Here is a 72,089-nt window from a genome sequence, read left to right as displayed (position 1 = left end):
AACTAGATGTATTCATTTACCGAGGACAATGTTTTCCAACATATTCATCCATTTTAAATGTTATATAATTACATTAGATGTATGTTTCATTATATTACGTAATTATGATTGGGTGACATCAGTGTCGAGTCATTCTGAAATTAACATTAATTTCGAAATAAATTGGAACATTCATGATTCATAATGACACACGTTTCCACAATAAAGTACACACAGGTAAATAAAAAACAAACTTTATTGTAATCGTGTTTTCATGATCATAGCGAAAAGTGTATTAGTATCAAATGCTTCTTTTAGTAATTTCATAGGGGTGTAAAAGTTGACTGTGTGTACATATTTAGAACGAAACACTTCCGCGCTTCATACAACATGTACTTCGGTAATATTAGTTATCTTGGTGTAATCAGGGGTGTACAGAATTTTACACCGTTGTTGAAAATTCATACACCCTGAGGCGCAGCCGAATGGGTGTATGAATTTTCAACAACGGTGTAAAATTCCGTACACCCCTGATTACACAAAGATAACGAATTTATTTCTTATGAACATTTCCTTAACTCATTTTGAAACCAGGATGTAAAATTGAAAAAATGGTAATGAAAAATTTACAGTGTAACGTTTTTTTCAATGTCTATGTTGCTGCCCATTGTAAAATACTTTTTACTTAATTTTTGGAAAAAATCAGAAAAATTTTGTGTTCTTTGAGTTTTCCGGAAAAAAAATTTTTTTAAATATTTTTTATTTAAAAATTTTTGAATTTTTTTTTTTTTTTTTTAAATTTTTTAAAACATTTTATTTTGATTATTTTTTTTTTTTTTTTTTTTTTTTTTTTCTTGGCAAAAAAAAAAAAAAAAAATTCTGAAATTTTTGGCAAAATTTTATTTATCCCGGGGTGAACCAGGGTGGGGTGTTATTTACACCGGGGTAATTAACCAATCAGATTGCAGTATTTTTGCTGCATAAGAAATAAACGCTTTTACACCCCAACGAAGTTACAAAAAGACGAATTCTTAGTTTCAGGCCAATCAATTGTTTTGCTTGGCGCGACAGAGGATCATTTAATGGTGTGTACGTAGAAATAAAAACTCCAAGTTGTTATTCTGTTCACTTTAATTCGCTGTAATTTGATACTGTAAAACAACATCAAAAGACTTTCCAAAAAAAATCTCCCGATGCGTGATGAAATATTTTGCAATGTTTTTTTCAGCTTCCTTTAACACAAAACCTATTTGCAAACAGATATTCCTAGTATGCTGCTAATCACAAAGTGTGCGTACTTTACATTAGCATCTATAATAAAACAAACATATGTCAATTAACAAAGGAATTGTCTTATTAATTAAAGTCACACAATTAATGGTAACAGAACAGGTGCTGATACTACCGTGATGACCGTAAATAATTATGACAGATTTGGTAAATAGTTTTGCTCTTTCGGTATATATATTATTAGAGTGATTTTCTAGACACCTCAAATATATTTTATTTTTCTAAATCTTGATTTGATACTGACGGAGGATATGCTGCACAAAGATGAGACTTTATATTAAATTATAGCAAGTTTTAAAGATACAGTTTTGAAGTGTTTACATGTTTAAAAACACCCATATAATGCTATGTATCTCATAAACCAAATTAAATGGCTTGGTATTCATTGTCTCATGTTTGCTATAAAGTTGCAAACGGGTTTCTTAATAACTATTTTTTTCTGGGTTATACACTATTTTTTTACGATGTTAGAGATGATACAAGATTAGAGACAAATCAAATTTGTAATTATTACAAAGGGGATTGGTTTAAAATAGATGTTGATGTGTCAATGAGACAGAAACAAAAGCACAAATACCAAATTATAGCACGAAGAAGTCATTATCAGTTTAAACGATAGAAATATAAGCCATTATTGACACGTTTAGAATTTCCTTATTATTTGACGTGATAGAAAATCCTAGTTTGTCATAATTTGAATTGTGTGGTTGTTTTGTTGGTGTGTTTCGTTTTTGTTAACTCTATAGTCCGTCGGAAATGAATAACAGTATTTTACAATCCAAACAATTTAGGCCCGGTTTTTGATGACAGAAGGTCCATACTGGAAAGTTGTTATAAATCAATACACGATACTGGATACATGAACGTTCACATACTTTATTTTTTCCATCCAACATATATACAGTCACAGTTCATAAACAATATTTACAAAACAGTAATCATGGCAAAATACATTTACCCGCCGCTGCTCGTAGATCGAGAGCGGGGCGAACCGGAGCGTCACATGGTTCTTTCTATTTTTCTCTATCCCTTCTCGTTCTCAACGTAACCTTTATAAAACATGATCATAGAAACGTTTTGACCAATGAAAATAGAAAAAGGTACTTATAAACAAATAGTTTCCAAACAATGAAACATTTTAAAAGCAGATTTAATTAAGACTTAGTGTTGATTGACATTATTCACTCTATATATATACAGTTTAGGTGTTGACAAATAAATTACATTGATGACCATTGTTGTCAAAAAGTATTCTCACGACATAGTCTTAATCTTAATCCATAAATATTTCCTAGTAACGCTAAAACGACTAATACATGTCTTTTATAAAATTATTTGAAAAATAGTTAAGAATCTTGTTTTCCGACTAAAATGCACTTCTGGCGTAATAAAAATATTGAAACTAAATTACTCATAAGAAATAATGACTTTTGATACCAAACATGACTCAAAAAGAATCAAATGCAAAATTTCACAATTTCATGCATTTTTACAACATGACATTATGACATTTATGCATTGCAATTTATAACAATTTTGAATAATGTTATTTTAATTTTTAATCTTTATTTGCAAAACAGATAAAAGCCAATTTTGGTCATGGCAAATACATAGAATGAAATTCAAAACAGTGTGGCTTTGGCCATTGATTGACACATTAAATTCATCCATTGACTGGGACAATTTAGGTGAACGTTTGTATGTAACGACCATTGCTCACTGTGTACTTTTTAAAGACACTTAAACTATGGGGTCACCAAAGGTTCTCAACACCTTAATAAAGAAATTCGAAAAAATTAATCAGAAATAACACGATGTTTTGATTTATATCAATTATATAAATCAAAACATAAAGGTTATTCCTGATTAATTTTTCGAATTATTTTATAATTAAAGGCGTTAAGAAACCTTTGGTGACCCCACAGTTTAAATGTCTATCGTAGGTACGTCGTGAACAATGGTCGTTACAGACAAACGTTCACGTAAATTGTCCCAGTCAATGGATGAATTTAATGTGTCAATCAATGGCCACAGCCACACTGTTTTGAATTTCATTCTATACAATTCAAACATAAGAGAAACTCGACAATACTAATGTACAGGTTAAAAACATTTATTTTATCTCCTTTCCTCAGTTCTAATGACTCTTTGATAAAAGAAACAACTGTTTGTATATCATTTGGTGTTGATGGATTTAGTATAAACACGAGTTTATTAGTTAAGGCGAAGTGTAGTAAAATTGACATATTTTTCTATGTAATATTCTAGAAAGATTTCTCTTTTATATTTTTATACCCCACGCAACGAAGTTGCGGAGGGTATAATGTTTTTGACCCGTCCGTCCGTCCGTCCGTCCGTCAGTCCGCCCGTCCGTCAGTCCGTCAGTCCTGTTTCTTGTCATCGCAACTACTCTCAAACCACACAACAGAATTTTACGAAACCTTTTCAGATAATAAGGACATACCATGTAGTTGTGCATATCGACGGGAAATTGCGATTCAATTTTTTTTCTAGGAGTTACGCCCCTTTGAACTTATTTACTTTAATGTATTACTGCAACAGTTTGTCATCGCAACTCCTCTCAAACCACACAACAGAATTTCACGAAACCTTTTCAGATAATAAGAACATACTATGTAGTTGTGCATATCGACGGGAAATTGCGATTCAATTTTTTTCTAAGAGTTACGCCCCTTTGAACTTATTTACTTTAATGTATTACTGCAACAGTTTGTCATCGCAACTCCTCTCAAACCACACAACAGAATTTCACGAAACCTTTTCAGATAATAAGGACATACTATGTAGTTGTGCATATCGACGGGAAATTGCGATTCAATTTTTTTTCTAGGAGTTATGCCCCTTTGAACTTATTTACTTTAATGTACTACTGCAACAGTTTGTCATCGCAACTCCTCTCAAACTACACAACAGAATTTCATGAAACTTTGTAGATAATAAGGACATACTATGTAGATGTGCATATCAACAGGAAATTACGGTTCAATTTTTTTCTAGGAGTTATGCCCCTTTGAACTTATTTGCTTCAATGTACTTCTGCAACAGTTTGTCATCTCAACTCCTCTGAAAACACACAACAGAATTTCATGAAATTTTGTAGATAATAAGGACATACTATGTATATTGACAGGAAATTATTATTCAATATTTTTTCTTATACTTATTTAATTTCTCCAATGACAATGTGGGGACGTGGGGTATGTGAGCGTGCTCACTAAGGTTCTTTAATTTTTTCAATTTTACAGTTAAAGAAAAAATGGAATTCATCGTCTAAGATATTAAATATTTTACACTTTCTTTCGTTCTTTGTTTTTTTTTGTCACGATATCGTCCAGTTTCTATTAATGAATTTGATATTGTTGATCGGGATTTACAATGTTGATTATATGCAGTGCATGTACATAGACATTTAGAAGACATTCAGGATAAACATTCTGCCAGGGATTTCTAAATACGTTTATAAAGTATTTCAGAATAGTGATCCCTTAAAAAATCTATTAAAAGTCAGCATCATTTTAAATATTTTTCAGTTAAATACTTCTTTTTTTTTACTTCCGTTCTATACACCTCATAAAGAAATCATCAATCCGTGTTCCTCCTGTTCGTCACTTCTTATATGTATTTCCTGTTATATATTCGAAGACTTGATTTAAAAAGCAGATGTATCAAACATTTTATTTTCCCGTTACAAAAATGGTGTTTGCTTTGATGTTTCTGGGTAACAGAAGTTAACAGAAAACTGATCCGCAATCAGCTGCAGACAACCATATAGCATAATACACTAAGGTTATGATGTTATCCTACTTCACAAAGAACATAAGTGTACAATGCAAATGTTGTCTTTTGATATTTGCTTTTTGATCCTTTTTTTACATTTCAATCAGAAATATAATTAGTGCATTTACTTTCTGACTTTTAATATCAGTATGACCATACTATTTGTATGGTACTAAGTAGACTAAGCTACAATTCACTTTTCTTTTATTTATTTCTAACTATTTATATGTTTACTAAAAACTGTCAGTATACTGATTGCCCCTGCAAATGTCAGTATAATGGTAATCTGTTAGTTATAGCAGTACAATTGTTAAAGGGGCAAACTTGAAAACAAGTTGCTTACTTTAAAAAAAGGAAAGCAATACGTGAACATACGACTGCTGACTACCGGGTTACCAAATGATTGTTGCTGAATTTTGTTTGCATTTAATTCGAAATAATTGACTGTGAATAGAAGTAGATAATGATGATCTTAAACACCTTTATGAAAAATATGTAATTGTGTGCGCACATTCACATGTCAGTTTAAAGTGTGTATATATACAGCTACTATTTGAATATACATTTTAAAGCTCGACTATTTTATTTATTTATTAATATGTAAATCATTTTTCCGATGATAATTCTTTTGCAAATTCCAATTTCTAAAAACCGGATGTATTATAGGAACATACTGTAGCCTTACCAAACAAAAAGGTGCATCACAATGCGGGACTGTCAACGGCAAGATATACAGTTTATTATATCAACACTGTCTTTAACAAAGCAGTTATCAAGGCAAAACGGGATTACGAGTATCTCTCAGTCGACATGCTTATGAATTCAACTTATAACACTCAATGAAATCTTCATTAACTTTGAGATCAACTGCATTTTAAAAGTAAAATTATTGTGACTTATTATTCACGTGAACAACCTTGTATTTTATTCCTCATCTATATGTACAGTATCTTGAGTTTATCAATATTAATATTTTCAATAGAGGTAGAAAAAGAGAGAAAAGCAATATTTCTCGGCAAAATTTATCTGATTTTTTCAAGGACTTAAACAAAAATAAGTACGAAAATGATTTTTTGATTTTTTGATACAGTAAATGAAAATTTGAATTGTCCAATAACCCGGGATGAAATTTTGAAAGCTGTGAAAAAGGCTTAAATAATAAATCACCGGGTGAAGACCAAGAGTGCATTTCTTTCTGACACAGACTATGCAAACGACTAAGCGCGCGCATGTTTTGATCATTTGTTTCTAACATACGTTTGCAAAGTTTACATAAACTTTGACAAACTATGCACTCGCTAGAAATGCGTCGTCAGTTTGTCGTTCGTCGTTTGTTAGTACAAACGCTACATTTGTTTCTAAATCCAACCTGATTAAACGATGTATTTGTTTCTACGTTTGTAAATTTTTTTTACCAACAACATGTGCATGCCTTATTGAAAGTCCAAACGGGGTCAGTAAACAAAGATTAAACGATGTATTTGTTTTTTACTTTTGTAGCGTTTAGAAAACAACACATCCAGGCACAACGTTTACAAAATTTTGGTTAGAAAGAAATGCTTTCTTAATAACTATCATAATGTCAACTATTTTATACTGTTTTAGTAAGGATTTATAATTTGTATAGCAATATATTCATATAGAAGAATGTGGGCTTTTAATACCCCAGTCACACTAGTCCACGACCGCACTACGATCTCTGGTAGGTCGTAGTGAGGTATTCATGATCGTGATGAGCGTGGCAAACTTTGAACATATTAAAAATAATCTTGGTGTGGTCGTGGCGAACTCGGGTCATAGTCGAAGCGCAGTGAAAGCACAGTAAAGCTAGGTTTACACTGCCGATCAGATCAACTCGATGATCCCGATTGTCCAAATTTCCACGACCAAGCGTGACTAAATTTTTGATTGGGTTATTTACGACTTCTACCCGACTACTATCCGACTGTACACGAGCTTAACTCGACCATTCACGACTCATTGAGGATTCAATCACGACTCCAACCCGACCACTAATTAAATACATATTCGGTAATTCCGACCAATTCACTTTACTCGACTAGCTAGACCAAATCAACTATACTCGATCTCAGTCTGATCTCTGCCAGACCAGATCGATTTGATCGTATAGGGGTCGTAGGGATAGTCGGGCATTGGTCGGGTATGTACGATCTCGGTATAAAAACATTGATTTTTTTTGTATATCACCCGCTGCAGCTGAGGAGGAATTAAGTGTTACCCTTGTCCGTCCGTAAGTACCTATACGTACATCCTAAAAAATAGTTTCCGTTCTCTAATTTTATTTTGTTTCAACCAAATTTTATGAAACGTAATACCATAAAACACAGATCAAGTGATCGAATTTGGGTGTCGTCATTCTCCTTTTATATTTAATGCGTTTCCCTCGGTTCTGGTTTGTGACCGGATTTGTTTTTTGTCTATCGATTTATGAGTTTTGAACATCGGTATACTACTGTGCCTTTATTTACCGTTCTTGGGTAATGACTCTCCATAACGTTATATGCAAGCTGGGGGATTATCTGTGTCCAATGGACACGTTCCCCGTTTATTTGGCTCGATTCAGTAGTTCACAGAAGGTCTGAGTAAAATTATACATTTAAAATATCTACGTGGAAATAAAGCAGTTGGATTGTTTTGCAAGGTGGTTAGAGCTCAGATAGACCGGTTAATAGCTGTGACGGAGCACGAAGAGAGCGTAGAAGACGAACAAAAAGGGGTAGACAGCAAAGGGTGCCAAGAAATATTGGTGATGACAAGGCGACCACTGTGTCTGCAGTATAAATTGTAATCACAAAAATACTGAACTCCGAGGAAACTTAAAAACGAAAAGTCCCTGTCAAATGGCAAAATCGATGTACTTAATGTAAAGTAGGACGCTGATTTGTTATGGGAGTTTTACTGTTCTTTTCTTCAAAATGAGATTTGTCACTGAATTAGTACTGATGTTAGATAGCAAAATACATAAATTTTACAAGCCCCTTTTCCTTGCTTTCTTACAAATTAAGCTTACTGTTTGTGTCATATATGTGCATATGTATGTAATCAGTATTTTTCCATAGATCTGATACCCAGTAGTTGAATGGTTCAAAATAATTATTTTTTTTGTATCCATGGCAACAAACTGGTTGTTTTTACTAATAATATTGCAAAATGGGGGTAAAGGTAGCACATATTTTCCAAAAATTTGGCCAAAAAATAGAATTTCAAATCTCCTGGAGGATACCTTTTCTGAAACTGTTTACATAGTCGATCACGAACTAAAAAAAAAAATAATTTGTCTTTCGTCTCTTTTTTTTTTTTATTATATTGTGTCAAAAAGCGTATAAAAAAGTGTTTATAAACATTCGACCGTACGGTGACATATAGTTGTTACTTTCTGAGTCATTTGGTGTCCTGTGGAGAGTTGTCTCATTGGCAATTATACCACATCTTCTTATTTTGATACTTCAAAAATATCTGGGCATACGAAAAATACGGATGGTCAAACAAAAATAGCCCATTAAACAGGTAAAATATAATATTGATATTCTTAAAACGGAGTGGCTATTTGTCCGGCTAGCCGGACGAATTAGTGCCAGGGCTATGTGTCCGGCCACTGCAATACACATGTCATATAATGTGTGTTCGGAAGTGCGTGTTATATTATCTTCAGTAGCACCAGGGGATCGTGTGTAATCCGATCACTGATTTCCAATGTTAAGATCATGGCTTGAAACGGCGATATCAATATTTGTGATAAATTTTGCAGTTTTCGGAATTTGACAATGGAACACGATAGTACAATGTATGAACTTCAAAGAATGATATAATCTTATAAAAGGCACTAAAAAAATTGAAATCACAAAGAAAATGGTAAATAAAGATCATTTATCGGAGAACTATAGAAAGGCTTTTACAATTACATGTCTTACTGAATAAAAATTAGCTTAGTTATATTCCGAAAATGAATCTTGCAAGTAGCCCTTGCAGTGGCATATAGGCGGGGATAGAGGTTCCAAACTTGAAGTGGGGATGTTTGATATAGGATTATGACGGAAAAGTGGGATAATATAATACACGGGACATCAAAGATGGGATCATGATCAGGAGAAAAAAAGTAAAGAGGAATTTGGGAAAAGGAGCACACCGTGTCACCCGACCCCCTCACGCAAATAAAATAAAATCCCCCCTAGAAGATTTTAACAGTCATGTTAACTTTATGGGGGGTGGGGTGGGGGACAAAAATCTTCCACCTCAGTCTCGCTCAAAATATGGATAACTTTAGGTCAAGGGGTCTATACTTCTCTTTGACAGCTACAGACATAATAATTTTCAGGTAGACAAAATCCTCTACGTTAACTTAAAATGCACGAGTCATACACTACCCAAGTTTGTTTTACAAATAATTTCTTCTCTCTTCTTATGTAAAAAAATATGGCCGGATATATATGATTGTTTTCTGATTATTAGATACTAGTATAAAAAAATTTCAATTACCAATAACAAGATTAGGCCCTTACAATAAAGATTACAAACATGTGCTACCCCCTGGTGCTGCTGAAGATGATATTACCTGATTACACGCACACACAAATAGTGACATGCGCATTGTATTGGACGGACAAATAGTCCTGGTACTATTCGTCCGGCTAGCCGGACAAATCGCAACTGCCTTCTTAAAAACTAGCTTTGAAGGCTAAATTAGTCATCAGCTGTCTAATAATGAATTTTAATGAACAATTACTTTCATATTTGAAAAATACTCTGGAGCCAAAATGCAGGATCTACTTCTCTGCAAAACACCTGAGATCATCCTAGGTTAAATTAGGTTTGTGTTGCTAAGTTTTTAATTTTCTATATATGTTGTGTTATGTAGACTTCTGTTTGTCTTCTCGTCGGCTTTCGTTTTTCGCTATGACTGTGTCGGTTTGTTTTCGACCTTTGAGTTTGATTGTTCCTTTTGTATCTTTGTTCTCTCTTTTAAAATTTAACACCACCTTGCAAAAGTATAGACGCGTACTGTACAGGGAGGAATTTGTGAACAGTTAAAAATGAATGGTGACAATATATTTTTGCAGAAGCTCAGTTATGAGAGTTAATCAGAGCTGCACACATTTTTAGAGAATCGTGTAGCAGTCGTCAGTTAACTGCTAGTAGTCTGTTGTTATTTATGTATTATTGTCATTTTGTTTATTTTCTTTGGTTACATCTTCTGACATCAGACTCGGACTTCTCTTGAACTGAATTTTAATGTGCGTATTGTTATGCGTTTACTTTTCTACATTGGCTAGAGGTATAGGGGGAGGGTTGAGATGTCACAAACATGTTTAACCCATCCGCATTTTTGCGCCTGTCCCAAGTCAGGAGCCTCTGGCCTTTGTTAGTCTTGTATTATTTTAATTTTAGTTTTTTGTGTACAATTTGGAAATTAGTATGGCGTTCATTATCACTGAACTAGTATATATTTGTTTAGGGGCCAGTTGAAGGACGCCTCCGGGTGCGGGAATTTATCGCTACATTGAAGACCTGTTGGAGACCTTCTGCTGTTGTTTTTTTCTATGGTCGGGTTGTTGTCTCTTTGGCACATTCCCCATTTCCATTCTCAATTTTATTGTATACTCGCGTATTGTCGGGTAGAGATCAAAGAGTGGTCTAATGTGGTTACGAAGAGATCGTATATTGGTCGAGTTGGTATGGGATGAAACAAATATAGAAGTTGCAGTGATCATGAAGCGATCGGGCATTGATTGAGTTAATTTGGACCACAAATCGTAGAGGTGGTCGTTGATCGGGAAATGATCGGATATTAATCGTGCAAAGATCGAAATAATCGATTACTGATCGGTAAACTATTTGTATTCCGACAAAACTCGATCTTTACATGATCCTTTCCCGATCAATTCGACCCCTTCTCGACGAATTCTCGATATTTTTTTCCAGTTATTGGCTTCTCGATCCTTACTCGAATGTTTTTGACAAATATGGTAGATTTTGGTTGAATGATTTGGAGAAACTCTACGTATCAATGAGAACTAGAAGGAATGATACAGTATTTATATGAAACACGATGTTGACAAAATATTGCTAGGAGCGTAGTAAGATCGCAGTATGAACGTTGTATGATCGCAGTATGGTAGTAGTAAGAGCGTGCTATAATCGCAGTAGGAGTGGTAAGATAGTGTTGCAATCGGATAAATCGAGGTAGGGTCGCAGTGAGGACGTCATGAGCGTAGAAAGATCGTGATAATCGGAGTGAGGTCGCAGAATAAGCGTGGTGAGAACGTTTTATAATCGTAGCGGGATCGTTATAGAAGCGTGGGGACGTAGAAGCAACGTGAAAGAAACGAAAAATTAAAATTTTCATGCCGCTCATAATGAGAGTTCACCACGATCTAAATTAATTTTAGATTGCGGTAATCGTGGTGCATTCGTGGTCTATGACTAGGGCTTCAATTTCAATTAATTTTTTTGTTTGTTTGTTTATAAATATTCTAAATATTTTTTCGGTTTTGAAAATTGTATTCATTGTGTTGATCTGTGTTGACCAGCTATCCTACACGTATTGGTTCATTAATGTTATACATCACCCTATTCACACCCACACTATCAGTTTGCGTTCACAAAACTTCTGGATTAAATGTTAAAGAAAATGTGTAGTCAAAGTCTTGAGGTAGATAGTTTAACATTCGAATCCAAATTTTAGAATAATGTGTGTGATGACGCCCATACGTATTTTTATCCAGAGTATAAATTAATGCATGTACTTTCTATTTATTAGTTCTTGCGCAAAAACACCACGTGCATGTATAAATATTGATTTCACTCGTGAATGCGATTTTTTGCTTTTTTTAATCTAAATTCAGGACACGACAGTAAGATCTTAATATTTGACTTTCATGCACGGTCATCATTGTTTACGGTATTCTGACCTCTATCTGTTTCTCTTTTGAGTCTTTGATGAGTTTATTTGCAACCACTGGGTCGATGCCACTGCTGGTGGAGTTTTAATTCCCTGAGGGTATCACCAGCCTAGTAGTCAGCACTTCTGTACCGACATGAATTATTATTGATATAGTCATATTTATAAATTAATTGTTTACAAAATTATGAATTTTTGACATACTAAGGTTTTTCTACCTCAGGAATAGATTACCTTAGCTGTATTTGGCAAAACTTTTAGGAATTCTTTGTTAGGCCTTTTTAACTTTTTTGTATTCGATCGTCACTGATGGTGGAGTTTTAATTCCCCGAGGATATCACCAGCCCAGTAGTCAGCACTGACATGAATTATCATTGATATGGTAATATTTATAAATTTGCTGTTTAAATTTTTTTTATTTTTTTAAAGTACTAAGGCTTTTCTACCTCAGGAACAGATTTCCTTAGCTGTATTTGGCAAATCTTTGTACTTTGTTTGGCCTTTTTTTTTAATTCTTTTTTTCTAAACCTTTTTGGATTCGAGCGTCACTGATGAGTCTTTTGCAGACGAAACGCGCGTCTGGCGTAAATAAAAAATTTTGTTAATAAACTTTGACATTTTCAAATGCTTAAAACTTTCTACCCAAGGAATAAATTACTCAACTGGTACTTTAGTTGGTCTTTTTAACTGTTTTTATTCGAGCGTTACTGATGATTTTTTTGTAGACTTTACTCGCGTCTTGCGTACAACATTTTAATCCTGGTATCTTTTTATATAAATTGGTTCTTTTAAGAGTATTTTCCAGGTATTCAATAAGCTTCTGAAAATAAGATATTTTTCAAAATCTAGTTTCCGTAGAACATTTGATTTAAGTGAAATTAGGAAATCCTTTAAATTTGAGATGTTTTATTTGACCAGAATAAGTTTCTATATAAGAAGTCGAAATGAAGCTGTTGTGTTATACGAACCTTCCAAAAAGTTGCATGCCACAGGGTTTCACTTAACATGGAAATTTGACTTTAAATTTGTCAATTTCACAGCATCTTCCATAAGTACAGACAGCTTTAATGACGAGTTGAATATTAAGATATGATATTAGACAAAATAGATGCATTCAGATTATAAATCAAACTAAGTGCTTTATATCTCAAATAAAGGAAAAAGGGGAGGAGGGTGGGTAATAGAAACATTAAACCTATTAATTGAGTGTTTAACATGCATTAGATATCTATCACTGGACGATAGAGGATGATCCCATTAGTTAAAACTAATCTTCCTAAGAGTCCTCAAAATAATAATAATATATTTATAAATGTATTTATTAAAGTTGAGCATACACGTGTTTTCTATTATGTAAACAACGTGATTGTGTGTCCGCATAGTGGTCATCTATTGGTGTTTATATTGGATAAACAGGTTTGTATTTTTAAATATATGATATTTCGGATTGGTCAATATTTGTCGCATTGCGTAAATATATTGAGTATGATATTTGTTATGTAAATAGCACGGGATTTTTAAAGCGCGAATAGTTGTCTTGTTTAAGTGATTTAAGATATATGGTCATTCGAAGCTCGTATACCGTTCAGTAAGGCAGCTTAGTCTAGGTAAAGATATGTCCAAACCAGTACTCGATCTGAATGAAGAAGATTTGTGAAGGGACCCCTTACATGGTCAGTCCGAACGTCTTAACGCTTCCAATTCACAAGCTAATCAACAAAACCGTGACTTAGTAGACACTTTTGGGCTTTTTAAAGACTATTTGGATAAGAAACTTGTTGATCTAAAGTCCGACATTCTGTCAGAACAAGACAATTTATCCAAGAAATACAGAGATGATGCTAATATTAAGTTCAAATCAGAAGGGAATCGGATTCAGTTTCGTTTTAATGAGAACATTATGGATGGTCTTAACAAAATCCACAAGGATCTTGTATCTGTTGCCTCCCCCCTTTCTTCTATTACTGGTGATTTGGTGGGTAAACTTAAAGAAAGGAACAAACTCATCAGGATCGCTGATAACTCCACTGGGGGATGGGTTACGGTTAGAGAATATGAAAGTAACGATATCGCCGAAAATGATGAGGACGAGAAAAAGATTCGCCAGGCCGAGACTAGAGCCCTTAAAACTATTAAGGAGAAAAAGACCCGCCCTCAGCCGTATACAGCTAGACCTACTCCAGCAGTTGGAAGTATCGCTACTGCCACTGCTCCTCCTCCAGCTTACGATTTCAGTCGCTATCAAGAGCCATTTCGTACCTGCACTGCACGGCGTGAGCCGTGCCCCATGGACATCTGTCACTACTGCAAGCAGTATGGTCACTGGAGAAGAAACTGCCCACTCAACTTCAAGTCAGCCACAGCTTCTGCACCCAGTTACCAGCCATCCAAACAGCAATGATACAGTTACTGTTAATGATAAGTATCTAGATATAAGTTTGTTATCTTCTAGCTATGAATGCAATAACGACGAACTTGACGAATTTATGTCACAAGTTCAATTTCTTGAAAAATTAGATTTTTCTGCTAGTCATAACTTTAAAGGTGTTAAAGGCAGGCTTGCAAAACATTACGATTTTTGGGTTAAGATTGGAGCTAGTGATTTTGTATTAGATACAATTAAAAACGGTTATGTAATCCCATTTTTAGTGCCTCCCCCTAGTATGCACATGAAAAACAATAAATCTGCTGTTTCTAACTCAGAATTTGTGGATAAAGCCGTTTTAGAATTAGTTGATTCTGGATGTGCTTATGAAGTTCCCTTTACGCCTTATATTGTTAATCCTTTATCAGTAGCCACCAATAAGTCCGGAAAGAAGAGGTTAATATTGGATCTTTCAATTTTAAATAAATCCGTCAAAAAAGAGAGATTTAAATTTGAAGACTGGAAAACAGCTATTCAATTTTTCAAAAGAGGTTCTTATCTGTTTAAGTTCGATTTAAAGTCTGGTTATCATCATTACGACATTTGTCCTCAGCAACAAACGTTTCTTGGTTTTTCCTGGAATGACAAGTATTACTGTTTTTCAGTTTTAGTTTTTGGTCTAGCTTCTAGCCCTTACTTGTTTACCAAATGTTTGAGATCTATGGTCAAATATTGGAGACAAAATTCGATTGATATTGTTTTGTATTAAGATGATGGTTTCGGAATGGCTTCGGATTACGAATTATGTCGGAAAGATTCCGATTTTGTCAAAAAATCACTAAAAGAGGCTGGTTTTTTAGTCAATATAGAAAAATCTGTTTTTGAACCTACCCAAAAGTTAGAATGGTTAGGAATCACTTGGGATTCTGCTCAATTCTGCATTTTTATTCCCGAAAGAAGATTAAATGATTTGTTACAGTCTATAGATGAAATTTTAGACAGATTTTTGTTTTTCTCTGCTAGGCAATTAGCTCAAGTGACTGGTAAGATTATTTCTTTATCACCAGTGTTCGGAAATTTGACTAGATTGATGACAAGATATTGTTACTTGTGCATTGTGCAAAGATTGAGCTGGGATAAATTATTACTAATAGTTTATCCAGCTGAGATTTTGAATGAGCTTAAGTTCTGGAAATCTAATGTGCTTACTTTGAATAAAAAGAAATTGGCTATGTACAGCCCTTCTTCGATAGTAATTTTTTCAGACCCTATTGTCGTTTAGTACTCTATTTATGGGCAAAAGTTTAAAATGGTTTACTGATAACCAAAACTGTGTACGTATAGTACAAGCTGGAAGCATGAAGGAAGATTTACAAAATCTTGCCTATTCTATATTTTGTATTTGTAAAGAGCACAATATATTCATTGAATTACAATGGATTCCCCGCACATTGAATTCAAAGGCAGATTACATTAGTAAAATGAGTGATCATGAGGATTGGCAAATTTCAAATGAATTTTTTGAATTTTTAGAAAGTTTATGGGGACCTTTTACTGTTGACAGGTTTGCTAGCGTGATAAATAACAAGACAAAAAGGTTTAACTCACTTTTCTGGAATCCGACCGCAGAAGCTGTAGATGCGTTTACACAAAATTGGCATGGAGAAAATAATTGGCTTGTCCCCCCTATTTATTCAGTTATACGCACAATTAAACATCTGATTTACTGTAATGCTAAAGGGTCTTTGATTGTCCCACGATGGGTGTCTGCGCCATTCTGGTCATATCTTTTTAATAAAAACTTGACTTACAAAGCTTATGTTAAAGATGTGCTAGAATTTAAAGAAGCGAATAGAATTTATTCAAAAGGAAGTAGTCCGAAGTGTATCTTTGGAACTGAAAATTTTTTATCAACTGTACTCGCAGTTAGACTAGACGCTAGTCTGTGATGTTTCACATGGTCCTGATATCAATTTCGGTATTGCAGAGGCATGGTGAATGAGATTTTACGTTGTACATATTACTCAGGTGAGAATGTAAAAGATGAAGGATTTTTAGCGACATGGCCCTAGTATATTATGTTGTAGTATGATATTGTAGTAGGCACGGTTGATTGTTTAATGTCATATGCATTTTATTATAATAATTTATATGAATACTTGTTTAATTTTCCTTTATTGGGTAACACATTTTTCAGATGTTTTCAAAACAAGAAGATGGATTGATATTGGTTCTTTTCGTCAGTCGCAATCTCCATCCATGCAACTCCTTGTAGACCAGATACCTTCCTTTTGTTTGTCATCTAGAGCAGCCAACACTCAACGACAGTATAGATATGTTTTCAACGCTTTTTGTAAGTGGTGTTTATCTATTAATATTTCAAACACGTTACCTGCTTCAGTTATTTCTGTCGCATCGTATTTAGTTTATTTGACTAACATTGGTAAATCTACTAGCAGCATAAATGAAGCTTTTTATGCTATAAGTTGGGCTCATAGATTAGCCGGAGTTGAGAATCCGTGTAAATCGGATTTGGTTATTTCTGTGAAGGAAGGATCTTTGAGATCTGTTGGACACATTGTGGTTAAGAAAGAACCTATAACACCAGAAATTTTGTATCAAATTGTTATGCTTTTTGGTAACGATAAATCTAATCTTAAAGATGTTAGAATAGCATGTATGTGCCTTATAAGTTTTGCTGGATTTTTGAGGTATTCAGAATTAGCAAATCTGACAAGAAATAATATTGTTTTTCATGATTCGTACATCGTTTTACTGATAGAGAGTAGTAAAACTGATATTTACCGTGAGGGTAGAGATGTACTCATTTCAAAAACGGACAAAATTACATGTCCCGTTAAAATGTTGATGAAATATTTAGATTTAGCAAACATCAAGTCGGACAGTAATGATTTGATTTTTCGTCCTTTATCTTTTTGTAAATCTGTAAATGGTTACAAATTAAGAAATGGGAAGCTTTCTTATACTACTGCAAGAGAAATTCTGTTATCTACTTTAACATCTATTGGATTAGACAAAATGTATTTTGGTTTACATAGTTTGAGGTCCGGAGGCGCCACTGCTGCTGCAAACGCGCATGTGGAAGATCGAATCTTCAAAAAACATGGTCGCTGGAAATCAGACCGGGCTAAGGACGGATATGTCAAAGAGAACATCAGTGAACGTCTGACAGTTACTAAAAATTTAGGAATTTAAAAAACACACATTTGCGCCTTTCTTTGTTTTGTCGAAAATAGCTGCACATGCTGGCGAGCTATTCCTATGTAACAAGTGTTTGTTTTTATTTTATAAATACTTTATATGCGTTTGAGGTGACGAATTAGAATATAAGTACATACAGTATTATAATGATATATTATACACAATATACAATTGTATCTAAATAATAATGAAAAAGAATATTGATTTGTGCACAATTGATGAAAACATTGTAACATTTTGTTTTAAAAGATATGTAAGTGTATTATCTCAGATGGTACCATTAAAACAAAATACATATATTGTTTGGCGATATCTGGCCACAGCTTTTATTCATAATATAGATTCATATGATATATATTATTAGTTACATGGTGTGTTAGTGACCTAATACGATATATATGGGGTCAGTAAATTCCATATGGGGTATTAGGTCACTAGCACACGGTGTAACGAATTTATCTTACCGACTATCTTCACATGTGGTATTTTGACTTAGAGGCCTATCAAATTGATCGAGTCTTCAATACTTAGCATTAAGATCCTACTTCCATTTGTCTATACAGAAAACAAATGCCAACAATAGCAACTTTTTAGCTTTAAATTTGTTTTATGAATTAATTTTAATCGTTAATTACATGTATTAATTACTTCGTCTACAAAACCAACAAAAACTGTCCTCTCACAACACATCTTCGTTCAACGAAACATCCTTTTGATAATGTTACTTTCCAAATTATAGAAGTCAACACCAACGAAAAAGACAAGAAAAGATACAGGAAAGATAAAGAATAATTTAAAACAAAGCATCGTAATTTTAATTCCGTATTATTACATTGGTTGCAATGAATTACATTGATTTCCCAGTTAGATAAAAACCGATAATTTCACATGTGAAATAAACGTGGTTATTTCACTCTCTGACGTCATACAACAATAGGCGTTGTCAAGACGTTGATAACGTCGGATCAAAACAAATTGTCAACGCGTAGGAAAAAGATATAGTTCCTTACATTTTCTACATTAATTTCATAAAAAAAAGCCATTTGCCAATGTAATAAAAAGAATAACTAATCGCCGTATTTGAATATCAAAAATAAAACAACTTGTGACCGAACGCCGCTATGGATTAAACTCGTGCTGCGCACTCGTTTAATCCATGCGTCGTTCGGTCACGCGTTGTCTTATTTTTTATATTCAAATACGGCGATTAGTTATACTATAAATATTGGCCAATGGACGTTGCTAACTTCAACTAACGATTATGTATTTTCAAGGCAGCTAAATCAAAGTGCAACATATACATTGAGCTGCAAAATTTTCTTGTTTTCAAGGCAGCTAAATTCAAGTTCAACATAGACATTGAGCTGCAAAATTTTCTTATTTTCAAGGTAGCTAAGTGCAACATATACATTGAACTGCAAAAGTTTCTTATCATCTACATCCGATTTCACCTGGATAGATAGATGCACGCTTGATAAAGCTAGTTGGTCTAGCGAAATATTGCGTTTCTTCTCATCATTTTGTAAATATTTTAAACATTCTTATATTTACATACTAAATAGTGTGTTAAAATTACATTGTTAGGCAATCTATAATTTTATTTGTGTCATTGCATTAATCTCTGTACTGATTAATCCACACTCCCATAGATTTGTATGTCATGTGCTGCTATTTATAGGCACTTATATATAGATAGATAGATAGATGTATATGTAGATGTAGATAGATATATGGTTGGTTACCCGAAGATAATATGACAACCTTGCAGATAGATAGATAGATATACATGAAAATGTAAAGATGCACCGTGGGATACACTGGTGCTTAAATTTAGAAAACACCGTGGGATAAACAAGTGTAGTCTGTATTATCCAAAAACCTAAAATTTCATAGTTAACATTAAGATTCTATGCAGCGAATTCTGCCAATTACTGGGAATCTATTTATGATGCTCAAAGTTCAAATAAAAGTAGCTTTTCTCAACAGCAAACACGTTAACATCATCAGTCACATCTGTATTACCACTGTCACCGACAAAAACCTGAAAAATAAATACAAAAGAGCAGTATATCGTACAAAAAAGGAGTGTGAGGGCGGGTTTTTAATTTTACCGCTCACGAAATTTAAACAGCTTGCTTGCTGCGATGAAATTCTGTAAAGGACTTAATTACGTCACAGAATATAACGTCCCTCATGTTAGGTAAATCTAAAACATGAAACACAATCCGTCAGTGGCCCAGCGATAACTGAATTTAAGTCTTATTTACTTAAATTACATTATCTCAGATGGTGCCATTTAAACAAAATACATATATGGTTTGGCGATATCTGGCCACAGCTTTTATTCATAATATAGATTCATAAATAATCTATATGATGTTTTGTGAACAACTGTTCAAAAACATATTTACCTACACAGATAGAAATACTTACCAAAACTACACCAAACCATAAGATAGTTGATTGTAGTTGTTTATCATAAAATATAGTATATTATAGTTTATCATCAAATATGTATTCAAGATGTGTAACAATTCATTTCATAAGCATGTTAAGGGTGACAAGTGAAAACCATCTAGTTGAAAAATTTCTCATCTGATTGAAAATCATGATATTTTATCCAGACAGCTAATTATAAAGGCAATAATAGAATTGTATATTCTATAAAAACACAAGTCCATGCTTTGCAATAACCTGGTCAAATTTGAGACCATACTTACATAAGAATTGATGAACCACATAATACATCTGATCATGTTCTTCATCTTATTGTGCAAAAACCCACTATAGAACTACCTGTGTCATTATATTACCTGCTACATGTTTTATCAAGAAATATGGTGGATCCTCAGTTTCATTGTTCTGAGTTATCTTTTAACATGCTAGACAATTATGCCACCACAAAGATTCATTTCAGGCCTAGACCTATTATTCAACCCCATCTGGAGGATGTCGGTCTGCTACAAAAACATACTTACTATTGAGGATTCTACTATCCAAACATTATAGCTATATAGGATCTCCTACAATTCTTGTACGGCAATTAGCTACATGGAAGTATATCGTCGCTGGGCTTCTAAAAAATCGTATATGACTTTTTTGGCTAAAAATACTTTTTGACACCAATGGTCTGGGCGGGAGGAAATCTTTGGTATTACAAAATAGCATACAGTTAGAACAATCAAAATGTGTGAAATAAGACATATTACAAAATTGCCAATGTCAGTTGTTTGTAAAGTTTGCTTCCAAAATGTTGTATGAAAACTTGAAAATCGTTGTAGAATGGCTTTGGGAAAAAAAAAATTGTACATTTCTTTATTTCTGTGAAAATAATAAGTACTTGGATAATCCAGAAATGTCAAAGTTTTTATTTCACTGCTATTTACAAAAATGTTCAAGTTCACATACGACATTTTGGAAGCATGCATTTTGCCCAAATTTTCAAAGCCTGTTTGTGAGATATTTTTTTCTTGAAAAATTTGTAATTTACAACATTTTAGAAGCCCAGCGACGATATGTTACATATGTAATACCAATACAATTTAAAGCATAATTAATCGAGAAATATAATAATTCTTCTGTAACCCCTGTATTCAGTTGTCAGCATTGGATCTCCGACCCTTTAATAATCCTCAAAAACAATTGAAAAGACAGCTTCAAACACACTGAATTCCTACCAAGTTTAACCAACACAAGATAAGGAAATATTTGCTAGACTTCAGCATGACTGTGGTTAAGGTAAATGTAATAGGCCTGGAGTGTTTAATACCTTCTTAAAAACTGTCAAACCTCAATTTTTTTTGGACACATCTGTTAAATTTTCCTAAACAAATATCCAAACCTAGTAACTTAGTTATGTCACAATTTTTGTTGACTGAGAGATACAAAATGTACAAGGAAGCAATACCTTAACAATTCATAGAGAGAGATAGGAAATGTAAACAATAAGAGACTCATGAAAAAATAAAGACTGTCCTCTCTGATACATCTGTATGTACTGGGTGCTATAGTACTTACAAGTAAACTGTTACTAAAGGTATGAAATAACAGTAGAAGCGATCTACATTAAAACCAGAAATGGCTTCGGCCATAATGAAAAATTTGTACCAGATCACTGATAATGAATGTCATACTAAACTCCGAATATATGTGAACTAAAAAAAAAGTTCATATAAGGCTAACTAAGGCCAGAGGCTCCAGACTTGAAATCGGCACTAAAATGCAGAGGGGTTAAACAAGTTTTTTGAAATCTCAACCCAATGAAGAAGAAACAAACACACAGCAATACGCACAGTAAAAATCACACAGTTTAAAGAAGTCCGAGTCCAATATCAGAATAGGTAACAAAACAAACAAAACACAAATTGAAAATGACGATATTACATAAATTAACAAAGGACTACTAACAGTTACTGACATGCCAGCTCCAGACCTCAATTTAACTGTTCGAAAGATTATGTCTTCATTATATGAAATATCTAGCACCATCCCTCCATTGGGGGTTTAGTATCATACCATCATTAAATATATAAGAGGAACATAACCCTTATCATACCAGCAACCAGTTTAAAAATAAATGAGTTTATGTCCAGTGCAAAGACTGCAAGTGAATCAATATTGAAGCCAAAATATGCCATTTTTTATGCAGGCAACAGTATTCCTTCTTCCTAAGTTTGCTTTTATGTTTTGTTAGCATTTTAGGTAAAAGCTGACATTTAGTCCTTTTTAAAGAATATTACCATGAAAGATTGGATGGGAAATACCTGAATGTGTAAGATGTCTATGTTGAAGTGAATTTCTTATAGTGTAATAAAAGTGCCCATAAAAACAAGGCAAGAATAACTGGATCTACTCAGGAAAATGCATATTTAAAAGAATGACTATGAGAACCTGTATACTAGAGTCTAAATCCATGTAAGAAGAAACAAACATTCAGTATAACAGCAGCAACCACTCACTCTCTGTCTCGTCTTGGGTTTGAAACAGGTTGCCCAATGAAAACTTATTTCTGTTGAGGTCTAGGTGACCTGAAACTTGGATTATCATAAGAAGGCCTAGATTATGCAAAGTAAACATGGTAAATGTCTCCTGTTAGGACAACCAACATGTTATAATAGGATGACCTGCGTTACACAAAAAATAAAATAAATAAACAACAGCAAAACACAAACAAGCTGCTAAACAACATATAGGTACCCTCATAATTAAAAGCATAACATTTCAAATTAGTCCCAGTGTTCATGTTAACTGAAGTTCAACCTGTACTATAATTTTCATTAATAAATATCAGCCATAATTTGGAATCAACTGTAGCCAAGGAACTAGTAGGGCCAAAGGTTTTATGCAAATAAAATTGCTCGTCATAATGCTTCCAGCCTAAATTAACAAAGCTTGGCACCTAAACGTACAGCGTATAAATTAAAGCTGTTGTCCATAACTAAATGCTAAAGATTTTTAACTGGTTTGGAGCAAACTGCAAGACAAGCTGTAAATACTTACTTAGTTTGTACTAGTTTTTGCTAATATTACATACACGTACTTACATGTATATATCCTCGCTTATCTGCGTCTGACAATTTACACAACACTCTCTAACAGTCTCATTTAAAACTTGTTTACAAGATATAACCATTTTGGCCCCTATCTTCCCTTAAATATATATAAAAAAAAATAATAATAAAAAATTCCCACACACCTGAGAATAATGAGAAAGGGTTTGGGCAAACAGAAATATTTGCAGTCCTAAATAAGTGATCAATAACTAAGTATACACTTCTATAAATTTTGTCCTTTATATTTGTGGTACTTTATTGCAACATCTGTATTCATGCAATACATGCATATCTGATTTGGAATATTCAGATTACTTATTAAGATAAATAATATTATATTAGTCAATGGTGTTCTCCATTACAAATCATATGTTACAAGTCGTATGATAAATACAAAAGAACATTTAAAAGTTTCACATGTAATATATTTATTTATATATATATATATATATAATTATAATAATAACATATAATTGTAACTTTATATTTAAGAATTGTTTCATTAATATTTCTAACGCATGATGCGGCATCCCATATAAATTTGTAAAAAACACATTCAGCAATATTTTGTGGATTTTTAAAGTTTAGAAACTGAGAAATAATCATTACACAAATCTTTTAAATATACCATAAGATTGGAAAAAAGTTGCCTTATATCTTTATACATATGATTGTTATATGTTAGAATCACATGTATATGTACATGTGGATTTAAGGGTTTAACTTAAAAGTAATATACTGCTTTTGTAAATCTGACGATTACGTGGTAAATTATCAGCTCGAACATATTGATGCAGAGCTCTGGGGGTTTGCATAAATGACGTCTGCTGATGATCCAATGGCTATCGATCCAATGTACAAATGTATGTGACCAAAAAGAGTTGAGTTAGTGGCGTGATCATAATGAGTCGTGAATAGTTATCAAAAGTACCAGGATTTTAATTTTATACGCCAGACGCGCGTTTCGTCTACATAAGACTCATCAGTGACGCTCAGATCAAAATAGTTAAAAAGCCAAACAAATACAAAGTTGAAGAGCATTGAGGACCCAAAATTCCAAAAAGTTGTGCCAAATACGGCTAAGGTAATGAATCCAGTCCAGTCTGCCATGGGGACTCATCTGTAAAAAATTTGTGTGTCATGTCGTCTATGTCTCAGGTCCAATTGTTACAACCCTTGTGGGGATGTTCTGTGGCCGAGCAAGGTCGCACTTTTCGCTTTCTAACTGATCTTCCCAACATTGTGCTACAACTCAACAAAAATTAAATATTAGTTCCACCATGCTACATAGCATTGACATAACAAAATCAAATTACTGTACAAAGAAACAATAATAATAAAAAAAATTAATGTCTTATGATAGTTACAATAATTTTAAAATAAAATAATTTAAAATTAGTATATATACATGATATATATATATTTATAAACTCTTAAATCCATAGTCATTTGATAGTGACATAGTGTACTATTTGTATATAATTAAGTAATTACAAAAATAATTCAAGCTGTAGCCTGTTGACGGTTGATGACATTATGACTAAATTTGTGATTTATCTGAACTATTCATACCATATCAACCTAGTCTAGGCTAGAGAGTAGTAGCAACTATACATGTCACTGTGATGACTGTTGACTCGACAGTCAATTTGTGAAACAATTGTTCAGATACCAATTTTGATAACCTTTCGTATATTTTAATGACAAAGAATTTAAACTGAGGGCTATTGAAGTATTAGTGGCCATCTTGAATGGTGGCCATTTTGAAAACATAAATTTCCAATATATCATTATTCGCTATCCTAAATTGTTATTTGAAGTTTTTTTTATGCATTTACAACTAGTTTTGCTAATCATTTATTCATGACTGTTGTTATTCATATAGGATATATTCTCCAAGTGCTCAAATAAGGCATGCATATGTTGACAAAATAAATGTATCTAAAAAAAACGTAAATTCTTTTACTTGCAGTTTAGCATGTAAGGCTTAGTTTGTTTTTTTTACCACAAAAAAATGCGTATATACAATATTAGTTATGACCACTCTATGTTGAAAAGGAAAAATATGTAGGTATTGACACCACTGGAGCTGAAAAAACTAATGAACAAATAGACTGGAAAGAATTCCGTAACGCCAAAAGAGGACACGTGAGGATCTACAATGTCAAGCAAATACGAAAAGAGCAGACATAGACATATGAGCTAGTAATCAGTAATTTTTTGTAAGCATACGACTGTTCCATGTTGATGAAGGCCATGTAATGGAAGAAACACTTCAGAATCACAAAGTAAAAGGTACTAGTCCTGTCAAAGCAAATCCGAAGATCAAAATATCTTTTGTCAGGAAAAACAAAAAAAGTCAGATGAGCCACTGATTGAAAATACCAGTAAAATAACCAGCCATAGTTGTGATGGATCAACAAGAACAATGATAGCACGGAGTTTTTTTACTTTTTTTGTGATGAGGTAGCTGATTATCATCATGAAGCATCACCAATTATGATCGACAATAGAGTACGTGACAGTCACTTGAACTACTAAACATTGTTCTTCTAGCTAGACTCAGTGCTGGAGATTAATATTTCAGGGGTAGATATCATTCTAAATGTTTGTTAAAACTGTATGACAAGGCAATTAGACAGAATTCGAGACACATAAAGAAAGTCAAGAATCTGTTATCCGTGGAATGGGCATTGCCAAAATGATAGAAAACAGTGACGTCTGGAACATATATTGCTTTTATATTTGAAATTGCTGATATCGGCAAATTTTACAGTAAACGTTCTTAGTAAATTTGAGTTGTTATGGAAAACGTCTGAAAAATTGAATACTAGCTGCCATAGATGTTATACAAGCACACATGAAAGGTTGCGTCTTTCTCCGGATTTTCAACGAATATGTTGTGGAAGTTTTGAAACAGGCCATGTCTTATAGTCGTGATGTTGAAGGCATCTTCATAGTCAAAGTAACTAGAATAGTTTAAAGAGTTAGGCTTGCTACTATAAAAAGGTTTACAGGGACATTCAATTTAGGCTTTCAAAATGAATCAGTTCCACAATCTTTGAGACATATTACTGTCTATCTTAGGACTGATAAGTTGCAGTTGTATCCTTTCGACGACGAGTAGCACAATTGAACTATAATAGCTGAGAAATGGCAAGTGTTGTCTGCCACTCAACGATTTTACTCGACTGTCTCGATGTTTTGCCATTCTGTATCATTCTTACTAAGGAAACTTATGTCTGTTGAACTGATTCGTGTTAACAGCTGTTATTGAGTGTCCCTGTAAAGCTATTCTTAGTATCAAGCATATATATTTTGCCTGTTATGGCTATGGTGATGTCTTCATTTTTACCCTTTTATTATGAGGTCTGTTTCGGAGCTTCGCGAATACCTTCGTTGAACATCAAGAGAACTAATTTACCTTACTTGTATGCTTGGAGATATCCTATGGCAAGTACATTCCAATTTTGTTAGATGCGTTGTATCAGTTCTTCCTTCCATGATAACTCCAAGTTGTTTAAGGCGTTTACTGAACAATTAAGCGTGATCTGCAAGTTCTGTATTTTATTATTTTGGAAAGCACAACTCCAAGGATAAGGAAGTACACCACTAAATAATGGCCACATTGCTTTCTATGTTAAATTCCTCAATTTTGAGTGGTCACAGCTCTTTTAACTTAAGTTCAAATAAAGTGACAATCATTGCATGTCAAAGCAACACCTTCTGGTGTCCTGTACTGAAAAAAATCAACATACTTTCAATAACATATAAGAAAGAACTGGTTCCCGGAACTTCGGATGTACCAAAACAGGTACTTCCGATCTGACAAACAGGCAAAATGTACCCTCCTTTTAAAATTTCATGCCATTTTTTTATTATTCAAATTTATCAGTCAAAAATTGTTCTACAATGATCACCAGTCATGCAGCTTTCATTTGATACCAAAATGAATAAAATATTCTACATATTTTGAAAGTTATGTCCATGCGTAGGAACTATTTTGTGTTAAATATGTACTACTTTCTGGCTGGGCCCGAATTAGTGGTGTTACACCATAAAAGATTCCTGGATTTCTTTCTGTGTCTTTTATTCTGCCTATTTGCTATGTTGTCAAGTTTTATCAATCATCAAGCAAGATACTAGTGATTACTTTGGCTCAGATAATATGTCTTGTAGTACAGGTTCACAGTCATGCCCTATTTTTGTTGATTTGAAATGTCGATGTATCATGGAGATCTTCAGATACATCACCACAGAAAAAATGCATTGCAGTCATTTTTTTTGTTGATTCACTACCACTTTACAGTGTCTGGTTACTTATTGATTTATTTCAATTGGCAACTTATTTTGAACATCAGAAGTATGTTTCCCTTTCACTGATGAAATATTTTGAGGTCTGAAAATTTGTTTGACAGGATTTGTACCATTTTGCCTTGTGATTATGGAGTGGTTCTGCAGTTCCATAGCCTTCATTCAACTGTTTTAAATTGAGCGAAAGAAAAACCAATCCAAGACCCAACATCTTCGTATGCTTGCATCAAAGGAGTCATTGCCAGCTCAAATGTCTATGTCTGTTCTGTTTGTATCTGCTTGGCATTGCAAACCCTCACATGTCCTCTCTTGTCGTTTCACACATTCCTTGCAGTCTATTCGTCCATTAGGTTCTTCTGATATCTAGCTCCACTGTTTTTGAAATCTACAATTGTGATCCTTTCCAACAACAACTTTCGGTCATAAATTATATCATATATACGTAATTTATGTTTTAAAAAGTTACTTAGACAAACGTGTAAGTAACAGAAATTCTGATACTGATATCTTTATTTCGTAAACATGTGCATGCCTTATCTGACCACTTTGTGAATATCCAATATAAATTAGCAAAAAAAGTATGAATGCAAACAGTGAATTAATAAGAAATAATGATATATTGGAAATTCATGTTTTTAAAATGGCCATAATTCCAGATGGCTACCAAAAAAATCAATATATGAAGTCCTCAGATGACAGTTCTTGTCATCTGTGATGAATATACCATATGTCTATATAATAACTTCCTGCAGCAAGCGTTTGACTAATTAGTTAAAGTGAACATGGTTACCAAGGAAATGCAAATGTGTAAAAAGAGTCTTAAGTTGTACTACTGTGTGTAAATGTGGAGGACAATGTGATAGAATATGATAGACAGAGTGTGGTTTTACAAAACATGTACATCTCAGTTATTGTGAGATATTTTTAACGTCAATTGAGAACATTTGAGCATTTGATGTTCTTATAACATTACTTGGATGATATCAAACTCATTATGTCTGCAATCAAGGTTTTTGAAAGTTGTTTCAAATGAACAATATCAACAAAACGAATTATCCTGTAATCAGCCAACTATTATAAATGACAGGTATACAAACATTTTCTTGCTGTATTTGTACTTAAAAGATTTTCTCTTCCTAATATATGTTGAGCAAGCGGTGGTATGAGTATTGTTTTTAGCGTAATAGTTCATTTTATGCTCCTCTTCGTGGTCCGCGTTTTAGCTATGTCAATTACTTTTGAACATTATATACAATGATTAAGATATTAGCTACTAAAGTTTCAAGTGTTGGGTGTGAACTTTTGAATAATAACAATAAATGCACATTGTCGGAAAATATAATGTAATGTGTACCCGCTACGAAACAGAAGAAAAACTCGGGACGGGGAGGGGGATAGGCCCGCTTTTTATCCTGTTTATATAGCTCAAACAAATACATTTGTATATTTTCGACAATGTATATATAATGCATTTTTTTTTTATTTCTATTGAATAATGACTACCTATTTTGATGGCCGCCATTCAATATAGGTAATACTTTCAAAAATTTTGTTCAACAAGACAATTGGAATCAGCACTGCTATTCTCATGTCAATATATTCTCTAATATCATTTTCATGATTGATTTTTTTCAATTTATAGAGATCAAACGGCCGCCTTTTCCGCTAATTTCGACTTTCAGAGTGGGTCCATAGCTTAAAATGTTGTATACTATTACTATGCCAAATTTCATGCTTTTACCACATTCTGAGCAATTTTGTCAAAAATCTGCACAAATCGACTGGACTATCAGACAGTTTTCAGTAACAAGCATGACAAGCGTGTAGGTACACGCAAAATTTATAGCAGGATATATAACGATAATGATATATGTTTGCTAAACTCCACCAGCAAGCTAAAATTTAGAAATGACAATTTCTCAACTCCGTGCATGATCCCTGTGCAAGATTATCTAGCCTTTCTACTTAATTTTGTAAATATCAAAATAAACCAATGAAGTTTGTTTTTTTAAACAGTCATCTACAATTAGAGCAAAATAAAACCGAACATTTGATTGTATGTTCTTGCAGGCCTGAGAAAACAGTATTTCATTTTTTGTTTGTTTCTAAACAACAAATGAATAAAGGAGAACAACCATAGCTTTTCTTTGGGATTTTCTTACACTAAGAGGAATAGCTCAATGTCTTCATTCACTAGTTTTATTAAGTATAATCTGTTTCATCAATCATCAAGCAAAGAACGAAATCCTTTTCTCTGTAATGTTTTATACCACCGCAAAAATCTATCTTGTCAAATTTGTTTGGTGAATTGATATATATTGAAATTTCAAATTTAAAAAAAGGGGGTGGGGGGAAGTTTCTTCTTTCTTTTTTTTAGGGGGAGGGAGTCATACTATTTTCTTCAAGATTGATTAAAAGTTCAATTTAAAAAAAAAAACTTGGGGGAAAGAGGGGGTTCGGGGGGGGGGGGGTGGGGGGGCGGGGGGGGGGGGGGCTCATATCTAAGTAACTGAAAGTAAATATAAATTAAAGAAAGCTTTGCATTCATCACAGCTTTCATTGGTTGGACTACATTTTTTTATCATTGGTTGGACTATTTTTTTTTATTTTTATTATTTCTTCTTTCTTTTTTTAGGGAGAGGGAGTCATACTATTTTCTTCAAGATTGATTAAAATTTCAATTTTTAAAAAAAACTTGGGGGGAGGGGGGCTCATATCTAAGCAATTGAAAGCAAAGAAATTAAAGAAAGATTTGCATTTATCACAGCTTTCATTGGTTGGACTATTTTTTTTATCATTGGTTGGACTAATTACTTCAGACGTCAGACAATTCAATGTAATTAAACCAAAACAGTCATATAACATGTATAGGCCTAAGTCTGTCAAAGAAGGTTATAAATGATTTGCGTCAATGCAAATACTAAACTTTAGAGTATAATATATATCTTTATTCAAAGATTTCAAAATACTAATATCTATTCAATTTCACAAATATGTACCGAATAAGCATCATGTAAATCATTAAGTAAAGAAACGTGAAATTTACAGTTTTAAACGAGGGAAATAATAATGAACATTCTGAAACTGATTATACTAGTAAGGGGGGCCAACTACAAATAGACTTTCATATTCAGTCAACGTGCATAACTATGCATTATCTATAAATTATGCAGCGAAGAGGAGTAATTTTGTCCAATAGTACAAAGAATGTACCTATTATAACAAATAGATGTTAACAACAGAATCAAAGGTTGAAATTAGCAAAGAATGACGGTCCATTCAAGATAATTGTCTGTGTCTATTGAAAATAAGTTGTTATTGCATTGCGAATTTCAACTTCCTGTAAAAATAAAGAGTTATTATCCTTTAAACCTAGTAGGCAGGTAGAAAGGCTACTGAAGATTCATTCGTCTCAACTCGGCCGATTCCGTACCCTCATCTAGAAGGAGAGTAGAGAATCCGAGGATTGCCGAATGCTGAAGATTCTCAAAATTTTTGTTTATTTGTATCGAAAGTTGAACTTCCGTTTACAAACCTGGGTCCTTTCGCCCCAAAGTGTACGTCCCTTTGCACCTTTGTACGTTCATATCCTTTCATAGTCTATTTGCTGTGTAACGTGTTACCGGGCGGGGTCGTTTAGATATTTTTATCCTCGGGTTCGTACCAGTTTCCTGGGATTTGAAAAGCAATTCACAACTTCTGAAATCAATAAAAAGTATACACTATCACTATCAAATATAAAACAAATACTAGACTACATAAAACGAATTTCAACACCTATCAACCTAACCCGAACCTGTTTAATTAAAACGGTTTAAAACCCTTTCAGTCCGAAACTGTTTAAACCAACTGTTTAAAACTATAGTCTGAAACCTAAATGAATGGAACTGGTTTGAAACCTAAATGTATGAAACTGGTCTGAAACCTATTTTTATGTAAGGAACGGGTCTGAAACCTAAATGTATGAAACTGGTCTGACGGTTTGGAACTATTGTCTGAAACCTAAATGTATGGAACTGGTTTGAAACATCAATGTATGGAACGGGTCTGAAACCTTAATGTATAAAACGGAGCTAAACATTAATGTATCAAACGGGCTGAAACCTAAATGTATAAAACGGGGCTGAACCGAAATGTATCAAACGGGCTGAAACCTAAATGTATAAAACAGGGCTGAACCCAAATATATCAAACTAGGCTGAAACCTAAAAGGTATAAAACTGGTCTGAAACCTTATGTATTCAACCGGGCTAAAACCTATCAAAACGAATGTATGGAAACTATTCCAACTGTTATAAACTTTCGACGTATGAAACTTTATTAAAATATATTTATAAAACTGTTAGAGCAGGGTAGCACTAAGGTATGGTTTAACAGAAAACACTCACTGCAATTGTGAGAGATGTGGAACGCAAAACCTTAGCACTAACCCTGTTTATACAACTTCTACGGAACCAAAACTATCTATATCTTCTCAGCAGGTTTCAAACACTCCACTTTGTTTGACTAATCCTGCTACTCGTCTTTAACAATTAACTGTCTTAACTTTCTGCTCTTCTTCTTACAACGTCTCCGATACAAACGACAAATTGAACTGAATAGCTACCCACTATTTAAACTTCGAACGCGGACCTCGAAGAGAGCACTCTAGCAACAACTATACAGGTAAAGTGTCTGATAGCAACCAAGGATAAAGGGATGATTTTAGATACAGTTTTCAACGATGAAAAAGATTAAAATGGGAAACTCATAGATATATCTGAAAATATATAACTGTAGAAATATTATAATATTCTTAAACCGAAATTCGTTACAGCTATATATGGGCTATGAAAATTGAAAGATCTAGACACAATTAAAATGTATAACCTTTTAAGGAACATTTAATTATAATTCGGGAGTTCATCAGATAACGCCTGCCCCACAACACATTAACATTAAAGACACGTTACTAACCTGCATGATCTGTTACAGCGCTGTTAGGCTTATCCATAGGCAATAGCAGTGGCGGATCCCGGGGTTTGGAATCCCCCCTTTTTTTGGCCGATCAATGCATTTGAATGGGAGCATATAGTTGGAACCTCCCCTCCCCCCTTTACTCTGGGTTGGGAACCCCCCCTTTTTAAAATGGCTGGATCCGCCACTGAGTAGACGATCTGTCAATACTCAATTTCAATAGTAAAAAGATATGGGCAAAAATTAATGAAAAAAAAAACCACAACAAATTAAACTCGACGTCATATATATATGAGTGTCATGAGTACCAACCAGGGCTATCAGTATCAGGCATCTAATTACTCATATTTGTAAAAATTAAATAATTTTATAAAAAGTCTTTGCATGTGCTCTCCTCGTGGCGATGAAATTCCTGATGGAATATAGTTAAAAATGACGATCGATAAAATGAATTCTTTCTATTAAAATTACTTCTAATAAACATTGGAAGCATGATGCAGGTTATAACCCTACCAATGAGTCGTTGAATCTTTTCGATTAAAATGTAACGAAGCACCAGGGTCTGTTCCTGAACAAATTCCACCCTTTGTTTTTTTTCTTCTACCTATGGTTATGGAGTTAGAATGATAACAAGTTTTTCAGTGTTAGGGGAGATAACCCCTATAAAGGAAATGTTACGGGGTTGTGCCCTCACCACAAGATAGCTTTTGGTCAATCGATACTAGATACATAATATCATTTCAACATGTCGCGTACTTTTTTTTGGGAAATTTCGTTAAAGTTTGGCGGAAAGAATAATAATAATAATAATAATAATAATCAGAAGAAGAAATACAGTAAGGTCTTTCCTTATAGAAAAAGGAAAGAACTTAATTACATGAATATCATTTTGAAGGTTAGAAGTTAACTGAAGTAAATCATTACCTTTAATATGTAATGTAGAATCATCTGCATATACATCTATTAATGAATGTTCTATGTTAAGTGGTCTATCATTTATATGTAAAATAAATAATAAAGGCCCTAGGATAGAGCCTTGTGGTACACCAGTTTTTATGCACTTAGTATTAGACATGACGTTATTGACCTTAACTTGTTGGATTCGTTCAAACAAGTATGACTGAAACCAGTCTAGTGTACAATCTGAAACATTATAATATTCAAGTTTTTTCAATAAAATTATATGTTTAACCAGATCAAAAGCTTTCTTTAAATCTAAAAATTTAACTCCATTTATTTCTCCATTATCTATATTTGCTAGCCATTCATCTACTAATTTAGTAAGTGCAGTAATGCACGAATGTTTAGGTCTGAAACCTGACTGTGTAGTATTAAGATAGTCATTACTATTTAAAAATATATACTACAAACTATTAGCTATATGTCGTTCTATGATTTTAGATAGACAAGGCAAAACTGCTATTGGTCTATAATTATCAAGATTACAAGCATCGCCACTTTTAAAAATTGGACAAACCCTTGCAGTTTTAAAAATACTTGGAAATTTACCACATTTGATGCTTAGATTAAATATACATGTCAAGGCTGGTGCAATGACATCGCTGCACATACTTAAAATATTTGGCCCGACATCCTCTTAACCAGCTGCTTTAGACTTGTCAAGTTTTTTTTAAATACATGTTTACATCTAAAATACTCATTTCTGGTATAATGAATTTTTCACTACCCTTTGCAACTTTGATTTTACAAATTTATTGAGTGCACTGAAACTTGCACCTTCATCATTTTTACATGATTCGTTATCAACTATTATACCTTCAGCAATATTTGTGAAATGCACATTAAATGTATTTGCTATATCAACATCATTTTGAATTACACTATTTTTATATTCTAAATGCGTTATATTTTTATGTATTTTTATTTGGATTTAGACGTTTGACATATTTCCAAATAGTTTTACTATCTTTACAATTTGAAATAGCATTTTGTAAATAAATTTTCTTTGCCTGTTCTACTAAAAATGTAACCTTATTACGCCAAATTTCATAATTATATGTATCACCAATTCTGTGAAAATAATCTTTTTGGTGTCTAGCATTATTTATATCAGAAGTCCACCACTCTGGTTGTTAAGTATTTTTCACCCTTTTAATTTTCTTATGAGCATGCTTGTCTAGGGTACTCAGAAATAGAGTATATGACCCATTGGTTGCCTTCGGCTGTTGTTTGCTCTATGGTTGGGTGGTTGTCGCTTTGACATATTCACCATTTCCTTTCTCAATTTTATACCAATAATTAGCTGCTTCATCAACATCTCCAATCTATTCAATGAGATGAAAATGAGTATTTGTAAAATTTTCAATAAATTTAATTTTATCAAATTGTTTGAATGATCTATATTCTATGGACAAATGCATACAAACATCATAAACTTAGTCTTCTGTGCACGATTTTATCACTTTTTTTTGCAAAAATTTTGTATAATCGTCAATTTTTTTTCAATTGGTCAGTGTTGTTGTAAAAATAATTAAAGTTCGTGTTTTGAAGCCGAAGTTTACATTGTCACCTATTTAACTAGGCACATTTACTTCTACAATATGGTCAACATCGGTAGTATAAATATGGTCTATGGTAGTTGCACATTTATCTGTTACTCTTGTTGGTTTATGTACAATTTGTTGTAAACCATGCAAATTAATACAGTCCTTCCATTTTTGATTTCCGACGTATGATTTATATGTGAATAGTTTATATTAAAATCTCTGAAGAGTATAATTTCTTTATTTTCTTCAGACGCTTTTTCTATTTCTTTTTCAGCTGAATCAATCCAAGAACTCAGTGGACGATAAAAAATGCCTATTAAAATAGAGTTTGTGTTTGGAAATTTAATTTCAATCCATAAAGATTCAATACTACTTATTTTTAAATCAATTCTTCACTGATGACATAAACTATTTCGTATGTACGCAATCACACCTCCGCCATAATTAATAGCGTTTCTATCTTTTCTTCCTATTTTGTAACTTTCAATTTGTAATGTTTCGGTACCAATTTCATCATTTAAAAATGTTTCTACCATACCAAATATATCAAATAATTATTCATATTTTAATAAGAATTTTATTTCTTCAATTTTTGGTTGTAAATGTTGAATATTTAAGCAACCTAGTTTAAACCCTTTTTTTAAATAACCAACTTGCTTCATTATTTCTACTTCTATTTACAGAACTACGGTGTTTTATTTTGACTCTTTCTATTTCTCTTTTGAGATTTTCTACAATTAATATTATTACTGTTGTTTATATTATCAATGTCTTTTATATTACATGAACATTGTATACTACTACATTTATCACATAACAGATTTAAAATATTATATTTGTTTGAAAAACAAGAACAAGCTAAATGCTACCTATGAACATAATTTGACTTACGTACAGAGTTGATAGTTAAAAAAATGGTTATCTAGCTATACCTTTTGTCTATTTAGCTCATTATTGTTTCCCCACGAGTCACAAAAGTTCATAATTTTTGAGATGATTCCTGTCCTTTACAATTTTGGGGTTGATTCCTGAATGATTGAAATTTCTTCTGTCTGTTGAGTTCATGTTACTCCGAGATTGATAACTTGGTTTTGTAGGGCTCTTGTTTGCGTAATATTTGTGACTGGAACTTTGATATCTATTTCTGTTTTGTGGTTTCCCCTTGAATATTCTAATCACTTTATTAACATTTGTCAACAACTTTAATATTCCCATATCTATTTAGACCTTTGTAGACAAAAGATTCATGATTGGATATGAATTTGACATCATTGTGTCACATTGTGTATCCTTGGCAATACTCCAGACAGTTTTGACATCTTACATAGTTAATGATTTCTTGGAAAATGTCCACAAACTGTTGTACATTCATTTTGGCTGCTTGCATCATTGCCCCCTACATGAATTATCATTGTATTGTATGAACTCAGATCCATACTTCTGTGCATTTGCTCTTCTGTGAACATGGACATCTATATAATCTTTTAATTTAGATGGGTCAATTCCTTTTAGGACTGAACTTCCCGAAATTAAAATTCTACTTCCTGATAATGGCAGTTTTGGTTGTGTATCATACACAGGATTTTGTGGTTCTTCATTTATATCAGCATTTATTGGCTGTTCTTGTTCTTGTGTAGGTTCTTGCAATATTGTTTCACATGTTGTTTTGGAAATTGTTTGCTCTTCATCTAATATTTGGGTACATTGTTTTCTGAGATTTTCCCCCTGTATAAAGCTTTTTTGTAATTTTATTTTTTCCACTTAGTTCAGTTTTATTTTATCACTGATGCTTTGTGTTTTTCCTTGTAACATGTTAACTTTTTATCCAAATTTGTATAAACATTTGAATTTCTACTGCAATGTCTTGCATCTTATCAATTGACTGTTGGTCATGTTGCATGCGCACCTTTGACAAAGCTGTCATGCAAAGTCATTTAAGATTTGAATGCTACTTGCATTTGACAAATTATTTGCTTGTATAGATATTTCCAAATCGTCAACTTTGTCTTTCAAATTTGTAACAACAGTATAGTTAGTTTGTCTAGAGTTGTAATGAAGTCTTGAATATTCAACTGTGGTAATTTGTTACTAATTTCATCTTAACATGTGCTTCTATCCTCTGAATTAGTCGAATTTATATAATTTGTGCTTGTATATTATCTGGAGTATTCATAGGTAAAGATACTGACGAAGTTGACGGTTCCCGATCTGTATTCGACGAAACATCATATTTTATTTATGTTATTGTGTTGTTATTACATTTGTAGGATTTGATATTTGAATGGTATATGTATTACCGGAGTTTAATTGTTCTGTTTTATTTACATCTATAACAGAGTTGTTTTTGCAATCTTCTTTTCCTTTTTTCCCCATTAAAATCACCTCTTCGAAAATTTTGTTTAGCTCATTTAAATATACATTTTTCCCGTTGATTTGACATTCCTTCATTTTAACTACAATTACCGGAAGATCTGTTTCACAAAATATGTTCAGTCCTTTTCCATTAACAAGTACAGAAAATGTTATGAAATATATATTGATGCAATAAGATTTTCGCTTGATAGATCTTCCCTACGAATCAAAACCTTTTTCGGAAACTTTAATTTGTTCTTCAACGGCATTTTTATTATTTTTATCGCTGATCAGAATAAATGCTATTTCTCTGTTTTCTCCTCCATTTGTATTCAGATGTTCATAATAGTATGTGCATGCCCGTTTAAACACTTCAAAACTAGACGTGCTGAAAAACAGTCTAAGGCCACCACCGGTCAATTTATAACTTAAATGTTCTGATCTTGTTGCATCTAGTTTCTTTATCAAGGCCTTTGATTTGTTTAAAGTGTAGTCTCTTGATATATTTTGATGTTGAACAGTTTTGTTATTATCTGCGCTTAGAATTTTTTTCATGTTTGACTTTTACTGTTTTTGTTGCTAGACGCCATTTTGCTGGTGTGTTGATATGAACATAGTTTAGATGCTGTCCATATAGAACTTGGCGTGCACTTTCGATAGAATTTCCAAAATGTCTTATTGTTTTAAATTTTGAAATATATTTGCAATGAAAGACAAATTGATATGAAAAGGGTTCAAGATAATGAATGTAAGCATTGTCATTTAGATAAATCATCAATTTTTAATTTTCAACAGAAAACAACAATATGGACCATAAGAAAGCAACCATTTAGCTTGAAACGGGGGAGGTATGTTTTTTTTTGTTTGAATCAGATTTTTTTTCCATGTGAAGCGATTGAACGCTATCAATCAAAAATATTTGGTTCAAAATTCAACACTTAGAAGGAAGGGGAAATCTGGATTCTGAGGTTTTTTCTGTGTCCTCTCCTTGATCAGCTAGAATATTTTTTAAGCAATTTCCTAAGGCTAAATATTTTCAATTTGAACTTATTATTTTATTTTATACAAAAACTAAATGTATGACATAGCTTTGGTAAGCTGGTATTTAAAGTAGCGCCTTCCACATATTAAATAATATAGTCGAGCTTTGATATATATATATTCAAAAAGTAGCTGTATGCACACTTACTTTTCTATTCACACCTATTCAACATTGCTTTCAAATGAATTGTGTGCAAGAATCTACTTACAATTACATATTGTTGATAATGGCAGTTCAACACCATCATTATCTTCTTCTATTCACAATCAATTATTTCAATTCAAAAGCAAACACAATCATAGACGGATCCGGGGGGGGGGGGGGGGGGGGGGGGCTTTAGTGGGAAAAAATTTGGTTGATTACAGAGTGGCCCCACTTCTTAGGTTAGTCAGTGGGGCCCCCTTACAAAATCCGCCACTGAAAAACATTCAGCAACAGTCTTTTGGTGACCTGTCAGCGGTATTAGGTTCACGTATAATAGTTGCTTTTCTTTTTAAAGAAGCAACTTGTTTACACATGCTTGAACTTACATTTTTCACGGCTGAGTGAAGGCGTTATTGCCGGTTCCAGGGTAAATAGAAACAAATGTAAATATCAACAAACACGTGTTGCTTTTGAAACGGTTAATCAATTTCACAGTGTAATCAACAACCCTTCCTCATTACTAGGGTAGTGTTACAAATTGATGACGTTCGTCTGGTATATGGTGTGAAAAATATCACGATTAGATTTAAGAATTTGATTAAGAAAATTGACGATAATATATTTTTCAAACATGCGTAAACTACCCTTCTTTAAAAAAACCCAGAAAAATTGTAAAGATAAGCATCCAATATTTCGTCTATAAATTATTAAACCGAAAATAACAGTCTCAAAATGTCTTTAGTTTGATTGATTTGGGTCTGCAACCAAAAGGCAAAGGAAAATACGTTTTTTTTATGCGTGGAACAACCAAATAGCATTAGCTCTCATCGTTCATCATGGAAAAGTTGTCAGAATGAAACATAGAATCATACTAAAAAATTTCCATTTCTCAGTGAAAAGACGTGCCTTGCATCGCTGAGGCAATTGTTCAGGACAAAATACACCGTATATTAGCCATATAATAGGCTGAGGGTGAGAGTTCGGTAGTTGTTACATTCATAAATAAAATAAAAAATCTGGTAAGAAAATAATGAATGGGCATTTTATGGGAACATGGAATTTGGTGTATTTCGATAATTGTGAGAGACAAATTTAGTCTGAACCAATTGATGATTGCTCGTTGCTAAGTTTTGTTATTACATCCTATGTTCAGCAGATGCACACCACTATCAACATGAAGTTGTATTCTCATATATTTGAATTTCGTTAATAAAATAACGTCTGCATCGAAATGAAAAGGGGACCAAAAAAAATCATGAACGTGAAAAACTAGCTTAAATGTACATACACGAACTTTTATGAATTATGCTACTCAACTGTTTGTTTTGGTGAGTGAAAAAAAAAACTGTAAAAAGAACCAGAAGAAAAATCAAAATAAACAAACATAAGTACCTTACACCAGAGATGTATACTAGTATTAAAGTTCATTTGGCTTATAATTTTTTTTTTTTTTCATAGATTTTAACGATTAGTTTACAAATGTTTCTGGATTGCTGTCTGATGAAAATTACCCTTTTCCCTTAACGCCATTTTAGTACGAACACAATGCTACATAATTGTCTGTTGTATCCCACGTTTAAACGAAAGAAGTGCGTCGTGAATAAACTATAGATGTACTAGAAGTCACCATTTATATAAGTGAAGCACATTTCGTGCATTGTAGACTTGTTATAAAGAAATAAAGTAATGATTGTTAAAACTAAGTTTTGTTTACACAACTTAAATAAGAAAACACGGTTTTGTGTTTAATATTAGACAGTACTTCAAGAAAAGTACAGAATAATTATGAGAAATATAGAGAAGATACTAATGGCAATTAACACACACCATATCACGAACGACAAAAGACAATAATTTACATTTATTTGGAATAATTTCATTTTGTTCGTAGGCGTTATATTTATTTCAATTTTTTTTTATTGATTTTGTAAAAATAAATGGTCATAGATATCAATTTAGAATGAAATGAACATTTTAATATCTTGTTTATTCCTCGTATAAAATAAAATTCATTTGCGCTGATAATTCTTTTGTGTTTTCTTTTCTTAAATTCGAATATACATGCAGTCGTTGTCAAAAACTAAACGTGACGTATGATGAATGCAAATATTTGTCTGAGAGGTGACTCTTATCAATCTTGCATAATTAGAGATATGTGCTGCTTGATAAGACAAATTGCTCCCATCAAAATTCAACGCCTATCAATGCACCATCCTGACAAAATCGCGTGAACAGCAGAGGAGATGTGCTAACACTGTGATTTGATTGGCTCATCAAATTTCAGTGACGGTTTAACAACTTTTTATCCTATCGTCTGTTTTTGACTTATTATCGTCTGCTCAGACTACATCTGAAGAACTCATTTTCGTCGTTTTAACTATAGATTTATGACGAGAAATTAGGAATTGTCGTTTTCTTACCAACATAATGGAAGAAACAGAACGGGGAATTAATCCGAATTCTTCCACAAATTGCTCTGACAGTGGTTTGGGCTATAGCGCAATGGGACGATTCTTTCAACGAAATAGTGCTTTTGACTGCATGCACCCTCCAGCTGGTGGGGTTGGAATAACCCCACCTTCAGGATTTGGTTATTCTTCATACCCCAGTGATTGGGGTTTCATGTCTGGACCTTATGCTACAGGATTTAATTTTAACAGGACGTTAAATACAACGCCGTCAAGTTTTTTCCCGGTTTCACGTGAATATGGCACATCTATTCATCATAATAATACAGGACCGCAACGGTTACTAGGACCAAATTCTTCCAGTAGTGGACTAAACTGTGACAATTCAGAATCATATAATACCGGGATTTGTGGTCCCTCATCATGTCCTCCTTCGCCATCTGACCAATGCCTATCTGATGACATGGATAAAAAGGAAAATAAAAACAGAGGTATAAATCTTTATAGTGTGCATGTTCTTTAAAATAAAAATAACGACGCTATAACAATTTAAGTAGTATATTGCTACTTAGTTTTTAAAAAATAGCTCATAAAGTCTTGAAACTTTTTCTAGTAGTGTCGCAAAACTAGAACTCGCACTAAAATGTGCATGTTTTATATGAAAATAATATAAATACTGATAATGTTCTGTACATGTATGACATCAATATATTTATGAATCATATTATATAACTTGAATAATTTGTTATTTCCAAATTTTACAGACATCCGTTGTGAACAATATTTATATACATATATATTGCAAATGTATATGGATGTATAGATGTATTATTGTTGGATATATAGAATCATAGATGTAATATTACATCTATGATAGAATTGAGAATAATATTCATTTTCTAGACAAACATTTTGAATTTGAAATGATTTGACAAAGATATTTTGTCTGCTATTATTAAACTCACGAAGGCATTATCTAAGCTGAAAAGTAGTAGAAAAATATTAAAAAAAAACATATTTACAACGTTTTCAACACTCAAACATATCCACAAAATCTAACAATTATACTCATTCAAACACATTGATGTTAAAGCAATTGTGATTTTAAACATAAACAACGACTATAATCACAAAACAAACTAAAAACTGCAAAATATACACCTTGTAGTGGAAACACATTTTAGAGTATTTTGAGGACACCCGGGACTTGTATCAGAAGGGTAATACACACCAGCTGATATATTTATGGTTTATAATGTACTGAATACAATTTTGAATACTTACTCATATTTTGCAGGAAGTCTTAAAGTTGTAGTTATGAGCCTTATATTATTATTCATCATCTGATTCAATGTTAAAAAGAACATAACAAACAATAAACACATTGAGTTGTGACATTGTAAAATATGACTAATGAAAAGTGTCCCTACGCAATTTTGTCTCTGGTGGTTAATAAATTTCTTTTTGGCAACCAATTTAAACAACACCGTCTTTTTTATATTGGAAATCGACCCTGTCTCTTTTTTGTATTGAAATGGTCAACTCTCATATGCCATTTATACATAATATCCCTGAGAAAATGCGATTTCTATTAAATAATACTGGCTGGTGAATGGTGAATGGTGGAATTAATACCATCTGAATATTGTCAATTAATGGTATTTTCTAGTAATTTATTCACAAACTTGAAATTAGTATTTAAAACACTTGTCTAATTGTTGTCCTGTGAACGTCTATATTTGCCCACATCTTTCAGCCGATTGTCTTTGTTGCAATGTTTCTTTAAAAACTACTTTTTTTTAATCAAAATAATTTATCCAAAATTTTGTTTGTAACTAATAGACAATAAAATATTTTTACTTTATTAAAATCTATTGATTATGACAAATGCTAAAGGGAGATCAAACATTGCTTTATTCAATTAAAATAAATGCTAACGTCGATACTAGTGTATATGTTTTTTACCTGATATTTTTATACATTTCTTTAAACATGTTGATATTTGAACACTTCATTTGGCAAATGAAAAAGATATATACAGATCGTATATCTTCAAGTCAGGTTAGCATCTGCAAAGCATACTTTTGTTGATATTTTTGTGAAATGACTGACATATTGAAAAAGTTAAGGTGGTATTAGAGAATAAACAAAACATGAAAGATTCATTTTTTTGTACTTTAAAAAAATGAAGTATATGTTCAAAAATATAATTAGATTTATAGGTCACCGAGCTTGTTTTCAATTTGTTTATTTAGAAAAAAATTGCACTCCTGCATCAAATATGCGAGCGTATTGCATTTCCGCTAATTTTCAAAGTTCCAATATTAATACGTTTCCGGAAACCTTTAGAGTATACGTTTCCAGAAATTGTATTTATTGCTTTTCCGGAAATTTACCTGGCAGTAAATTATGAATATTTGAATATATGTTAGATAAATTATTTATTTCATATTTTTATACAAAAAAGGTTCTGATCTTATATCTACAATTATTTACCAGATATAAAAAAAAAACGAGAAAGTTTCACCTTAGTGAAAGATGATGATGTCGGAATCGTTATTTACTTTATTTTTCATGTTTCACCAACTTCTAATTTCTATGATCGTCTATGTAATGAAATAACTGATATTTTTATAGATGGCACAGTTAATTATTCGATACATGGGTGTAAAATGGTAACTACATTCCTCTTGTGTTTGCGTTACTTTCACTTTGCATCCAAATGTGGGATCTGCTTATTGGTGTGTGCATTAACCGAAGACTAACTCTCCAGCCCGAGGTAGATCGTATTGACTTTGAATGTGCAATGCATACTGCTGTTACAAAAATTTCATGCTGCTACAATCAGTTGTTGCATACATTTAGGACAAAGTTCAAGGTACTCCTTAATTATTTTCTCGAAAAAGTAATAGTTTATTTTTTCCTGAATCGTTACTATTTTCTCGGAGAAGTAAGGTATATTTCCGGAAAAGTAGACTCCTTCGGGTGCGGGATTTTCTCGCTGTATTGGAGACCCAATGGTGGCCTTCGGCTGTTTTCTGCTCTTTTGTCGATTTGTTGTCTCTTTGACACATTCCCCATTTCCATTCTCAAAATAATAAAATATAATTATACCTTCATGTGCTACTTTTTGAGTAAAATGAGGGCGAAATTTTGTATATTTGCTCAAAATTCGGATTTGTGGCCGTATTTTCCCTTTCGAAAGAAAGACATAACTTTTTTGTTTTAAAATATAAACGCTATATATACTGTATTTTATAAGTATCCTAAAAATTTATACATTTTTTATTCAGTAATAAGTCATATTTATCAAATGTTCATGAATGTAGAAATATAGATTCCACAACTGCAACAAATGTATTACGATATTTCTCCACGCGAGGCTTGCCGAGCTATTTAAATAATTGAAATTTAACTGTTGAGAGTGGAGGAATATCGTAATACACGAGTAACAGTGGTGGAATCTGTTTCTCTTATGATTTTTATCCTTCCTTTTCAAAGATTTGAGGAAAGTTGTCGCCTTTTTCCGTGACGTCACAATAAGAAAATTCAGAAAAAAGCAAGTAAATTCAACGTCACAATTAGATTTTAACCAATCATTTGCCGAGAACAGATTTTTCACTAGTGAGGAAATTTATACTATAACTAATCGCCGTATTTGAATATCAAAAATAAGCGTGACCGAACGCCGCTATGGATTAAACTCGTGCTGCGCACTCGTTTAATCCATGCGTCGTTCGGTCACGCGTTGTCTTATTTTTGATATTCAAATACGGCGATTAGTTATTCTTTTTATTACATTGGCAAATGGCTTTTTTTTTTATGAAATTAATGTAGAAAATGTAAGGAACTTTATCTTTTTCCTACGCATTGACAATTTGTTTTGATCCGACGTTATCGACGTCTTGACAACGCCTATTGTTGTATGACGTCAGAGAGTGAAATAACCACGTTTATTTCACATGTGAAATTATCGGTTTTTATCTAACTGGGAAATCAATGTAATTCATTGCAACCAATGTAATAAATATTTTTCTCACACCGGTCAGTTAATGTGAAAATGGTACAAAAATTAGATAAAAACATCATTTTTTGCTGTATAATTATCAAATAAAAAAAAATTGCACTATTTACGTTTTCATGAAAATTGGCACACATAATTTTCTCGCGTAATCAAACCAAATAAGCTACCGTCAAATTTACTGTTGACATGTTGTAACCAAGGAGCCGCCATGTTGACTTGCTGAAATCCGTAAATGTGCGAATAATGCAATAGAACAGAAAACAAGCAACACCTACCTCAATAATTAATTTTAATGCAATTGTATCCGAGTTTAGAAGGTAAACGCAATAGAAAAACCTTCAGCTTTGACGTTTTCATACGTATGACGTCATGTTTTGAAATGACGTTAATGCGCCAAAATCATTACTGGAATTTCGCGGAATTTTAATTTATTTTGTTTTTGTCCATTTTTCCGTTCTCTAATGTGTAAATTCTTTTTGTTATGCGTCAGAATCAGAATAAATGTTCTGTAGGGTTTTATTCAATTGTAATTGTTAACACAGCGAAATCCACAACCGTTTACACATAGGTTTCGATACATGTGGATTTACGTGGGAGGAATATTTAAACAGCCATTTGTGTACATCTTGGAGTCTGCGCTAAGTATAGATATATCGAGAATTTTATCACGGTGTTGTTTACAAAGCGAAAGAAGCACGTCATATTAAAATAACAATTTACGTTAGAAACGTCATTACCTCCCCTGTAACTGTATCGTATGCCCTTAAGGAGCCGCGCGGGTCTAAATCAAATTTTTTTCTTAATATAGGATTTCGGTATATTTTTTTATAATTGAACTTTATCTTATACTTAATAGAAAAATAAAATAAAAAATGGGGTCACCGTTCATTTACGCTCACAATCTGCCTTCGAAAGAAGCATACATTTTTGTAAAAGTACTTTATTTCTGTTGAACTAATAGGAGAAATAGAGGTAATATCGAAATAAAAAAAAAGAAAGAAATTACAGAAATCGCTCAAATTCTACAATAGTTTAGTTTAAGTACAGCTTATTTGAAAATAATAATAAAAAATATAGGTCACCGATGAGTTAAAAAAGATATTTCAATTTTAATGCAAAAAAATTTTGCACCAGAGGGAGATAATTTGGAGCTTTTATAATGATATATACATTTTAAAAGTCATCTGGGTCCAAAACGAATTGATTTTTTTGAACAATACAATACAATACAATAATAATTTATTAACGTCTCACCATCAATAATACAGTATACACATTTCACATTATAAAAGTAAACCTTTTTAAAATTATTAATGCCATTCTAAAAGAATTATGAGAGACGGATTAAAAAAGGGAACTAGTATTTACAAATTTTCAAAAAGCAATTATAAAACAAACGTTAAATCATAAAACATATTTACATCAATTATCGGTATAAAAAACGTCGTCTACGGTCTAAAATAAGCTTGCGGGTTTTGGCACATTTTTGTATCACATTAATATTATCACTTTCTAAAATAAATAAAAGTTTCAAAGAATTCGGCAATAGACTAAAATTTTCGTTTTCAAAGTTTAAAAACTTATACAGTTCGTCTCTAAGATCGTCGTATAACGGACATTCAATCAATACATGCTCCTCGTTTTCAATTTTATCGTCACAAACAAAACAAGTTCTTTGATCTATTGGAAGACTCTCGTAGCGTCCTGTCTCCGCACGTATTGGGGCAACACCACAGCGAAACTGAGAGTATGCTCTTCTGTGCGATGGTATTGATTGTTGTTCCATATGATAAAGTAACAACTAATAATTACTTATAAAATTTGTAATGAAAAAAAAAAATTATACCCTCGAGCCTCATAAAAAAGGAAAACGAATATTTGAACAATTTCAGTTAGTAGAACTAAATTCTTTTACATAAATTTATGATATTGATATCAAATAATATTTGTACAACACGTTCTTAGAATAACCTTCATCTAGTAAGTCTTGAAGATATCGAAAAAAAAACCAAAATTCAAATATTTGAGAGCATATACTTTAACGACATAAAATTAGCAGTGATTAGATAGGCGAAAAAGGGATGTGAGTGTTTGTATACGCGTTTAATCCCTTAACCATTGTCCTTGCTTGCAGGTATTGTTTGTCTTTATTTGTCTATAATTTTGTTTGTTTGAAATCCTTCATAATATTTCAATAGTTTGCTTAAAACTGAGAGGTATGGAATATACGGCTCTAAAACAGAAAGTCAACATTAATTAAATAAAAATTAAATTAAATATTTAGAATAGAGCATCTCAAATGTTGCATGATTAAAAAAATATTATTCAAAATCAGGGGATTTTTTTTCTCTAAGATGCAGATTGTTTTCAGGGTTGAGGAGGAACAAATTTATGTTTGTTTGTCATAAAACTGTCACTGGCCGAAAATAGATAGCGTCATCCTGGAAACACGTGGCATGAAAACGCACGAAAGAGAAAGTGAAATGCGTACGTTTATTATTAATAAACAGAAATGTAAGATAAGAAAGGGAAAGCCAGGCGTATCTTTGCGTGTTTATTATCAGTATACCCAAAGACTATGATTCAATATAACTTCATTGATACAGTAGGTTTTTATCAGAAAAGTATAACCATGCAATGGAATTTATTCAAAATGTCTTATTTCCTTGTTTTTCAACTAACAACCAAACTGAAATGCACAAACAAGAATAAAAAAAATACGTGTTGATATACACAAATTCTTAAAATATTAACCAAATGACGAATCAAATATAAAGGATTTGACAGTTTTTTAAATGCCTCATACTACTAAGTATATAAAAGGAAGCACATAATCTTTGTTACTTGACTTGCGCGTAAAAGATACCAGGGGCCGTGTCAATGAAAGTATCCTAGGATATGTCTTAGGACATTATTTAGGATGGTCTTAGGACGTGTCTGAAATGTCGTAGGATGTAAAACAAAGCTGTATTAGGACAGTCCTAACTACGATGATCCTAACACATTTATTTAATTGAAAAAATATGTAGAGATTTCTATGTCATAGATTTAATGGTATGTTAGTATCTACTCTTATATGGAAATAATTAACGCAAAATAAAAGTTAAAGTTTAAACGTAATTAATAAATACGTTATTAAATATGATAAAATACATAAATGCACTTGCTACGAAAACAAAAGTAAATAGTCACAAAACTTTGTTAAATGCGATATTCGTGCTGCAATTTTAGTACATAAACTAGTTTTGTACTTAAGTCCACTCGATTTCATTACATGTATCGAATCAGGATTAGTTAAAAAAAATCAACTTTTTACCATATTTTAATTAATATTGCACCGTTTTGGTTAGTCGCAAAATATGTTGCTTATAATGATAGTCTTTATTAGGCTTCAAAATAAACAGCACGAAATAATTTAATGTAATACAATTGAATCTTTAACAAATATTGAAAATATTATGATTTATTAATTCAATTCTAATAACAGTATGATAGTTTCAATATTGTTTAAGTATCTTTAGTATTGAGTCTGTGCTATATTTGTTGTTTTTATTACGTTTTAGGACATTGTAACCTTTAGGACTATCATAAGACACCTATTTGTATATCCTAACTTTAGGACCAAATTTAGGACATATCTTATTTTAGGAGATTTTCGTTAACCTGACTTAGGACTAAGACGTGTCCTAAGACCATCCTAAGACATGTCCTAGTCCTATGACAGCTTCGTTGACACGGCCCCAGGATTGAAATTTCATATTTACGCCAGTCGCGCGTTTCGTCTACAAAAGATTCATCAGTGACGCCCGAATCAAAAAATTTCAAAATGATCATACAAAGTACGAAGCATTGAGGACGAAAAATTCCTAAAAGTTTGCCAAATACAGCCAAGGAAATCTATTCCTGATGTAGAAAAGTCTTAGTAATAAAGTGACCCACATAACTGAAGATTACAAATAAAATATTCAAAACGTTGCGTTATTAGTATTTGTCACTGAAGGTTTTAATATTTATATTAATGTCTTCCATCTGACATTTGTCAAGAATATAGTATTTTTGATTTACAAATATGAAGTTTATTTAGTTTTTACAGCATATCTACAATGTATTGTCGTATGAAAAAATGAAAATAAAAAATAAAAAGAAGTTGATACTTTTATCTTACCGATATTCAAATATGGTAATTTAATTAATAGCAATGAACAAAAACACCTACAAACTGTAGAAAAAGTTGTTTATAAGCCCAAGATATTGATTATATCTACTTTCTTATTCGCATTTTCTTTAAAACCCTGACCATTTGTTGAAAAACACGTACGTTTTAGAAGTTGCTCTCGAAAAAAAAACCCACGAACAATATTCAACACTGAAATGTGAGTGAACTACACGGAAATGATCAAACATGTATAACATTCTGAATAGCTTGAAACCCAAGGACGTCAACCATTTCATTTATTGATCTGTCTATCAAGTTACAATTACTGAATCAAAATGAAACTTAAATGGGTAATTGAAGTAATCTTAATACAGTTATTTCGAATTCTAAAATACTGTGGCACTCTTTGTACGAAGCATCAGATTTACTATTCCCATTGTGATTCTAAATGAATTAAAAACAAAAATAACCATAAGCTGTTTCTAATAAAAATGTTTTATTTAAAATGAGGGTTAACAAGCTCTGTGGACACACGGTTGTAGGGCTAAAACGCAAACATCGATAAAAATTAAAACCCTGACCACTTGCCCAACTTCAATTTTACACACATCCATCTACATGTAAGTGAGAACTTCCTATCATTCAAACTGTACGACAATTTATCTGGAAAAGCTACATATATATATGCCAATAATGAGACACACTGACGGGCAAACAGTAAAACAATGTGACCCCAACTTTCAGTTGCGGGTATAAAAATGTGTTGCGTTTGTTTACAAGAAAGATTTTATATTTAGCAATGATTTTTAAAAAAGGTCAATATCATGAGAGTAAACGTATGTTAATTAAGATATGTTTTAAACAGTATGAATTGTATATTAAGGAATCACCTTATTATACTATTTGATGTTTACTATATTTTATGTAAAATTAATTGTACTTGATACCTATAAACTGTATTGCTTTTAGAATAAAGCATATAAATAAATAAATAGTGCACAGCGTGGACAAAATTTTAAACTTTTCAATCTTATATATATGTTTATATACTGCTGGTGATCCGATGTATAAATCTGTTATAGAGTTGTCACTGGTTCAGACGTACTTATATAATTAAATATGTTAGATCCCTGGGGGTCACCGCCACTTCCTTCAATTTGAGAATGTGCTTTTATTTTGTAAACGATTAAGAACCCCACCCATAAACCATATATATATATATATTCTTGTATGGAACAAATCAAATGAAATAAAATAGATGTCCCTGGGGGTCATCCCCATCTCCTCTTATTTGACAACTTGTAAACGGTCAAGATACCCACCCCTAAACAATATATATTGTTGTATGGGACAATAAAACAAATCAAATAAAATATAGGTGACGTCCCTGGTGGTCACCCCACCCCTCCTGTTTGAGTACTTGTAAACGGTCGAGATCCCCACCTCTAAACCATATATATTCTTGTATGGGACAATTGAACAAATCAAACAAAATATAGGAGAACTCCATGGGGGTCAACCCCTACCCCTCATGTTTGAAAACTTGTAAACGGTCGATATCCCCAAACACTAAACCATTTATATTCTTGCATGGGACAACAACAAAAAATAAATGAAATGTAGGTGAAGTCCCTGGGGGTCACCCCACCCCTCCTTTTTGAAAACTTGTAAACAGTCGAGATCCCCACCCCTAAACTATATTAATTCTTGTATGGGACAATATAAGACAAATCAAATGAAATATGGGACAATGGGCATTGCGAATTATGGGAGCTTTGTTTGGGAGACTTCGTAACAGCATCCTGTTACAATTACTTCTTGTTATTTCTGTGACTGATCACATTAATTTGTAGGATCCCTTACAATAGATATTTCAGCCGATTTGTAACAATTCCATCTTCATGCCTTATACCACATGTGGAGCAGGATCTGTTTACCCTTCCGGAGCACCTGAGATCACCCCTAGTTTTTGGTGGGGTTCGTGTTGTTTATTCTTTAGTTTTCTATGTTGTGTCATGTGTACTATTGTTTTTCTGTTTGTCTTTTTCATTTTTAGCCATGGTGTTGTCTGTTTGTTTCAGATTTATGAGTTTGACTGTCCCTTTGGTATCTTTCGTCCCTCTTTTATATATCATGTACTGTTATATATGAAGATAGATAATTACTTAATGGAAATCGAATATCTTTAAGTATTTTTAAATTTGTTCTTTTAAAAAATTGATTGAATAACTTGTACACATCTAATGGAACCCACATTTCATTCGTCTTTTCCGATCATAAATTACTGACTTAGCGCGAGTCTAATTTGATTCAGAAAATGGATTTAAAAGCCCGGTCAATAGTTATCAAATGTACCAGGATATAATAAAACTTACGTTACTTTCCTGAATTAATATGTATAAGGGTTAGCTGTGAACTTTCGCAGCAGAGAAATATTAGCGAAGACAATGAAATGAAATGACGCAAACCAGACCGATTCAATCGGCCGAGGTCAAATTTGCTATTATATAATATTTTTGAACTAAGGGAAAACTACAAATACACATTTTGATGCTCTTAATTTGTTTGATTATAATGTTCACAAAAGTTCGCATCACTCGAAACCATCAGTGTATATGTAACAGGATTTGGTCGTATAATCAAAGCATGCATGTGTACCTTCAATCTCAAAAGTTGTGAACCTTGTGTAAACGATAAATACAAAACATTTATCCGTAACGACTGTGGTTGAAAAATCAAAGTAACGAAGAAAAAGATTTTTTTCTCAAACATCAATCGACACACAAATTCCACTATAAATGCTCGTAAAACTGTCAAGTATCATACGCCCACATGTGCATTTGCACGGTCCATAAATCAAGACGCATATCATCAATTTATTCGATCTCGTTTACAGATATGTGGAGATTAATTAAAATATGATCGACTCGCGTGTATGATCACTCAATTAAATAACATCAGATTAAACGTTTATCAGATCAGGAATTTCATTGTCTCGTGCTGAAGACAGTAATTACTTTAAACTGCGAGATCGGATAAACAAATCAAATCAAATCAAATATTTCCTCTCTACATGTACAATACAAACATGAATACAATATATACAACATGTTTAATTAAAAGTACAAAACAATCTTAAAAACATTCGAGAGCCACTCTCAAAAGAGTTATGAGAGACTTTTACATAAAAAGGATAGCTCGATAAAAATACAAAACATTTTTTATCTATATAAAACATTCTTCCTTTGAATTAAAATATCATGGCAGATTTTGTCAGAATAAAAGCACAAATTTTCATTTGTAAATAAAAATATAAATTTTTCATCATCATTTAAGTCTAAAAAATCAATATTAAAAGAAACTGCTCTAGTAAAAACCTCTTGTCTTGCATGTGAATATAAAGGGCATTTGAGTAAAACATATTTCTCATCTTCAATGAGTTTCTGTTGCATAAATGAATCATTAAAACAAAATCTATTTTCACTTAAAACCCCTTCATATCTGCCTGTTTCAATTCTTATTGGCGCCACACCACATCGAAATTTAGCAAAGGCGCTTTTATATTTTCCTGGCATATGAACGCTTAAATAATGTTCCTTATAATATTCTTGTTTAAATAATCTATATGTACGCAGTTTACTGCGCTCATTTGTGTTTAAATCATTACACCATTTTCTCTTGTACATATCAAAAACATTACTTTCAATATTCTTAATATCATTTTTACTAAAAGTACAGTTTATATTACAAAAATTTTCAATATTAAGTTCTCTAAATTTACTATGAACTCTAAAATTCCAGTTTTTAATTTTACTGTTACATATTCTATTTGCCCATAAAAACACTTTTTTATTAAGTCTGGTATCATTCATTTTCAAAAATCTTGACCAATTTCTAAAAATACATGACCATTGTTTAATTATACATGGCATCCAGCCCGTATCTCCATATAATGATAAATTTGGGGTATATTTTCCAACACCCATAAAAAATCTCAAGGCTCTATTTTTAATTGCATTAATACATGTAAATTCCCTAGCTCCCCATATTGAGGCACCATATTCAATAACTGACATAACCAGTGTATCAAAAAGTTTTGTAAAAATTGAAAACTCAAAACCACCATTAGTTTTACTTTTGGCAATTAACAAACCTAATGCCCTACTGGCAGACTTAGCAACAACTTTTGCCATATCTATATAATTCAAATATTCATTTAACACTAGTCCAAGATATGTATATTTTTCTACAATATCTATGCTATTATCATTAAACATAAATTGACACTTTGTTCTTTGTACTGACTGGGGTCTAAAATGAACAATTTTTGACTTGCTTAAATTTGCAACAAGATCATTAGTGTTACACCATTGACTTAAAATGTCTAATATTTTTTGTAAATCTTTTTCATTATCACACATAAATACAATGTCATCTGCATATACAAGTACAGAAACAATATCATCATGAAGTTTTATGCCAACATTTAACCTCTTGACCTCATCAATAAGATCATTAATAAAAATATTGAACAAAAGAGGTGATAAAATGCACCCTTGCTTTAATCCTGACTTTACATTGAACCATTCTGTCATATGGCCATTTATTTTAACACATGACTGTACATTATTATAAATAGCATGTAATGCTTTTAACATTTTCGAACTTATACCCAATGACTCAAGTTTGGTGAACAATAAGCCTCTATTAACCCAGTCATAGGCTTTTTTAAAGTCTATAAATGCACAAAAAGTTGAAAGCTTTTTTAATTTTCTGCTTTCAATGATAGTTGTTAATGTATACAAATGGTCAATAGTGCTACGGTCTTTTCTAAAACCATTCTGTTCATCATTTAAACAATCTAAATCATCAAGCTTACTTGTAAGTCTAGCATTAAGTACTCCACAATAAAGTTTATATGATGACGGGGCTAAAGTTATTCCCCTATATGACATAGGATCATGTGGGTCAGAAGTGGACGACTTTGGAATTGGCGTTATCATACCCTTACTCCACAAAGATGGAATTTTACCAGAATCATAACAAATATTAAAAATACGTGTCAATGCATTCAAAGCAGTATTATTTTTAAACAATTCAACTTGAATATCATCTATCCCAGGTGATTTGCCATTTTTAGACAAATTTAAAACTTTATAAACCTCATCTATTGAAATTACATTATCTAAAAATTCATCAAAAATAACCTGGTTTGAATTTAAGCTAATACTATGATTTTGGTTTAACATATCACAGAAACTATTCTTCCATGTATCTATTACTACATTTTGATTGTTACATAAGGAACCATCACTTAATTTTACTTCCATTGGTATATTGTTTTGACGTTCATTTCCCACACCGATTTTGCCGATCTTTCGCCAGAATTCTTTTGGGTTGCTGGCAGTGTTCATCAATTCTTCCTGCGACGAAAACCAATATTGACGTTTGGCTTTCTGGACACTTTTGTCAAACAGTTTTCTTTTTTCCACATAAATATGGCGTAAATTTTTACTGGTATTTCCTTTACATTTAGTCCAGACTTTTTCTGCTTTACAAACATCGTTCCATAGAGTGCCTAAATTGTCAGTCCACCATGGCTTCTGACATCGCCTAGGCTTATTGTTATTACTATTATATAAAACAGTTACATGGTAATTTCTGTGACATCTCAGACTTCATCACTGTTACAAAGCTATCATACATGTCATCAATGGCAAATTGTGTCGTTTCACGATGTTCTAAGTAAGAAATAATATTATCAATACTAGTTATGACAGTGGGGTCACAAAGCCAGTCCTGTGGAATATTATCAGCGCTATATTTAATTTTTTCTCACAGGCTCATGATCATTTAAACTAATATTATCAACAAAGTTAAAATTCAAGCTCATAGACCAAGTTAAAATTGAGTGATCTGGAACAATCCTACGCAGGTCAAATTTATCCACCATACCAATGTTCTTAATTAGCTCAGTAGTTCTACGTACTGTAAAGTCACTGAAAGATTTTAATTGTTCATATGGTAGCACGCAGTAGTCAACCACACTTGAGCCTCTGGTTGATATAAAAGTATAGTCATTATGAAGTGAGTTACGACCATTCAATATACAACAGTTCACATCAATAAGGAAGTCGCAAAAGACACTGCCATACGAATTGTGCTGAAAGTCAACGATGTTCCGCTCCGGTAATTGATCTACTCCCTCTATGAAGTCAGAGAAGTCAGAACAGCGGCTATTCCAATCTCCACAAATATAAAATGCATGACCATTTGGTATCGTATAAATCTGTGTCATAAGTGTCTCCATAAAATCATGGACGTTAACAGCTCGTGTTGAATTCTCAGGTGGCAAATACACTGCACAAACATAGAATATATTCGACAAGCATAGTTTATCCTGTAGTTTTACCCATAAAATTCCATCTGTGACATCATTCACAATTTGAATATTAAAGACATCTACAATTTCTTGGCGTATCAGAAATCCAACACCACCTGATCCACACTTCGCACGTATATGAATATTCTTACGGTTATGGCCGTACCATTTATATCCTTTTATATTTATACTATTAGAATTTATTAAATGTGTTTCACCAATGCCCAATATATCCACATCAAGAGAATTAATACAAGCCACTAAAAGATTATATTTATCACTTTTAAAATCATCATTCCAACCGTTTACATTCCAAAATCCGCATAAAACCTAACTACGACCACGGTATCCACGATTACTTTTATTTCCTCTTCCCCGTTTATTATGTCCTCCTCGATTCATGCCGTTTGATTCCCTATTGATTTCCTCATTTTCTGGAATACGGGTTATATCACGTGACTGACTATTTGCACTATCGACATTTTTGTTATGACAATATTTTCGGGATTTAAATTGAACACGACTACCTTTCACTTCAAGATTATCATCACCAATAGCATTCACAATATTGCGAAGATTACTATTTAATATACGTTGGGCCAATGGAATAGAATTTTCCACAAACACATCCTTATAATTTCTAGAATTTTTTAATTCCCTTTTCTTATCCATCACTTTTCGCTTATCAGATGAAGAAGATAGGGATGCAATAATAACACCACTTTTTCCCTCTCTAAATGACTTCTTGCGTTCCGCTGAAACAACTTTTACATCTTAAACATGTAAAAAGAGATTGTTAATTATGTTTGTAAAATATTGTCTCTAATCTTAAAAGTCAACTGTTAACATTTTGTAGCGTAACAACTGCGTATTTTACCCGCAAGTTTTTAAGTACGGAGCACACAAGAATCAGATGGAACTCGTCCTCAATTGTCCACATACATGTACTTTGGATAAACGATCCACTAACGGTACATTTGGTGGTTTGGGGGGGGGGGGGGGGGGAGGGGGTGGATGTATTCAGACGAATAAAGTATGTCTATACTACACTTGCTATAATTGAAAATACACTATATTAAATAAATATTAATTACTGTGTTTTTACATCTACAAGATGGTGTTTTGTTAGTGGAAAGCATGTTCACATTAGTGTCATATATACGCCAGCATGTGCGTTTGCACGGTCCGTATATCACAACATATGGAGTAACCAAAATTCATATAAGCCCAAGTTGTATATTTCTTCTTTCGGTTAACCAATTAGCTCTGAGAACCTCGTATGTTCGTTTTAGAATACAGTTATTTGTAATCAAAATTAATGTTTAGCTAATATTTAAAAATCTAGAATTTATGCTATTTTTAAAATGGGTAGTGGCTGTCAAATTCATGTTCATCGATTTAACTCAAATTCTCATATTTGATTTATAACAAAAAGTCATACTAAAACGTATATTTTAATTATATAAAGTCTAAAATGAATAATTTACAAGACATGGGCTTTTTTAAACGAGCATTTAGATTATAATGTTACTGCAAAAGCCGTTGCATCTTCAGCAAATAGGGCTTTAGGGTTGGTAATAGCCAAGTGTAAACTTTAAGGTGGTGTTTGTTTCGATGTATTTGTAAAATTATATGAAAGTTTGGTTTGTCCTATAATAGAATATGGAGCAGGTATATGGGGTGTAAAATCATATTCTTGTATTAACTCCATTCATAATAGGGCTTGTAGATTTTTTCTCGGTGTAGGAAAATATGCACCAAATGCTGCAGTTACTGGAGACTTAGGTATAACACCATTTTTGATAAGCAGTGGAAAAGTATTATTCGTTTGTGGTGTAGATTAAATAACATGAGCTCAAACCGGTTAAATGCAAAAGTTCACAAGTGGGCTGATAGTATGAGTATTAAGCATAAGTGTGTTAAAAACTGGAATTTTTTAGTAAAGAAAACCTTCTGTGAACTAAATTTAAGTCATTTATCGTGTCCTGAAAATATGGACACTAACTATGTTATAAAAAATGTTATGTCAAAATTACATAGAAAACATGTCGATAATTGGCATGCTGTTTTGCATTCTGATAAATCTATATCGGGTAGAGGTGGTAATAAGCTACGAACTTACAGACTGTTTAAGGAAAATTTTGAACCAGAGGAATACTGTAAAATAGCTTTACCCTTCAGTCACAGAAGTGCTTTCGCCAAATTTAGATGTGGTGTTGCTCCCCTTAGAATTGAAACAGGGAGATATGAAAATATTGTTTTAGAAAATAGAGTGTGCCATATATGTGACGTTTTTATTGAAGATGAAGCGCATGTTTTATTAAGATGTCCTCTTTATGACGATTTTAGAAACCATTTATATCATGTTGCTGAAACTTTTAATGATAATTTTAATACTTTAGATGATAATCAAAAGTTAGTGTTTTTATTCTCAGATGTAAATATGATTCGTGTGTGTGCCAAAACCTGTCATTTAATTTTAAAAAGACGTAGAAATTTTATATATTGTACATAGTATTTTATTTCATATTATGTATTATTATTATCTATGCATTTTAATAGTCTCTTATAATTCTGTATAGAATGGCTCTCATTTCATTTAGTATTATTTTACAATGTTACTATTGTATAAAGATTGATTGTACTTGTTGAGAGATGAGACTTTAATAAAACATTGAATTGAATTGATATAAGCCCAAGTTGTATATTTCTTCTTTCGGTTAACCAATTAGCTCTGAGAACCTCGTATGTTCGTTTTAGAATACAGTTATTTGTAATCAAAATTAATATTTAGCTAATATTTAAAAATCTAGAATTTATGCTATTTTTAAAATGGGTAGTGGCTGTCAAATTCATGTTCATCGATTTAACTCAAATTCTCATATTTGATTTATAACAAAAAGTCATACTAAAACGTATATTTTAATTATATAAAGTCTAAAATGAATAATTTACAAGACATGGGCTCGCCAGTATGTATGTTTTTTTCGTGTGTGTTTTAGTCTAGACGTCATCTTATTAACTATTGAGTTGACCTCCGAAGACTGCCGACGGTCATATCAGCAAAATAAACATAAAACACATGTTTTTATTCGAAATGAGAATCTATCTCAACATTATGTATATGCTCCAAGAAAATTGAATAATTCTTAACCAAATTTAAAAGTTCTGCATCCTTCTTTATTGTGCAGGGGCGGATCCAGGCATTTAAAAAAAAGGGGGGTATTCCCAAGCCAGGATATATGAATGTAAGCCAAAATCTAGAAAGTCACAAATTTTCTGACCTTGATCTTAATTACATGTAACTGTTCATAAACCAAGGACCTCAAATTAAATACAGTTTGATTTAAACATTAGGAAGCTGAAAAGTGGAAAGACCTTATATAACTGGTTCTATTAACAGAACAAATTATATACACCAAAATATATACACCAAATCATTTAACAACTGTTAAGGATTTTTTTTTATCAAAGTTCAATAAACAAATGGAAGATCATGGCTCTATCAATTCGCTTATTGTTCACGTGCTGATCCGGTAAAGTTCAGCAACAAACTCGAATGTTTAAAATAAGATTTGACGTTGCGCACGATGTTGGTACCAACTCATTTTTTTCTATAGATTATCATAAAAATAAGTATACGTAGAATAGTCAGTTCGATATAAAATATAGCAGTTTCTGTTTTAATTCATTACAAATGACTTGAAGTTAAAAAAAAATAGGAACCGAAATTTAAAATACTAAAATCATAACACTTATTTATCCCATTTTTACGTAAAAACAAAGGGGTGGTTAGGTTTCTTTCATAAGTTGTATTTTTTCTCCGATCATTGTAAACCTTCACAAGAGTATTGATATTGTTACAGTTATTTGTGTGTTTAAGCAAAATCAATATCACTGAAACCGTAAACCGGAAAATGTCATGTTTCCTAAAACGGTCTGAAAAATGTCCAAGCATTTGCAAGGTAAGAATATACAGGGTTTGCGCATTTATACCGTGAAATTGGAAAAGCTGAGAGGAAAATATTAATGAAATTTTAAAAGTTTATTTACTTTTATGGGGAAGTCAATCTAAAATAGTGCGTTTTCTGAAGAAAACTACTTACCATTTTGCTCTTTTAGAATGAAATTCAAAACAGTGTGGCTGTGGCCATTGATTGACACATTAATTTCATCCATTGACTGGGACAATTTACATGAACGTTTGTCTGTAACGACCACTGTTCACGACGTACCTACGATAAACATTTAAACTGTGGGGTCACCAAAGGTTTCTTAACGCCTTTAATTATAAAATAATTCAAAAAATTAATCAGGAATAACATTTATGTTTTGATTTATATAATTGATATAAATCAAAACATCGTGTTATTTCTGATTAGTTTTTCGAATTACTTTATTAAGGTGTTGAGAACCTTTGGTGACCCCATAGTTTAAGTGTCTTTAAAAAGTACATAGTGAGCAGTGGTCGTTACATACAAACGTTCACCTAAATTGTCCCAGTCAATGGATGAATTTAATGTGTCAATCAATGGCCACAGCCACACTGTTTTGAATTTCATTCTATATGTTAGCCGGAAAAAACATACGGTGACCCTATCTTTTCTTTGATATTGTCAAAGCAATTTCATAAAGCTATATTCTCGTATTGTATTTTACAATTTTATCATTCAATCATATGATGATGGTTTTTCCTGAATAATCCATACAACATGTGTCATTTTGTCACAGCCTGTTGCTTGAGAAAATGCTTGGTGACCTATCATTTTTATAATATTTTTGAAGGTATCACAGTTACCAGTATACTACGTTTTGGCAAAGTATGAACACATTATATCATTATATGCCTGTCTATGACGGGACGTGTTATGGTATACCGTTGTCCGTCGTACCGTCCGTCGCCCACACTTCGGACAATTACTGAAAAACGCTTCGACCTAACTTTTATGAAACTTTGTTGAATTGTTAATATCTATTGACGTAAGCTCCTTTTCGATTGTTATAGATTTCGATTTTTCGTTTCCATGTTATGAAGTTTTATCCTTAAAAAAAGGGGAATTTTCCAGTTTTCGGACAATAACTCAAAAATGCTTCCATCAACTTTAATGAAACTTTGTTGAATTGCTTATATCTATTGACGTATGCTCCCTTTCGATTTTTATAAGTTTCAGATTTTACGTTTCCGTGTTTTGAATTTTTATGCTTAAAAAATGGGATATTTTCCAGTTTTCGGACAATCACTCATAAACGTGAAACTTTTGATGAAATGTTTATATCTGTTGACTTAAGCTACCGTTCAAATTTTATAAATTTCAGATTTTACGTTTTTCAATTATGAATTTTCATACTTAAAAAAGGGGGATTTTTCCAGTTTTTGGACAATAACTCAAAAACACTTTCACCAACTTTTATGAAACTTTGGTGAATTGTTTATATCTATTGATGTAAGATCCCTTTTGATTTGTAGACATTTCAGATTTTACATTTTTGGTGTTATGCAGTCTTATTCTTAAAATAAACGAGGCTTTTTTCCAGTATGGATAATAAATCAAAAATGTTTTCAGCAGTTTATGATGAAACTATGGTGACTTGTTTATATCTAACTTTTTTGTTTTTTTTATATAATTTCTTTTTGTTGTGGATTTTTTCTTGAAAAAAAATGTCGGAAACGGCCAAGGAAATTTATTCGTTGAAGAATCGTAGAAAACAGCCTAACTAATGTACAAAAAAATCATTTAAAGCATAAAGACAAGCTAAAAGGACACCGGGCGTATCATGCGCTTATAGGGCGCAGCTCTTTATTTTTAATCTTTACTCCCATGCCACCTCAAGCATTTAAAATATAGGTACAGTATGTATGTGACTCACGAGTGTTTCTAAACGAAGTTGGGCATTCAGGTGGTATCCATACCCGTAGCCAGGGGGGGGGGGGGGGGTGAAAACAAATAAGCACTGTTAAAGTCAATGTTCTGTTCGAATTGTGACTGTTAAAGTCGAGTTTGTGAGTCCAAAGAACCCCCCCCCCCCCTGGAAATTCCTGGCTACGGGCCTGGTATCACTACCTTAATTAAATTTTTAAATTTTGTAATTGAAAGAATTGGCAATTTCTTTAAAAAAATAATTCAGAACATAGTATGTTTTGAATATTTTTCATACATGTATATATAAATAAATTATTAACTAAGCAACTCTATCACGCTAGCGGGATCCACGAACACATATCTATAGAGAGTCGTATGAGAACCACTAGTTTGCTATCCAGTCTGTAGTTTAAAGATTGACTTATAACTTGGGAAGCTGAGCAAAGGTTGGGTCAGTTTTTTTTTAAATTCATTATACGCCATTTTTGTAGGTTTTTTTTTTTTTTTTCCAAATAAAAAGAGCTTTTACTTTATTTGTTATAGAAACGAAACAGAAATTAAAATTATGCGTATTCAGGTGTTTGAATAGTCAAATAGATATACAAGTTTTCATATCCAACACATATTTTAGATGAAAGATAACGCATTGCAGCTCTGGTTTTGTAATTAATTCTTTAATGCTTCTTTTTTAACATATTTATATAACTTATCTATTTCATTTGGGAATATTATTTTAGTGAAATGAACACACGATAAATCAGACTTGTCGAAGTATTTTATAAAATGGCAGTTTCAAGTTGGATCAAATTTATTTAGCTGTAACAAGCAGGTAAACACATTTACTTAAAGAAAAACAAAAGTAACACAAAGATAGATGCTGTTTGTTCACATCAAATCGTAGAAGCGTTTAACACTTGGGAATTACCACTTCAAAAGATTCTACGCAAAAATGCATGCTTGTCAATATTTCTGTATTATTTTTCTTATTTTAAGATTAGCCAAACTTTAGATTTGATTAGCATAAGGTTAAAAATATAGCAAAATTGATGAAAGTAAAAAAAGATAAATGAAAGAGGATAAAATTAACTGCAAGTTAGGAGCAATTGTTGAATTTTAAAGATCACAAAAAAGTCATGTTTGAGACATTTTTCGTGATTATTTTCCGGTGTAAAGTTTTAAATTTCCTTATTGTGTTCTTTGCTTTTCGTACAAACACACAAACACATGTCGATTATAATTGTATTTATTATCAGGCTATTTATTAATTGTAAATCGTGTGAATTAGCTTAATAACTGTGAGTACTGTTAGATCAGTCCTTTGACATTTTGCTATTTTGTTATTTAATTTTTGTGTGTATGCTTCATGCCGATAATTTGAATCAAGATTTTTCAAACGAGGTTTTACAGTTTGTGTCTATACTTTATATTGTGCTGTTTACACTATACTATCCTAGATAAGTAAAGGATTGGGCGCTTTCAAACATGTTTAGCCTTGCCATATTCTCTATGTGCCTGTTCCAAGTCAGAAGCCTAGCTGTAATTTAGTGATTGAAGTTGTGTTTTTCGGTGTTGTTTTTTTTTATCATGGCCAAGCCGTTGGTTTCCTCGTTTCAATTGTTTTACATAATTATTTTTATATCGGGGTCGAATGCTTACTATATAGTACTATTGGGTTTGTTCATTTTTGGAGGTCGGACGGTGACCTATATAGATTAACTTTGTTACGATATGTCTCCACTGGAGACAATTTAATTTTGAAACTTAAAACGCGAAGCTGGCCAAGCTTTGTTTTATTGAATATTTAAATTTAACCGTCGAGAGTGCAGAAATATCGTTATACACGAGATAAAGTGGTGGAATCTCTTTCTCTAAAAAGTTTAGACGATATCTAAACAAAGTTTATCCTTTCTTTTCAAATATTTGGAGAAAGTCGTGTTAATTTGTATGTGCCGTCATATGAACACAATTGAAAACTCTCTAACGCATTGAACTACGGTTTCTCTCATGATACAAAGAAAAAGTAATGGTAAACGGATTTCAAAATAAGATAACTACAGTTATTGAAAGTGCAGTAGAACCAGTAATCTGCGTTTGTTCCGACAACTAGTATCTCTGAAAAACGTAACAGTAAAGGTATTAATTCAATAGTTTGTTTTACATATTGAATATGAATATACGAAAACAAATCTTTACACCTCAGTCTCTTTGCACGTGTGGTCTGTATTTCTACGCGAAAACAACATACCGTTCAAAAACAAGTCCCTATAGAACTGGTTTTCTCATTATTTAGAGATGTGAGAAAACTCTATAACCATAACCGAAAAATATGATGGAAAAACCATCCCAAACGTAATTAATTTCTGTTTGAATATCGCTCCCAAACAGTTTTTGTTGAAGGATAGGATATAAATACAACACATTCTCGATGGGACATTTTAGTAATTAGTAACTAGTCTGTTGTCCTACTTCCGAATGGCATTAAGCAATTAGACTGATGTTTGTGTGGAATAAACGAGAAAACAAAATTGTAACAAAACTTGCCGAAATTATATATATTGGTAAAGCTTAAGGGGTATTTATTGTAATTAAATGGAAGAGAAAGTGTGTTTGTTGTACAATAATTGATCATGACCCCCCCCCCCCCCCACCCCCCGAAAAAGATCCATAATAGTAAACAAAAAAAACTTCATAGGCAATTTTATAAGATGACAAACATTAATCAATCGTCTAAGTCGTTTGAGTTTTAAAAATGCATCTATTTCCTAAATACTTTTCATATATGAAATCTTCAGTTTAGTTTTTATGACGATAGTCATATATGTACGACAAGAAGGTGGTGACCGTGTGATTGCCAATGAGACAACTATTAACAAGATACAGTATGACACAGAATTTAACAACTATATATGCCACCGTACAGCCTTAAACAATATGAGTCATCAATCTTTAATCTTGACCCTTTTTCTAATTTCTTTAAATATCTTTCCCTTTTTGTCAGTTCACCTTCACTTTCCCCCCTCTTCTGTGCCCTTTCTCCCTTAATGTCGACACACTTTCCTTTTTATAGGCAAAATGTTACTAATAATACAGTTGAATCAGAACGGACATTATAAAACACTTAGTTTGTCAAATGAATTTCAAACTTGTTACCTGTTGTTTATAAAACAAGTTGTAGCCTGATAATAGCAGACATTATCATATTGATTAACAACTGAATTCGCTACTATTATCTTTTTTAGACAGCAGTGATCCATATAAACTAGATTTATCTGTAAAGCCGAGAAAAGAGCGAACAGCATTTACTAAACACCAAATACGAGAATTAGAAAAAGAATTTGCAGTACATAATTATCTGACGAGACTAAGACGGTATGAGATAGCAGTTGCTTTGGATCTCACAGAAAGACAAGTAAGTACAAACTTTATACTGTTATAACAGGGGTTTTCGTCGTTCCTGTTATATTTAGAATTCGGGGGGAAAGTCACTGGATACTGATGAAACAAAACTAAGTTTAGCTTTACGATGGTTTATATACAACTTCTTCAATAGTGCAATACATTAATTACAATAAAAGTTCAACGGTAAATATTCCGAAAAGACAAAACAAATGGTAATTCCAATGAATGTTCTATACTAATGAATGTCACTGTAAATGCACGGCGTCCGTACAGCTTGACCGCTGGTATCCAACTGACCATTCGCATAGAAACGATATAAAATGTATTACATAATCTTACTTAATCAAACTACATGTAATAATGAAATTTGTCACGTAATGCTATAAACGAATAATACAATTAAAAACATATATACGATAACAAGAAATAGACAATGTTAGGATTAAAATGGATTAACTTTTTAACGTGTAGGCTAACAATTTTGAGAACAATAGTCGCTTGCTTTTTCATAAAGTTTGAAGTGTTACAAAATAAAATAAAAAGGGAAATATCGCTGTCACACTGTTATCAATTTCTATCCACATATAAAAAAATCTTTAGTACTTTATCAGGTGGACCTTTGTCAATGCAATTAAGAGTATCTACTTTTTTTAGTTATTTTATCTCCTCTAATAGGCTATTTGCCAATTCCCGTAATTGACCCTGTTATTAAAGATCCCTTTTTTAGTTATCTTCATTATGAGGGACATTGATTTTCATTTACAATGAAGAGCTAGCAGAAAGAGCAAATTTACCTGTGCGTAATGTGACTAATCTTTAAGGTTTTCAAATCTTTTAATTACATCAATTTGTTTGTTATGCTAAATACTTTTGGCATCAGAAATTATTTTTCATGAAAAATTAATTAAACCGCAGCTACATCACTTTGAATTTATCATGCTTTGCATTGGCAAAAACCGATTTTGTCCGGTATGGAACCAGCCTACGATTGACAATACTAATCTTTTATTCGTACACAATACAACTTATATATATATAGAATACAAATATTACAAATATTCAATTACGTCAGTGAAATATATTTATATTTAAACAATTAGTCAAATAATCATATAAGTAAGTATACCCATATAACAGTACAGCAGAGTATGATAAAATATAACACATATTAAGCATTTGTAATAATGAAATTAATTACGTGCCTTCTCGGCTAGAAATAAAAACTTCACTAAATTGTTAAGAACCTTTACATTATGAACAGATAGCAGTTGTATGAGTTTAAAATTCGAAGGTTTACTCCAATAATATGGCTTGATAAATGTCTTTCGAAGTTCATTATACTTTTCACATACTAAAATAAAATGATATTCTTCTTCAACTACTTGTTTATAACACATATTACAAAGTCTCAGATGTCTCTCAATATTATAAAATCGACCAGTTTCTATATTCAAACAGTGAGCAGATATGCGGTATTTACAAATAAATGGTTTATAAATATAATTTACAGCATGATCTAAATAAAATTGTAACATGTTGGGGTCGAATACATACGCATACAACATACATTTTGGCGAATCTTCAAAGAATGAGTTCATTTCACTATGAAAGCTACCCTTTGCTCTATCTTTGAATTCAATTAAAAACAAATCCACATGTTTTACACCCTGATATAACCATACATCCTGGAACCCATACATGTATTATATGTCTCTAATTCGACAGGCCCAGTTATATTTGTCGTTTGGTGTTTTATTACATCTCTCGGGCATTTCTTCATAACATGCAGCATTTTAAAATACAGTTATCAGTTAGTACACAATAACTTAAACCAATATTTTAACATTCGACAATATCTTTCTATAAACATAGGGTTTCGTCCCAACTAACAATAGATCATATAATTAACAGGAGATGCTTTCACCTTTAATATACGTTTTAAGAACTTCAGTTGCACTTGTTCGATATCATCATATTTTTGATTTCCCCAAACTTCACAACTATAATTCAAAATACTTGCTACATACGTGTCAAACAATGACAGCATAGTTTCAAAATTAAAACAGTCATCCTGAAATTTACTATCTAACTAAATAATGCGTTACGACCTTGGTTTGCTAATGATTTCTGGGTATATGTAAAATATCCATTATATCTAAATAAAATACCAAGATATACAAATTCATCACAGATATCTATTGAAGTGGAAGTAATATATCTCATGGTTGAATACCAACAAATAATGTTTCCTGCATCTAAAATTTAATTACAAAAATAAGCATTATAAAGTAGACCATAGATAGAATGACAGAAAAATAAAGATGAGATCTTGCTACCTCTGATAACACTGCCAAATTTGAGGCTTTTTTTTTTTATTTACACCAAGAATATACTTAATAAGATAGCATTACCCGTGTTAGATACCTCAAGACTCGTAATCACACCGTGATGCAACAGTATCTGATCCGTATCGGACTTCTTAAACTCCATTTCCAGGACCATCTATAAAGGCGTAAAGAGTGACAGCTAAGCATTAGATTTTTAACCGGATTTTTGTGACAAAAATGTCGGTTATTGATTTGGGCTATCGGGCGGGCGGCAATCAAATGTTGTCCGTGCATTAACTCATGAACCGTTCAACCAAAGATTTTAAAATTTTAATATGTTGTTACTGACAACTAAATGAAGGTCAAGTTCAATAATGGCGATTTTGACTTTTACCGTTCAGGAGTTATGGTTCTTGAAAGATTGAAAAATGGAGTTTCCAGTCGTGTCCGTGCATTTACGCATGAACTGTTCTACCTAAGATTCCCAAATTTTAATATGTTGTTACTGATGACAAAATGGAAGTCAAGTTCAAGAATGGCGATTTTGACTTATACCGTTCAGGAGTTATGGTTCTTGAAAGATTGAAAAATGGTGTTTCCAGTCGTGTCCGTGCATTTACGCATGAACTGTTTTACCAAACTTCCCAAATTTTAATATGTTGTTACTGATGACAAAATAGAGGTCAAGTTCAATAATGACGATTTTGACTTTTACCGTTCAGGAGTTATGGTTCTTGAAATATTGAAAAATGGTGTTTCCAGTCGTGTCCGTGCATTTTCTCATGAACCATTCAACCAAAGCTTTTGAAATTGTTATATGTTGTTACTGATGGCAAATTAGAGGTCAAGTTCAATAATGACGATTTTGACTCTTACCGTTCAGGAGTTATGGTTCTTGAAAGATTGTGAAATGGCGTTTCCATTCACGTTGTTGCATTTACTCATGAACTATTCAATCTAAGCTTTTCAAATTTTAAAAGATGTTGATACTGGTGGAGGTCAAATTTGATATTGACGATTTTCACTTTCATCAGTAATGGGTCTTGTGATATTGCCAGGACACAAATAAATATTAATAAATCCGGTTTGCTGTCGTTGTGACAGCCTCTTGTTTAAAAGGTTCAAAAAGGTTGTAACTTAATTGAACATAAATCAAGTCGATAATAATATGTTCGGACCTCCTGCGTTTCAGTCAGTATAGCCGATGTTGAACTGTCCAATCTGGAGGGCTGAGTTGTTGTCATATTTGAGGTGGTTTTTGTGTCACGGGTAACTTCACTTTCTAGCCGTCGTATGGACCGAGTCAACTCCATTATTTTAAATGATGTTTTATATATCTCTATTGTAAGACAAATGTTTTTGTTCTTCGTACACTGTACTGACGATGTCAGACCTCATTATCATAAGATAGGCTGGGGCATTGATCCGAATACACTTTTCCTGATCGGCCTTGATATCAATGAGGGGTAGTTTATCAAACGTACAGCTTCCAATATTTTGCTATGCTAGCCTATTTTACATATGATTTGTGAATGATAATCCCAATTGAATAAAACTGTTTTATATGTTTATTTCATGATATGTCACGACTGTATACAATTATATCTGGCGTCCATCACGTGCAGCGGGCTGTCGGCAAATTTGAATTTGTCTTTGAGTTATTTTTTTCTCTACAACTGTAGAGTCATATTTGGTGTTGTTGTTGTGCTGCAAATATCAGAAAATGGAGCCATTTGTGTGTCTGTCGTTTATAGTTTAGAGCATAGTATGCTTTTGCGATGAGTAACTATAAAGACAAAAAGAAAAAATCCCAAATTCAAATGAAAACAAGTAACTTAAAAGATGTAAATAAGGATTGACGAATGAGCGTTATGTCTGGGCAACCATCATTTAGTTATACTAGAATTATATAGGTATAATTCCTTTTGTCAACTTTCATGAAATGTTACTTGTTTATAAGGTGAAACCGCCTTCTGATTGGTTAATAATGTTTTGTCTATCAACTCATAGACATAATTTTGTCATGTGACCGTGACGGCAACAAACATTTTTTTTGCGATTTACACTGGATTAAAATGAATTTAGAATTAAATTATAAGGAATGAATGTAATATATTTCCGTCTTTTCGAAATAAAATAAAAAAATATGGTGCTACGCGGTTTATTCGGAGTGCACCACATTTTTTTTTATGTTATTTCTTTATAGACAGAAAAAAATATTACATGCATTCGTTAATCCTTTGAGCGCCGAGACGTTGTTTTCTCTAATTTTTGTGCTATTTTCACATTTCCTGACTGGTGTGAGAAAAATATTTCTCCTCACTAGTGAAAAATCTGTTCTCGGCAAATGATTAGTCGAAATTTGATTATGACGTCAAAATGTTTTGTTTTCTTCTCAATTTTCCTATTGTGACGTCATGATAAAAGGCGACCTTGCCTGATGACGTCGCATATAAAGAACACAAGTTTCTGAAAACCTTTGAAAAAGAATGATTAAAGTCATCAGAGAAATAAATTCCGACACTATAACTCGTGTATTATGATATTTCTCCACTCTCGGCAAGCCTCGCGCTTTAAATAATAAAATTTAACTGTCTCTAGTGGAGAAATATCGTAATACACTTGTTGCAGTGTAGGAATCTATATTTTTCACATGGTTACGTTGCCATACATATTTCAATGACGTTACTAAAATGATACGTAACGTACGTAACGTCAAAACATTAGCTACAAGCACATGCACGCTATCCTCGTCAATCGATTAATTGGACATCTCATACATTCGGAAATTTCCGATATCTCCGGCGACCTTTGAATTAACTTGAGTACTCGTAGCGAATGCGTATGTTCAGTGATTTTTGTTAAATTTTCGGGCTAGAATTCGAAGTTAATTTAATTTAATTTTTATTCTTTTCTAGAATACTATTAAAAAAAAACGACAATATGGAAATAAATGAAGATTCTTAAAGCATGATAAATATTATTAATACTGAAGATCGATATATTGAAGAAAATATAGCTCAATTACTGTAACGTGTTTTGACATTTTTATTTCACGTGCAGCCGTGAAAAAGGTTCTTTATTCACCATGTTTTGTGAAATCGATAAAAAGGTCACCGTGCAAGCAATTTTAATTGTTCGTTCATCGTGAAATGGCAATTTTATTTCGCGTTCTTCCGTGCAGTTAAACCCCCTCTCTTTGCGCCCCTCTATAAAGCATCATCATATTTAAGATTTGATATCATCAAATGATTGAAAAAAACCGAGCAGAGTTCATACTTGGCGCGGATATGGTTTTTTCTATAGCACCATCGATGAAGAGTTCGACTTAACACTTTGCAGATCTTTGCATATCAGTCAATTTATTGAGTAATAAATAGTTCAGCGGCAAATATTTCATGAATATACAACAATAACTTTTTTTTTCTGAAAATGTATTATCTGAAATAAGTTTGCTTTAACATTACAATTGTGTGACTTATCCTTCATTTTAATTTGCCGATTTGGTTTTGAGGAATGTACATGTAGTAGTGAACATTTAGCATCCATTTCGCTTCTTTTTTATATAGCCTATATAAACTGTTTTTTTTTGGTATTCAAGTCAATTAATATTTTACATGTCAACGGCATGCGAATTTTCATAATTTCACCAAATCTTTATTTTATGTATTAATATCTGTGGTTGACCTTTTTATGGAGTGAGCCGATCTTTTACAGATACTATTTCCAAAAAGTGTTATGAACTTAAGTTCAGTAAAGAACACAATTATAGGTACAAAATACAAAAATGTGTCAAATACAAACGTCATAGTAAAAAATTGTAAACAACACGTTTAAAAAATTTCTAGCGTCCGAAGCGTAAGTTACCGAAACCGTTGAAGAGCTATATGTTAAAAATGCCTAAAATTAATAGCCAAATTTATCTAAAGTCGACTTTGCCTAACATAATGACCTTAGAATAGATTGTATACAAAGTATTCTTTACACAATTGCAATGTCATGTAATGGATAATTTTCTTTAATCCTTTAAGTTATTAAAAGTTTTCTTATTTTTGTATGTAGGTTAAAGTCTGGTTTCAGAATAGACGGATGAAATGGAAAAGGGTGAAAGGCACAAAACTAGTGAAAGATAAAGTTGACGGACAATTGAAACCAATAATGGCTCCAAATATTACATCCACAAACGCTAATTCTGAGATCGAAGATTCACATAGAACGACTTTATGTGATTTGTCGGCATGACACAAGTTTCATAAGCTTAGATTTTTATACAGTGGGCATGACGTTAATTGATGTAACCTATGTATCATAATGTGAAAAAGGCAGGCGAATGTATGTGTCGTATAGCATCAAGTTGAAGCACAAATATTGGTTTAAATACAAAAATGCGTTGAATATGGGCCTACAAATGTACAAAGAAGGACAACATCCAATGATCTGAAAATTATACTGAAAACATCTTATCTGTTATTTGTAGAAAGGAAGACGCTGTATCAAGGTTACATATGAAAAATATATAACGTTGCAGAAAAAATGATTTGTTTGAATTGTGTTGTAATGTTTAAAATCGTGTTATTAAAAAAATGTATTATTTCATGAATCACTTTAAATAGACTTTATGCATATATATGAATATATAAACCGTCTAGATATTAGTCAACGATTTTTCGTACGAGGGCGCTGGATCGTAACGATTAACGATACATGTACACACTAAAAAATTTCATAAACGCCTAAAAAGTGTACAAAAAAAAGAAGAAAAAAGACGCAGGTTAGGTAATTTTACAACAGAGACTAAATGAACGTGGCTGCACCCTTCGATTTAAACTGGTATAATTCTAGAATTTTAGAATTGATAAAGGTGAAGGAATAGCAACAGAGACTGAGTAGCAATATACTAGTAACCCAAATGAAAATCAGTGCGCGAATTATAACTACACCTTTTTATTGATCCCATTTGGTGCTTAAGTTTATCCCTAGATCAAGCAGTGTTGTGGTCTATGATCTAAACGGTCAGTCGATTAAGATCAGCTCTGTTTGTGGCCAAGGGATCTCAAATGTCGACTAAGATGAAGGTCTGACCTGTATTCAT

At 32.4% G+C, this 72,089-nt stretch overlaps 2 protein-coding genes across 2 annotated transcripts; both read left to right on the top strand.

The window, feature by feature from the left end:
- The first annotated feature begins 13,886 nt into the window (after positions 1 to 13,886).
- Positions 13,887 to 16,740, top strand: LOC139512146 (uncharacterized). The gene has a single exon (XM_071299549.1). It carries the CDS (start codon positions 13,887 to 13,889, stop codon positions 14,385 to 14,387), a length of 501 nt encoding a protein of 166 aa, XP_071155650.1. The 3' UTR covers positions 14,388 to 16,740.
- Positions 16,741 to 40,678: 23,938 nt separating this feature from the next.
- LOC139510163 (homeobox protein MOX-2-like) lies at positions 40,679 to 71,593 on the top strand. Its single transcript, XM_071296520.1, has 3 exons — positions 40,679 to 41,339; positions 64,511 to 64,680; positions 71,060 to 71,593. Exons 1-3 carry the CDS (start codon positions 40,868 to 40,870, stop codon positions 71,237 to 71,239), a joined length of 822 nt encoding a protein of 273 aa, XP_071152621.1. The 5' UTR covers positions 40,679 to 40,867; the 3' UTR covers positions 71,240 to 71,593.
- The last annotated feature ends 496 nt before the right edge of the window (positions 71,594 to 72,089 follow it).

The sequence above is a fragment of the Mytilus edulis genome, chromosome 2, assembly GCF_963676685.1.
Source record: "Mytilus edulis chromosome 2, xbMytEdul2.2, whole genome shotgun sequence".
Classification (NCBI taxonomy): domain Eukaryota; kingdom Metazoa; phylum Mollusca; class Bivalvia; order Mytilida; family Mytilidae; genus Mytilus; species Mytilus edulis.
Note: the sequence above shows the minus strand (reverse complement) of the source record. Positions and strands in the feature narration are given on the sequence as shown.

Excerpts from the sequence above, each read along its gene's own strand:
- LOC139512146 (XM_071299549.1), top strand. The coding sequence starts at position 13,887 with ATGGATGGTCTTAACAAAATCCACAAGGATCTTGTATCTGTTGCCTCC.
- LOC139510163 (XM_071296520.1), top strand. The coding sequence starts at position 40,868 with ATGGAAGAAACAGAACGGGGAATTAATCCGAATTCTTCCACAAATTGC. Across the intron at positions 41,340-64,510 it reads AAAGGAAAATAAAAACAGAG|ACAGCAGTGATCCATATAAA; the intron begins GTATAAATCTTT and ends TATCTTTTTTAG. Across the intron at positions 64,681-71,059 it reads TGGATCTCACAGAAAGACAA|GTTAAAGTCTGGTTTCAGAA; the intron begins GTAAGTACAAAC and ends TTTTGTATGTAG.